The following is a 69,696-nucleotide window of genomic DNA, read 5'->3' as shown; positions in this document are numbered from 1 at the left end:
ACTGATACGCAGATAAATTAATGTGCACAGTAATTGTCAGCATACCATCAAATACAGGCCTAGAGATGCCGTTCACGTCTAGAAATTATGGAAAATTCCCTGCTGTTTCCTTTGACTCGACAGCAAGACTCCCTCATAGTGAAAACTTGAATCTCTTTCTTTGCAGACCTTGCAATGCTGTCCAAGATTATTTTATTTTACTCATTATACTCATTATACTGATCGTTTTCGAGTCACCTAGCATTAAAACGGCAGCCTCCTGGCATATTTGCTACATCAGATGATGATGCCGCGCTGTCTCTTGCTCCCTTCATTCAGCAGCTCACATCAAACCACATCAAAACATACAAACAGATCAAACAGGAGTCGTATAAAGCAATCAAATGGCTCTTGCCAACACACTTGTGTTGTCGTTGTCTGTTGCCACAGGAGGTGCACACAGGCCAGCAGAGAAGAGCCAGGTCGCCTAGCACAGCTCAGCTAAGTAGTGCTTGTTTTGTGTGTTTACTGGTTTATTTATACATAGATATATATTGCACCTGTACTGTAGTAACAGCAGCTAGTGTTTGTTATTTAGGTAACTTAATTTGCGCACTTTGACTATACACTCACCTAAAGGATTATTAGGAACACCATACTAATACTGTGTTTGACCCCCTTTCGCCTTCAGAACTGCCTTAATTCTACGTGGCATTGATTCAACAAGGTGCTGAAAGCATTCTTTAGAAATTTTGGCCCATATTGATAGGATAGCATCTTGCAGTTGATGGAGATTTGTGGGATGCACATCCAGGGCACGAAGCTCCCGTTCCACCACATCCCAAAGATGCTCTAATGCGTTGAGATCTGGTGACTGTGGGGGCCAGTTTAGTACAGTGAACTCATTGTCATGTTCAAGAAACCAATTTGAAATGATTCGACCTTTGTGACATGGTGCATTATCCTGCTGGAAGTAGCCATCAGAGGATGGGTACATGGTGGTCATAAAGGGATGGACATGGTCAGAAACAATGCTCAGGTAGGCCGTGGCATTTAAACGATGCCCAATTGGCACTAAGGGGCCTAAAGTGTGCCAAGAAAACATCCCCCACACCATTACACCACCACCAGCAGCCTGCACAGTGGTAACAAGGCATGATGGATCCATGTTCTCATTCTGTTTACGCCAAATTCTGACTCTACCATCTGAATGTCTCAACAGAAATCGAGACTCATCAGACCAGGCAACATTTTTCCAGTCTTCAACTGTCCAATTTTGGTGAACTTGTGCAAATTGTAGCCTCTTTTTCCTATTTGTAGTGGAGATGAGTGGTACCCGGTGGGGTCTTCTGCTGTTGTAGCCCATCCACCTCAAGGTTGTACGTGTTGTGGCTTCACAAATGCTTTGCTGCATACCTCGGTTGTAACGAGTGGTTATTTCTGTCAAAGTTGCTCTTCTATCAGCTTGAATCAGTCGGCCCATTCTCCTCTGACCTCTAGCATCAACAAGGCATTTTCGCCCACAGGACTGCCGCATACTGGATGTTTTTCCCTTTTCACACCATTCTTTGTAAACCCTAGAAATGGTTGTGCGTGAAAATCCCAGTAACTGAGCAGATTGTGAAATACTCAGACCGGCCCGTCTGGCACCAACAACCATGCCATGCTCAAAATTGCTTAAATCACCTTTCTTTCCCATTCAGACATTCAGTTTGGAGTTCAGGAGATTGTCTTGACCCGGACCACACCCCTAAATGCATTGAAGCAACTGCCATGTGATTGGTTGGTTAGATAATTGCATTAATGAGAAATTGAACAGGTGTTCCTAATAATCCTTTAGGTGAGTGTATATTGATGCAGTTTCTGTAATCAGATCCAGTTGCATTGAAAGCTATTATTAAAGCTATTATTATTAGTAGTAGTGTTGTGAGCTATTGATCTGTGTAACTGTGCGTCTGACACCACCCTTGTCTGCAATCAGAAGTGGCTGTTAATTGTGCTATTAGCATTATTGATTGGGAGGGACTTGTGCAATCCTGACAGAGATGTGTAATTCAACGCAACGCAGGTGTGTACTCTCCTAATTAGTTACAGGTGGACTACTTAACAGCCCCCAGGATCTCTGCGCCAGCAGCCTTCATACCCCTTTCCGAAGGGGCCCATCTCCAGAGGGCAAGGACTCTAGCTGTGGGACTCCAGCGAGGAGAATGCCACACAGCAACACCAGGCAGCCATGACTATCCCTCCAATTCCTGTCCTGCTCTCTCCTGCCTCACGGCGCACACCCTTTCCCTATGCCTCCTTAATCCTTCTATCTTCATCTCTCTGCCTCTCCCCTCCTCCCTCCCCTCTATTCCCCTCACAGCAGGTCTGTGGAACTGCCACTCAGCTTCCAACAAGGCTGACTTCATCTCCGCTTTTGCCTCCCACCAGTCTCTGGATTTCCTCACTCTCACCGAGCATTCATCCTGTCCCACTCCCCTCATCTTACTGGGTGGGGATGAGAGACAGGGCTGCTGCTCTCCCCTTCTGTCCTCTTCTCTGTCCCCCCTTTCTCTCCTCTATCACAACTAACAGCTTTGAATTCCATGCAGTAGAACTCATCTCTCCCTCTTATCTCTTTCTTCTAGTTGTCTACCGTCCTCCTGGTCCACTCGCCTCCTTCCTGAATGAACTCAACTTCTTTCTCTCCTCCCTCCCCTCACTCTCCTCACCTACCATCGTCCTGGGAGACTTCAACATCCACCTCTCCAAATCCTCCAACTCTGCTGGATTTCTTCCCCTCCTCCACTCTTAACTTTTCTCTCCTCTCGTCTCCCCCCACTCACAGGGAAGGCCGCCAGCTAGACCTCATCTTCTCTAGAGGCTGCTCCCCTTCAACACTCTCCGCAACACCCATGGACATCTCGGACCACCACTTCATCTCCTTCTGCCTTTTTCTCCCCTCCCTCCCCACCCCACCCACTCCCTGTCACCTTCTGCCGTAATCTCCGCTCCACCTCCTCCACGACCCCAACCTCCACGGTTCTCACTCTCTTACCTTCCATTGACTGTTTTTCACATCTGTCTGTTAAATACCACTCTCTAATGTCCACATTCTCCTCCTCACTCACCTCAGCCAAGAAGTCTTACTTCCAAACACTCTTTTAATCCTCTGTCAACAACCCCCACCCACTCTACTCCACCTTCTCCTCCCTTTTCGCCCCCTCTCCACTTCCTCCTCCTGCTGATTTTGCCTCTTTCTTCTCCTCCAAGATCACAGACAACCATAAGCTCTTCAACAGTCCCCCCTCCTCTCCCATCCTGTCTAAATCTTCAACTAATCAATCTTCCTTTTCTAGGTCATAAACCCACGACGTGTGCCTTGGACCCTCTCCCTTCTCACCTCCTCCAATTAACTGCTCCTGATCTACTCCCCTTCATCTCCTCCTCCTCAACTCCTCACTCCTCTCTGGCTGCTTCCCCTCTGCTTTTAAACAAGCTGCTGTGATCCCACTCCTCAAGAAACCAACCCTTGAACCCACCTCTCCTCAGAACTACCCGGCATGCATCCAGTTCAATACATTGACCTTCACCTACCACTGTCTGGACGAGAGTGCGTCAAGCTACCTTCAGACCCTTATCTCTCCATACATCCCCTCCAGACCACTGCGGTCTTCCAGCGCCAATCCCTTCTCTCCACTCCCCTTCCTCTAGAGCCGGTCCTTCTCATCCCTGGCCCCTAAGTGGTTGAACGACCTTCCGATTCAAGTCAAGACAGCAGAGTCCCTGACCTCCTTCCAGTGCTTACTCAAGACACATCTTTTCAGACTGTACTTTATTTTAGTTGTTTAGTCTCCTGTACAATTGCACTTATACAATATATGGTCATACTTCTTGCTTTGTATTACTAGTACTTGTATTGTTGATTTGATTTCCCCTTTGCCCTCTTTCCCTTAGCTCTTAACTATGACTTAACATCTTGTCTGCACTTATTAGCTTTTACAATGTAGGATGTTGGACTGTATATTTCCTAAACACTCGTGTAAATTGGAATCTGTATACTATACTATACTATTATTGCACTTTGCATTGCTCTTCTATATATTGTAAGTCACCGTGGATAAGGGGGTCTGCTAAGAAATTAATAATAATAATAATATATCCCGAATACTCTCTCAAAGTGCAATGCTGTCTTGGACTTTATTTTACCCATAGTTTATGTTGATCATTTCTGAGTTACCTATCATTCAAATGGCAGCCTCCCGGCATATTTGCTACATCGGACAATGATGCCGCGCTGTCTCTCGTTCCCTTCATTTAGCGGCTCACACTCTTAGCCACATCAAAACACACCAACAGATCAAGGAGGAGTCGTATGAGCCATGGCATAAAGCAATCAGATGGCTCTCTCCAACCACTGTAGCTATAGCCTGAAGTTAATTAATCAGATTGCCAATTTAAAATTACAGTAATTAGCTAACTTTGCTAAATTACATTAACAACATTCTAGGAATTTCACAACCTTGAAAATACAACCTTAAAATTCAAGCATTTCAAGGATTTCAAGCACCTGTATGAACGCTGTATTTTAGATGTTATTGTAAATAATAAGAAATTCATTCATAAATTAATAAATAATGAGGGCTATTTGAGACACTGCAGGGTCAACAAAACACGCCAAAAACCTGTTATATGAATTATCTGTAATGTACGGGAACAGGGGACCCAGCTGCTGTGCGTGGTAGAGGTGGTCAGACAGGTGTCGGTCAAATCCCGGCAGGACAGGGCAAACAAGGGCTAGGTAAGGACATGGTCATGATAACAGGCAAGGATCAGATGAGCAGGCAAACAGGGGAAGTCCAGGGTCGGGGTCGGGGTCTCAATGATATTTCAAGGCACTAGGAGACTGCTTGAGCTTGTAGTTAACACTGACAAAACTTCACAAAGTATGAGACACAGTGAGGGGTTTAGAACATAAGAACATAAGAAATTGTCCAAACGAGAGGAGGCCATTCACCCCATCGTGCTCGTTTGGTGTCCATTAATAACTAAGTGATCAAGGATCCTATCCAGTCTGTTTTTGAATGTTCCCAAATTGTCTCTTCAGCCACATCGCTGGGGAGTTTGTTCAGGTTGTGATGCCTCTCTGTGTGAAGAAGTGTCTCCTGTTTTCTGTCTTGAATGCCTTGAAGCCCAATTTCCATTTGTGTCGCCGGGTCCATGTGAAAAGGTTCAGTTCCCTCAGTCTCTCTTTCATTATTTTTAATAATAATTATGAATAACTATTAATATCATTAAATATTAGTGATTGAAGATGTTTTTTTTTATGCAACACAGCTCAACCCGACCAGCCGATTTCGTTAGTTTTGTTTTTGATGTTTTTCCGTGTAGTTCTGACGAGTTTCTACATAGGTGCACTCCTTGAAAAATTGATGATATCTTTTGAACAATTGTTTAATTTTATTTTATAAAGAACATTCTGGGGATTCGTATATATATATATGATTTATTAAAGTGTTCATAAGCCGGGTTAATTTTGAAAACAATATTGTTTGGAGAATAAAAATGGTGTCTGTATAACCTCTTTGCAACTGCACATTTCTGTATTCATTCCAAAATAAATGAATTATAGAAAGAATGAAAAACCTCTTGTGATAGGTATAGGTTTCATATGATCATTATACTTATTTATGTAAAATTAAGTAATTTGCTGCGCTGTACCAAACACTGATTTGTGTGGGAGTGCTGTAGTCTGGACACGTAGAGCGGTCACTATGAGCTTAGTACTCTGAGGGTTAATAGGTTATGAGGAGTCTAACTCAGAACGACACTTTATTCTCGCAGCATTTGCTCATGAAACAGCCACGGTGGGATTCAAACCCTGATCTCCAGCTCAACAGTGCAGAGAGACTCTGTGCTGCAGTCCACAGAGCTCATCAACACACCAGGACTGGAGGAAAGGGTTCAAATTGGTCCGATTGAGAGAGTGATCATTTCCATTGGCAATCGCAGAGCTCAGCTGTGTGGACAAGAACCCACACTGCTGAAGTGAGCCATGGGGACACCCTGCTAGTCCTTCGTCATCCTCCTCTTCATGTCATCCTCCTCTGCACATCATCCATTCGCACATCAGTAAGATGGCTGTGCTGCAACCGGTCTGGGGTCCAGGCAGAGATGGGGAGTGCTTTCACACCACACACCACAGGCCACAGAGCGTCAGTCTGTGAGATCAGAAAGCCACTTTGACTAGTTTGGTGACTCTCCAGGAACAGATTCATTCTCATCTGAGGATTCACTCAGGAAAATATGCAATCGTCAATTAATGGCAGAACACAAGCACCCATTGTAACACAAGAGATTGTCAAAAGCTGTTCATCAATGTCATGCAGGACGCTATGATCACACCAGGGTGTGCAGAGGTGTGTGTCTGTCTGCTCTGCCTGTGCCTGAGCCCCTGGGAGAGAGGCTTGCTGTCAGGCTCAAGGGCCTACCTGGACCCCTCTGACAGCTGACTGAAGAACACACTCACAATGCCCACCTGTCACACACTGCTTCAGCGGCCGCTGGGAAATGTGACAATAGCTTTACTTTGCTGCTCACTGCTTATGCTATTTTACAGTGTTCTCTTTGCTACATAAATACCTTTAATAAGTGAAGAAAACAATTCAAGTAGAAATCCACACACCATTGTACTATGAAAGAAGAAATTTAAAAGAATTAGAAATGTATTTATTGTATCTCAGTATTACTTAATGCATTCCGTAGAAACAGCATTTCAGTGTTTTAAGCTCATGATTTTTATGTTGGGTTCTGTTTGGTTTAATTGTTATTGTTGTGTTTGATCAATTAATCCTGATAGCTTTGAAAGTCACACTCACTGTAAGCCCTGTGAGTCTGATCCCTTTGGTGCTCATCTTCTCTGTGTCTCTCTGAGGGTTAATGAAGACTGCAGCACTGCACAGCCTCTGGGGTCAGCGCGAGAGGCCGCCCATAAAAAACGACAGGTGAAGAGTCTGGTCCAGAAGAGCTGTGACTGGAGCTGAAGAGTGAAGTGAACAGACACACAGCCCAGGTACCTGGTACTGAACGTCACTCCACACTGAGACACAGACCACAGACACGAACTGACTTCTGAAGGTTTGAACTGCTTTTAAAATACTTTTAAATCCAGATTGTATCACAGAATTACTCCGATATTGCTTTATCCTATTTAATCTCAGGAGGTTAAATGATGATATTCAATGATACTGTAACGATATCTGTTATACATTATCACCAATACTAGATTTCCTACATATGTTCATAATGTGTGTGTTAAATCAATTAGATCACATTGTTTTTCTTTTTTAAGACACATTGAAAATATGTATATATCTGTAAAGTGATTTGCATGTATTTTAAAGAATAGGCAGTGTTTTCAAACTACAAAATGTAATAAGCTACATTTAAAATAGGCCTGTATCTGTTCGTGACCAAGATTTATTCACAAATATTTGACTGTGTTTACGTGCACAATATCTGGTCATTCAGAATCAATTCATTCTGAACCAACGGCTTACATGATCGCATTCATGAGGTTTATTGTGGAGACCTGTTTTTGTCGGATTTAATTTAAAGAATCCTTGGTGGTGTAACTAAATCTGACCCTCAAAGCAAAGCAATAAGAGTACAGTATTAGACGTTCTACAGCAGAACACATAATGCAATCCGTAAATCTTTCTTTGATATTACTGTTTGTGTTACTATTTTTTCAGGGCTATGAATTAATCTGGGGGACACTGTATATACAGAATGCTGGGACATGGGAACCTTCAATTACATTAAATTCACATTCAATAATATTTTTCAGTTTAAAGCAATATATGAAGCTATGTGATTCATGTGCCTTTTAAAATTAAATGACCACTTGTCATTCACTTATAATATTATACAACTGAATAGAGTTTGAAATCAAATAAATAAAATGTTTTGTTCTTGGCTGACAAATTTTTCACGTCTTTCTTCACAATTTCACAAACGTTTTTAAAAAATGGAACTTAAATCTCTGACAAAAATAAATATGTAGTCAAACAGCAAATTTACATTGTTTGAATGGAGATGCATGGGGAGCCAAATGTATAACAACACACTTTTGTTAGTGGTTTTGTTTCACAGATTTCATTTAAATGTTGTGTGTTTTTACAGATTTAGTAAATAATTTAGCATTTTTTCCAGATTTAAAAATATTTCATATTTTAAAATAAATATTTAAATAAGTTTGAAATTTCCATCTTGAAAAATACATATTTGCCAATTATCTAAATATTCAACTAAATCCTAAATCTGGACATTGCAAATTAAACATTTAGCTTTCATTTTAAATCTCTGACTCTCAGATTAAATATTTAGCTTTCAAATAAATGTTTTGCCTAAATCTAAATGTTACATCTAAATGTTAAGGGTTTGTAAAATAAATATTTAGCTAAATAATAATAATAAATAATAAATAAATAATAATATGGAAATAAGTCCTGCTCATCTAGCGTATGTCAGGCTTCTCATGGTAGTGGGGGTGTGGTATTGGAGTAAAATTGTCAAGTTGTCTGTGTTTTCGTGATGCGGTCAGAGCAAAAGCAGCCCAGTCAAAATTGAATTTAAAAGATCTCACGAGCTCCCAACGGGGCACAGTGTTATATGTAGTGAGTGGCCAGAGGACCAGTGGGCCCAGGGGGTGAAGTAGCAAACTCACGGAGAAAGTTTTTCCCCTTTAGTACACTGGCCCACAATCCCACCAGCTCTTTGGAAATTTAAAAAGATTACATATAGTCCTGTTCATCACTGGTCCACTGAACCAGAGCACTGGGTTTGTGGCTGGGTCATGTTTGTATCAGCTTGTACCGTAGGACGCTTGCAGGAGTGAGTCACTATAAAACACTAAAAATTACAAAGATCATGAGAATCAGATCATGTTGAATTAGAATGCAACAAAACAAGATATGAATATGTGAAGTTTGCCTCGAAGTCAATTTAATCACAGAAAAATTAAAACTACACTACACTTCGGCCACTGCCATGTACAGAGATCTTTCCACACCCCACTGCTGTGAGAAGGCTGACGTGCACCAGATGGGCAGGACTGATTTGCATGTTAGCTAAATATTTATGTTGCAAACCCCAGATGTAACTCTGTAATAAAAGACACGTGAAAAAGTGTGTGTTGTTTTACATTTGGCGCTCTGTATTTTTGCAGTTGGGTGTTTAGCTAAAATAAAGAAAGAAATGCATAACTGAGCCAGTGTCCCCCTGCCCTCCCAGCTGCCCCTCTTCTCTTCACAGACCCTGTGTGGCTCTGAGTCATGAGCGACCCCAACACCTCCCTGCCCTCATCCTCCTATTTCATCATTGTGGGAGTGCCAGGCCTGCAGGAGCACTACACCACACTCTTCCTCATCCTCCTCCTCTTCTTCCTGACCACCATCCTGGGGAACCTGCTGATCCTGGTGCTGCTGTCCCTGGACCCCCGGCTCCACACACCCATGTACTTCTTCCTGTGGAACCTGGCTCTCCTGGATATGCTGCTGACTGTTATTGTCACACCCAAGTTGCTGGCGGTGCTGCTGGGCCACAACAGGATCTCCTTCACTGGCTGTTTCCTGCAGATGTACTTTTTCATTTCAGTCAGTGCCACTGAAGTTTTCCTCGTGGCGGCCATGGCTTACGACCGGTATGTGGCCGTGGTGAAGCCGCTGCATTATAACTCTATCATCAGCACCAGAGTGTGCCTCACGATGACGACCACAGTCTGGGTGCTGGGCTTCCTCCTCCCCGTGTTGTCTGTGGTCCTGGCCAGTTCAGTGCCATTCTGTGCCTCCATCCATATCCTGCACGTTCTCTGTGAATACCCCTCTGTAATGACTCTGGCCTGCTCTGATGTGACGGCCCAGGTGACTTTTGCCATGTTACTTGTCAATATGGGTTCCTGGGGTCCCTTTGTGTTTGTGCTGTTTACCTACGGCAGGATCATAATATCGGTGGTGAAAATGAAAACGGTGGAGAGCCGGAAGAAGGCCTTCTTCATGTGCTCCTCCCACATAGTGGTGGTGATGCTGTACTACATCACCACAGCCATGGTATATATAGCGCTGAGAGTGGACAGCATCTCCCCAGATGGGCGTGTTTTAATTGGTGGGCTTTACTACTTCCTCACCCCCCTGGTCAACCCCATCATCTACAGCTTAAGGAATGAGAAGATCAAGGCAGCAGCTCAGAGGTACTTTGGACTCAAGTCTGCCTTTCCACATGGTGCCAAGAACAGTGTCAGGGGTTCCAATTAAAACTCATTATCTGGATTCTCTATGTCCATTCCAGGGCAGTGACCCAGCCAATACCTCTGTAAATTATTAGTTATATACCAATAAATCAATCCAAATATATTTCTGTACATAGGCAAACGTGATAAACTGCATGATAATGTAACCTAAAGATAGTTTGTTTCAAGTAATTCAATTGTATTTTACTGCAGTAATGTCAAATTTTAAAAATATATAAAACAACATGTATTTGGGGATAAATATAGATATACACACAATGCAATACGTCATGTTTTTTCAGTAATGTTTGTTGATTTAACTTTGCTGCAGCATTTGCCAAGCTCTGCAAAATAAAACTCTATCCAACAATACCTCTCGTTATGTAACCATGAACAGAGTCTCCTACTCGGGTCACTGGTTCAAATAATGTGGCCGCTGGGTCCAGTGACCAAACCGCAAAAACACACAACCGTATGACCTGGTCAGCACTTGAAAACACACCCCAGACCCTACTAAACTACTGTGACTATTTTGTTACAATAATCAAACTATGAAATGAATTTCCAATAAATGTACATTTGACTAATGATTTTGACATTAATACATAACATACATAAATAAGGATTAAGCAAATAATTTAGCTAAGGTTCCGTATACTAGAATTTAAGACATTTCGATTCTCTTCAGAAATGTAAGATTCGATCTGCCTCTCGCACATTGCTTTACATGGGCTTTTATTGATTTTAAACAATTCCCAATATGAATGTGAGTTGCCTTGCTTCCACTGTTTGCTAAATAAACTTCAACTATATTGTGGAATTTATTTTAATAGCTAAATCAATCCATTGATTGAGATCGTGTGGCTTGCATATTCTCTAGGGTATTACATAATCAAAATATTCTTTGGGTCTTTCTGTAAGGCCATGGTTTTGTGATTAGCTAAAGAAAGGGAGTTTTGTTTTCACATAAGGACAGTGCTGTGTTGTTGTTCTCACACAAGACCTCAGCCATTACAATATTAAAATACATGTAGTGGAAAGGAATAAAGCGGATAAAGAGACGGGCTATTTAAGGCGTAGGGTTGAAGGGATTACGTCTGGCAGTTTTAGACTCCATGAACACCTGCATCCCACTCCCCACTGTGACCCATTTCTGCTCAGACGTGCTTTGTGACAACGTCAAATAAATAAAATGATTGGTTGGCCTACGAGAGACCCACGGTGGCACTAGCCTCTTGCTTTGGGCTCCTGTACATTGTAATCCTGCAGTTGATCGCAGTCATCTGGCTTCTAACATTTCTCAGTTCAAATCTGTAAATTAATAAAAAGCAGCTGATTTTGAAAATCGTTCTCAGAGTGTTTTCTACAAGATGATCTTCTCCCTTTGAATTTTAACCCAAATTGCCCTGAAACCTTCTATTCATGTCAGGGTTTCTGTTCCTGTCTATGACCCGATACAGAGAGATGTCACTAAAAAGAGTCACTTAAGCACCCTTGACACACATGCGTAGACAATATCACAACATACAAAGGAACAGAAAGAAAGGACTTCTGAGGCCTGGGCCCTATGCGCTGGATTCACCCCACAGAGGCAGCCTGCCTGTCCTCACCAGGGTCGCAGTCCCAGACGCCATCCATGTTCCCCGTGGCCTAATGTACCCTGAGTGACAGGCAACCCAGCCCTTCCACACACCACTACCCCTGAAGTGACTCCACACTTCCTCCTACCCACAATCCACCACTCCCCTCTTGTTAAGAAGATCAAAGGTTGGGAGCGGGGGAGCTGAAAGGCACTCCTCTTCCTAATATGTCTGGTCCGGGGGTCCTTGGGCCCCCACCTCAGGGCCGCTCCTCAGGAGCAGAGCCCAACCTGACACGCTGGTCTCAGTGGTACAGACGTGATGAAGCTTCCCATGTGCACCGGACTGGCTCTCTGTCTCTCTCTCTCTCTCTGCAGGTCTGTGAGGAGCCGAGGCGCACACACTGTGATGGCGCCGGCGAGGCGACCGCGGCCTGCGGAGGAGGGAGTTAATATACTAGAGACAGGGCCGGACCGGAGTGAAGCACCAGCACTGGGAAGCAATAGAAGAAAATCTAAATCGGGACTGGGAGGGCCTCCTCTGCAGGATTGATTGATTGATTTAAGATTTGTTTTTAAATTTGAAAAATGAGACTGATTATCGTCTTTGTTTTAAATGTTTTAAAATGCACAAGGTTTTGATTTGTTTTTGTTTTAATGTTTATGATGGGTCTGATGTGTTGACCGTTTTAAATATTAGAACAAATTATTAGACTCTTTTTGCTTTGGTTTAGTGATATGGTTTTGTTTGTTATTTTGTCTAATGCATTTACCGTCATAAAACAACACATCAGATTGTTATATTTTGGTTCTATTGTTGTTTTGTCAGTTTTGCCACTTTACACATATTGTTTTGATTTCATGCACTTTGTATTCACTTCTTTGGTTTAAAACTTTTAAGGATTTTAAAGGTTTTTAGAAATTATTTTAGAATCAAATTTTAAGAATTTTAATCATAAGTATTAAAATGTTGAATGTTTTATTTATTTGTAATGTAAAATACACCTCAATAAACAGTATTTTACCCACAATCCACCACAGCACCTAACATATTTTCAGAGCTTCTCCACAGTATGTCACTGTCGTAAACAGCAATTGAAGCCTCATCTTTTGAAGGTTAAATTTATTCTTTGTATTACTGTTGTAGCCAGACTGTGTAAATTGGGTGCATTTCAGCTTTTTGTATTGCTGGGCCAGGCTCAGTTTGTGTCTGTGAAGCTGGTTTTAGAATAAACACAACTCTCTTTTAAGGTCATTTAGAGGTCAAATGACCAAGAACAATGTAATTAGGTTTGGGGCACCTCACTGACATCACGGGCCCTGACAAGTATTCCTTACAAGTCATGCATCTTACTCTGAGAAAAGCTGGTTGGTAATGGTTTGAAACTGTAGCCTGCTGGTGACAGTGAGCTGAGCTCGGGAGGAGACGCCCTGTCGCAAGGCTGTGCGTTGCAGGGCAGGGGCTGGTGAAGGCGGACACAGTGCACACCGCTGTGGGGGGCAGAGAATGGGATCAGCGCAGTGACTGGATATACAGAGCGCCAACCCTGCCAAGCCTGTGTTCAAGACCCTCGGCTGCCGCACAGGGAGATCGCAATTTGTGTTTAAGACGTTTAAGCAGTTTTCCGCACATAGATTCAGGCACGGGCCCAGCTGTGCCTTGTGCAAGACCAAGAGACACTATCCCAGCATGCCACAGACTCTACTGTGGGCCAAGGCCGTTAGGAGAGAATTGGGCCCATACAATGGAGTATTTACACCTGATTTCCTTTGAAAATAAAATCAGTTTTTTTTTTTTTTATGAGTGCAATTCAGCTATAGAATAATAATATTAATCATTATTCTTATATTGTTGACACATAGTGTGTTCATAGGAAGACTGTGGAATGGACACATGCAGCCAAACTTCCCCTAGGAATTCCCATCCTTTCTTCGTCATCGTTAATAGCACAGCAGCTGCATTAGTTACAATATGCTCCGTTCTCACGCGGTTATTGCACATGGCTAGGTTTCTCTACTGTAGATGCCATGGGAGGTGTTACTCGAGTTAAACAGGTTTTGCACACAGCAGCTTAAGACATAACAGTCAAAACACTAGAGAAGGGGAGAGCTGCTATATTTAATCATTTGAGATTCACCCAGGACCATGAGCAGTCAAAGCCAGGGCCTCGGGGTCTGCTCGGAGTGCCTGGGCTCCTTTGCTGACAATCAGGCTGGTGTTCAGTAGGTCATCCTCAGGCTGGATTCACAGCCAGTGGTTCCTCAGGCAGAGATATTGGGATAACAGCAGAGATACCGGCAGCGTCTGAGGTGCTGATACAGAGAGCAGGGAGACGACTCTGTGCTGAACTGCCCTTACATCTGCTGGCCACCAGCAGTGCTACAGGGAAGCTGTGCTACCTCCAAGGAGACGTGGGGGTTGGATTAGGTCACCGATTGCTATCATTGCAGCAGTCCTTCCCCAATCACTGTGCTCTGAGGCACTAACAGGAGTGCTACAGAAGTTTGGAAAAGTCACATAAAACAACAAAACAAACACATAAACACACTAATACACCCTGGGAGAGCCGGTTATAGACAGCACAGTGGCATCTGCCTGGCAGGGAAACGCTCCCCCGGGCCCGGCCCCCGGAGGCCACGGCTGGGCCACAGCACACTGATTTCATTAAGACTGTGCCGCAGCTCCAGGGGAGGTCTGACAGCACACAACAGGGAAGCGAAAACAGATCCTGAGAGAGAAGAAACGCTTACTGCGGAGTCCCATGCCAGCCTGTCACACACACTGACGGCGGGGGGCGAATTAAGTTTCTTTTTAATCTGAGGAATGACAGGACGCAGTGAGATGGTCCTCCTCCTCCTCATCCCTCTCTACATCCCCCAGGAGCTGCAGGGACCGACACCATGACTGAACACTCAATGCTAGAGCAACATCAACAACAACAAAAATTAAACAAATGCTGCGGTATTAAAAGTCACAATACTCTCTTCAGAGTTGAAATGGTCTGCAGTGAAGTGCACACGTGTGACAGTGCTCACTTGAGCAGGCTCTGTATCCAGGACAAGAGTCCGCTCAGCCCCGCGCGGCCCTCCTCCCTCCGTTCCTCCCTCTGTTCCTTCCTCTGGCTCTCCTCCGCTCTCTCCCGCTCCGCCCTCCTCTGCTGGTCGGCGCTCACCGCCCTGCTCAGCTCCTTCTCCACGCTGAAGTGGACCATCTGGCGCGAGAGCAGCGGCACGATCAGGTTGAAGCCATCCACCTTCTTGTTGAGCTGGGCCAGCTCCTCCGCAAAGGCCTGCCTGTGCTGCTGCCAGCAGCGCTGCTCTGCGGGCAAAGGCGGGTCCCCCAGGCGCCCCCTGGCAGCCAGCAGCTCGGCCCGCAGCCGCTCCAGCGTCTCGCGGATCTCCTTCTGTGCTACGATCCACCGGGGCTGGTAGCCGTTGTCGATGAGGATGCGGTTGAGATTGTGCGTCATGGGGTCCACGTAGGGGTTGTGGCTGAACTTCTGGAGGGGCCGGCCCGCACCGCTCAGGTTGCGGAAGTCGCCCCGGGACATGGACTCCTGGATCAGGTCCTCCACCAGCCGCTCCACCGCCTGTGTAATCTTCGCCTGCCTGCTGCGCCGGCGCACTTCCTGGGCCGCCAGCGCCCCTTCGCCCTCCTCTGCCACACACTGCCGCTCCAGCTCCCGCCGCCGGTACTCCAGCACCTGATCCGTAGCCCGGTTCACGCGGATCTGCCGGTACTGCCGCTCTCGCTGGCTGGGCGTCCCATAGCCCACACCCTCGAAACTCAGGTACTGCCTGTGCTGCGGCGCCTGCAGCCTGGACCTGTCCTCCTCCTCCCCCTGCTCCGCCTCCTCCGCCTCCCGGCGCCGGGGCTCTCTTTGCTGGGCGAGGTGTGCCAGCACGGCCCTGTACGCCACCTCCAGCTGGGAGAACTTGCCCGCATCAGCGCCAGCTGTTCCGCTGTCGGGGTGGTACTGCTTGGCCAGGCGCAGATAGGCCTCCTTCACCTGCGCAGGGGTGCTGCCCCCACCCTCAGGCAGCTGAAGCAGCCGGTAGCTCTCCTGCAGACTGCGGTGCGCCCTGTAGCCGGAGAGCCAGCGGGCGGGGGGGCGCAGCAGCAGCAGTGGGGCCCGGCGGAGCCTCAGGGGCGGGAGGCACAGCAGCCGGGAGCAGCTCATCTCTGGCACAGGAGCCGGTCACTGCTGGGGACACAGACCACAGGAGACAATGATTGGCGCTGGAGAGCAGGCTGCACCAGCGCCACGCAGAGGCCACACCCCCGGGCAAGAGTCTTACACAAATGTACACATTGATACAGTACACACACAGTGTCCTCTTGTTTGTAAAATAGCTTTCAAATATTCTTCCACTTCTGTTTTCTGAGCTCTTATTTCTAACTGACAATAATCACTAAAGAAAAGGAGCAACAGTAAGAAATATATAGCACCCTGTGGGGGAATTATAATGAACTGAAAGCTGCACTAACTGGAGATGATCCCGTGGTTAGTGCACAGCTCTGGACTAAACTAGTCCGCAGGTTTAATACCCATTGCAATGAACTCGGTGACTGAAGTTCGTCCCCAGTTGTGCACTAAACAAGGTCTCCATTGCAACGAACAACAAAACCACTGCTGCTGCCTCTAGAGGAGACTGAGTACAGGACTAACTCAGTCCTGCTCCAGCTATGGACTAACTAAGGATAGTACCGTACTAAGGGCAACAAAATGTGAAAAAATCACAATGTACTGACTACTTTTGTAACTGAACTACTTTTAATATAAAATACATTTACATTTTTGTTCTTGACATTGACAATATACTTGTATCCAATGTACATGGATACAATTGACACCACAGCAAAAAAATGAATACAAATACAAATAACCAATGTACAGATTGTCGGCTGCAAGGTTTCATTACATGCCATGAAATGCCTGAAATATAGACAATTGAAAGCTCTATAGGAATTATTGTCCAGTTGGAATTGTAATGCAATATTATATGCATCATATGAAGCTATACACCAATCAGCCATAACATTATGACCACCTGCCTAATATTGTGTAGGTCCCCTTTTGCCGCCAAAACAGCCCTGACCCGTTGAGGCATGGACTCCACTAGACCTCTGAAGGTGTGCTGTGGTATCTGGCACCAAGACGTCAGCAGCAGATCCTTTAAGTCCTGTAAGTTGCGAGGTGGGGCCTCCATGGATCAGACTCGTTTGTCCAGCACATCCCACAGATGCTCGATTGGATTGAGATCTGGGGAATTTGGAGGCCAAGTCAACACCTTGAACTCGTGATTCATCAGACCAGGCCACCTTCTTCCATTGCTCCGTGGTTCAGTTCTGATGCTCACGTGCCCATTATAGGCGCTTTCGGCAGTGGACAGGGGTCAGCATGGGCACCCTCACTGGTCTGCGGCTACGCAGCCCCATATGCAACAAACTGTGATGCACTGTGTGTTCTGACACCTTTCTATCAGAAACAGCATTCACTTTTTCAGCAATTTGAGCTACAGTAGCTCGTCTGTTGGATCAGACCACACCAGCCTTCGCTCCACACGTGCATCAATGAGCCTTGGCCGCCCATGACCCTGTCGCCGGTTCACCGCTTTTCCTTCCTTGCACCACTTTTGATCGGTACTGACCACTGCAGACCGGGAACACCCCACAAGAGCTGCACTTTTGAAGATGCTCTGACCCAGTCGTCTAGCCATCACAATGTGGCCCTTGTCAAAGTCCCTCAGATCCTTACGCTGCCCATTCTTCCTGCTTCTAACAAATCAACTTTGAGGACAAAATGTTCACTTGCTGCCTAATATATCCCACCCACTGACAGGTGCCATGATAACGAGATTATCAGTGTTATTCACTTCACCCGTCAGTGGTCAGAATGATATGGCTGATCAGTGTATATAATGGGCTGCATGCAGCCTATAGCCGACTCAGCAGTACAGTAGTTACTGCAATTTAGCCTAAGATATGTATTTTGTGCTACACAAATATTTTCTTACACAATATTGTATTGAGTTTAAATTTAAATATATTCACAAACAAAAAAATACTTCTGAAGAAAAAAATATTGACTTTGGTGCTAAATGTATCGTGTAAATGGCATTCAACCGGGTCAGCCAGTCTGCAGCTGTGCTCCGGCTCTTCTCGGTGCAGTGGGCACTGCAGCCCGCAGCTGGGCATGAGCCTGAGACAGCACCGCCCGGCGACAGCGCCACTCAGCACCGAGCTGCACCAGTGACCCACAGCGACCACAGTGGTACCGCTACTTGATCCACTAACCGCATGACTCCTGCGTGTCCGTACGACACTGGGGTCACTAATGTACCGCTATTTAACACAGCAGCGCTTTGCTGACTACATTGTCGTTATTAATAGCAGTCTCGGATCGATGTATCCACTGCAGTCAAACCGCGCAGGAGGGCTGGTTCCGGCTGTGCACTTGTCCGCCGGGCCACCGCAGCAGCGACACGCCTCCGGACTAACCTGACAGCGTGGCCTGCCCGGCAGAGGCACCCGCTCTCCCGGCTCGGCCCGTCCGGGGGACCCAGTTCACAAATCACAGCCAGCACCGCAAAGCACTCCGCGGCTCGGTGTTGTGGAAAAGCGAGTGTCGGGATTTGTAGTTTTTGTAACATTTGGGGTGCATGATGGGATGGGGTGATGTTTCCGTGTTGCACGGTGGGATTCTGGGATGTGTAGTTCAGACAAGACAAACATAAAACCAGGCCAATGCACCAGTGAATGTAATCAATCACCGCGTTTACAAAACATGTCTAAACACGCAGAACAGAGACGGTATAGCGTCACACTTCACCATATTTAAGCGTATGTTTAAACTATACCATGTGTTTGCCACAATAAACCTCACTGTATAAAACTATGAAACTGCCGTTTGTCATTTCCTTATCGGGAAATATGCCTTGTCTGGCATATTAATAAATATTATTACATATTATTAAGGGTTTACTATTTTCATGGTAGGTTCAATAATAATAAAAATAATATAAACTTATATACTATCACGGACACAATAATAATGTATATACGCACACAGATACCGCAGCGCGGGGCTAATTTACACTGACTGACGACATACTGCTCGCCCAGCCGCCTGGCATCTCCGGAGATGGACATGAAATCTGTCCAATCAGGAGGCAGAGCCGGAGCCGCTCCTCCAATCAGCGCAGAGCAGCTGTCCGAGTCAGGAAGCAGATATGCGCGTTGAAAACAGCGCTGCGGTAGAGAGCGGTACCGGCCGCAGATCTGACCGGTCGAAACATAGGTGAGTAGGTCAGTCTTTCCGCTGTATATCGGACATTTCTGATCCAGACACTGCTAGTCTTATCGCGGGGAGGTGTAAACCTGCACATACACACGCATCTCCCACAGCAGTGCATTCACGTCATCGTGTGGCTGCGGAATCGCTCAGATAACGTCAATACAAACAAACCACATCGAAACACGTCATCTGTCAGTGACGTAGGGGTTTATAGACCCTGTCAGAGGTGACGTAGCAGTTCTCTTCCCCCGCAGAAACACACGGGCAGCACCAGTGGACAGGCGGTGTGATAGGCAGAGGCCCCGTCATGCATTGCGTTGGCCATGTCTTCCTTGTGTTAGGTCACTGAGCATCCAGAATTAAAACCGTGTTTTAATCTCATCATCGAAACACTACAATTAATAAAACCACAATACACCAGTGACACGTGACAGTAATGTGCACCGATTCTGAATGAATAAGTGAATGAACGGATGAATCTCACAGGAATTACACGTCTCATCCATGTCCTCTGAGTTCTGCTTGTTATACATGTGTTTCCTGTGGTATTCATGGGTGCCCGTTATTGTGAAGCACGACCACTACATGAATCAGAGTAAGATATGGATTTGCTCATTGATTTTCTTACTCAATAATTAAGTGAAGCAGCTGGAAATGACTCTGGGGCCAAACCAGCAGGATGTGCCCAGACCTCTCCTCTCCTTTCAGTGCTGTGGCCCTCAGCCCTGCCACAGTGGGGTGCACTGGTTTCGGATCCAGCCAACTTCTCAGTCACTTCATTGAAACCTTAACTGAACTCATAATTTGCTTCATTTGACATTTTGCAATGGCTAACCTCACAAAAGGGTTGGGAATACATTGTATCATTTTACAGTTTTCCCCCAACTGTTTAAAGTGGGAGAGGCAGTGGGAGCCCAGGGTTGAGGAGTAGTTTCAGACCTGTCCGGCGTTCCCGCCTCATTGCAGCAGCGTGTGGTAAGGCCCACCCTGAGGGGTCCAGACCCACGGGCTCGAGGGCGGCCGGGATGGACGTGAGGGGTGCGGTGGAGAGCGGGAGCGAGGGAAGTGGGGGGGACTACGCCATGCTGTGGACGGTGGAAGAGGCGTTGGAGAGGCAGACCCTGCAGATCGGTGCGTCGGCGTGCGGGGCCACGGCCGTGGTGGACGTGCTGCGGGCGCTGGGCCTCCGGGCGGCCCCTGAGGACGTGGAGCGCTGCGTCCAGACGCGGCTGCGCAGGAACGAGGACCCGCTGCCCGGGTACCTGCTCTCCCGCAGCCGGGCCGGTAAGAGCCGGTGGGGCTGCTGAGAGATGTGTTGCCTGTAGGGGTCTGTGGGCGTGAGCAGCTTTAATGATTATAGACATGATAAAGGAACCCGAAGCTCAGATGTACAAGGCCATTTGTATTGTATTGTGTAAATGGAAAGAGTGCAAATCAGTGTATCGGTGTACACTCTGTACTTCATCGAGCAGGTTTGCTTAACTTGTGAGCTGTAGGTGTTAACCTGTGCCTCTGTGTGTGTGTATCTGTTTCTGTATGTGTGTGTGCCCAATTCTGTGCTTCTTTGTGTGTCTCTGTCTCTGTGCCTCTGTCTGTTTGTGTTGTCACTGTCCCTGTCTCTGCTGTCTGTTTGTGTTGTGTCTGTATGTGTCTCTGTGCTTCTGTGTGTGTGTGTTTCTCTGTGTGTCTCTGTCTGTTTGTGTGCATCTGTGTCTGTGTGTCTCTGTCTGTGTTCCTCCATCTGTGTGTGTCTCTGTCCGGGTGCTTGTGTGTGTGTGTGTGTGTGTGTGTATGTGTGTCTCTGTGGTTCTGTCTGTTTGTATTGTGTCTGTCTGTGTGCATATTTCTGCTCCCAGGGGCCACGCACCAGCAGCTGTTGGCGGGCGCAGAGCAGGTGAGTGGGGGGCGAGTGCTGGGTCGGTTCTTCCCGCTGCACCCTCCCCGACGGGTGTCCCTGGTTCCCTGGCTGGCTGGCTGGATCCGCGGGGGCGCTGTGCCCGTGGCCACTATGAACATGCAACTGGCTGTGCCCATGGGCGAGGAGGTGCCGGACGCCTGGCACCACCAGCTCATCTTCGGTGTCTCGTCCAACGCCGTCTACATGACCAACCCCCTGGACGTGGGTGAGTAGGACGCGGCCGTCAGGGTCTGGCTGTTCTGTGTCTGGCACATGCTCAGTGTGCTCAGTGTCCAGTGTGTGCTCAGTGTGTTCTCAATGCTTTGTGTGTGCTCAGTGTGTTCTCAATGCTTTGTGTGTGCTCAGTGTCCAGTGTGTGCTCAGTGTCCATTGTGTGCTCGGTGTGTTCTCAATGCTCAGTGTGTGCGCAGTGTTCTCAATGCTCAGTATGTGCTCAGTGTCCAGTGTCCAGTGTGTGCTCAGTATCCAGAGTGTTCAGTGTCCAGTGTGTGCTCAGTGCTCAGTGTGTGTCCAGTGTGGGCTCAGTGTCCATTGTGGGCTCAGTGTTTGCTCATTGTCCAGTGCTGGTGTCTCCACAGTGAGTGAGGCCGTGGTGCTGCGGCGGCTGTGCAGTGACTCAGTCCTGATGGTGCGGAGGGAGGACGTCCTGACCCGACTGACCGCCGGCGCTGCGCTGTCCGGTCTGACCCCTGACCTGGAAGACCCCCGCTGGGCTGCGCTGGATGTGGAAGGTGAGAGAAGCCCCCCACGTGCCCGCCAGCCTGCCTCATCTCCCAAGAGCTCTACTACTGTGTGTGTGTGTGTCTGTCCGTGTGCGTCTGTGTGTGTGTGTATGTGTGTCTGTGTCCATGTCTGTGTGCGTGTGTGTATGTGTGTGTGTGTGTCTGCTCTAGATGTCTGCTGCAGAACTGTGAGGCAGAGATTTCACTACATCTGTGCTCTTGATACACGTGTTCAATTTATAACCTCCACAAACTCTGTCCATTTGAAGTAATGATTCAGTTCTCCTGTCATTTTTAGACTTCTCTAAGTACAGATATTCTCATTATTGTTATGGACATCATCTTCATCTTCAGTGTGTGCTGATACAGGGTGCTGTGCTGTGCTGTGTTACAGGCCAGGTGAGGCAGATGCTGCGTGAGGAGGAGTGTGAGGAGGAAGAGCCCAGACTGGCTCATATCGTCATTCCGGCTGCGTATCAGTCTGGGGTCACGCTGTTCGCGCTGAGGGACTCTGAAGTGGGGCAGGAGCTCCTCCTCGCCCCTGACCTGGCCCTGAAGTAGGACAGACACCCTGCCCCCGCAGTGGGACACAGTTTTCACAGGCAGGGCACACTCAGTGGTGCTGTAGTCCAGGGCTGCCTGCTCTGTGATTCACAGAAAAAGCTTAGCGACACTGCGGAGGTTGTTTACAAAAGACAGACAGAAGTGACACTGTGTTGACTGGCTGTTTGGACAGGTTCCACCTCCTGCTTTTCTCACAGTAGTTCATGTGTAATTAATCCTCTGTAATTGTGACCAGCTGTGGTACAACTGTAACCGAGGCCCAGACCTGCAGATGTCTCTCAATTGTCACCCGCTGAATACCTTCACAGTGAATACACTGTCATGTTCACTAATTAAGCCCTATCAAGTAGCTGCTAACAGTCTAGTGAAAACAGTGAACAGAAGACACTGTGGCCCAGGGTTGGACAGGGATTGCTGTATAATAAAACATTAAACATATTTTAATTCTCCTCTGAATCCTGTTGCTTTTATTGATCTGCGTCGCAGAAGGGGATAATTTCAAGCAGAACAGGCAGTACAAGGCATATTGCTTCAGTGCGTTTGCAAACATCCGTCTGCGGAGGGCGACGGTGCGTCACATGCGCGTCACATGTGTGGGGAGGGTTACAATGGAAATGGACCACAGCTCTGTCCAGCCGGTCCGGGAAGGTACAGGAGTTATCAGTTCGGCAAAATAACCGAGGGGTCAGCTGGAAGGCGATTCATTCATAATCAGTACATATCGGATAAACAATAAACCACTGAACACTTTGTAATAATTTACTTTCGGTGCCTTTGAAGATAATCCGCGCAAAAGCCCGAGCGGCGGCGCTGTTTAAAGGCTCCCGTCGTGCACTGCGCCACAGACTACACTACCCACAACCCCCTGCAGCAGCACAGAACACGTGGAGAAACTTTGCAACTGCTGAAGAGAAAGTGAACAAAGCGCCAGCGAGCGAGAGCCGGAGGCAGTGATGTACGGGGTGGTTGGCTCGACTGTGTTGAACCCCTCTCCCTAAACCTCCCCCTCCTCCCGCACCTCTGCGCTGCGGACAGTTGAGACGCGCAGCCCGCACCTGAGACCCGCACCTGGGACCCGCAGCGCAGCTCCTCTCCGCTCTCCGACGCTGCAGACCGCGCCGCCACTCTCCACGGGTAAGCCGGCTCGGGTGGGCTGCTTTCGTCTTGTTTAGGGGAAACTTTCAGGCGCCAAACCCGGAATGGACTCGGGCATGTGTGTGCGAGGGAGGAGGAGGAGGGTGCGGGCTGTGCGGACGCGTCTGCGTGTTTCACTACTTAATAAACGCGGAGAGGCAGAGTGAAGGCTGCGCTCCGCGACACGCAGGACTGGTTTTACAGGTAAAGCTCCGGTGAAGTGCGAGTGAACGCATGCGTGCGGTGCCTCTGCAGACCGGGCCGGGCGAGGAGACACTGGCCATGCACAGCTGGGTTGTGTCTGCGGGCATCTAGTCTGTGCGTGTCTTTGCTGTGTGCTGTTCCCAGCCAGTCACGCCAGTCCAGTGCGGTCTGTTTGTGAGTGAACCCACGGGCTGGTGCGGGACGAGCTGCCGGTTAATTGCCCTCCAGTGACTCCAGTTAGCGCACTAATGAGCGGCCACGGGCGAGCTGTTAATCTCCAGACCACCGTGACCCCGCGGGTGCCGGGGCTGCATTACTCAACCGCCTTTGCTTACATGTAGTCAGCGCAATTTCGGCCATAGGTCAACAGGGCGAAGGTCAGGAGGCGTTTGCACAGGTACAGCTATGCAGGGGGAGAGCCAGGGCAGTTTGCAATCGCACCGGCTGGTACACAGACTGGAGCAGAGAGCAGGGAGGCCGGGCTGCACAGGCCGGCCAAGGGTGCTGCTGGGTCAGGGTGTAACCGAATAGCCACTACTGTATGTAGTGCAGTGCTCAGCCAAGGACTATAGTGATTCAGAACACCCCCTCTCAAATTAAACATCTGGCCCCAAGTGCCCAGAGTGATTTATTGTGGCACGACTGACCGCCTATACCAGAGATGGTTTTAATCAGTGGCTGACACTTCTATGAAAGGTCAGAGGAGCCAGGCTGTAACTAAGCCCTGATGTTTTAATGGTGCTTCAGGCTGCATTTGATGCTTTCTGTAGGTCAGTCCTGAATGCAATTATTAAACTGCTGATGCTGAAGGTACAAAATGCAAATCCACACACGCTTCTTGGCTGCATGGGAAACCAGATTGATTTTAAGTGTGTAGGGAGGAGTCGTTACCCCATCTATGCATAACTGACTGATTCTATTAAAAGGTCAAGCAGTCGCGTCCCATCACCCCCCATCTTTCTCTGTTCTGTTGTGCAATTTGTTATGGATTTGTCGTGTTTTTTGCTTTTAGCGGCTCAGTTAACTAATTATAAATTACTTTAGCAGGGCTCTGTCTTTCTAGATGCTCGATGTTGTGCGAGTCCACTCTTGTCTCTGTATGTATTCTTTGCAGAGACATTATCACTTCATATGTGTGGGAAGTGTAACATTGCATGGGTTTTCCTGGTCTGGATCTCTCTCTCTCTGAGTCTTTGGGTGTGGGGTCTTCGTTCCTCCCTACCTCCCTCCTGCCGGTCTCAAGTAGTCCTGCTGTGCACTATGATGGATGGGGACAGTCCTGCATGGGAATCACTCCTGTCCCCTCATGGCTTCTGTTAGTGGCTCTGAGGTTGGCTGAAGCCCTGTCTCAATGCCCTCTCTCTCTCTCTCTCCCACTCAGTGCCATGGCAGAGCGGGTGCTGGTGATTGGCAGCGGGGGCAGGGAGCACGCCCTGGCCTGGAAGCTGGCCCAGTCCCCCCTGGTCCAGCAGGTTCTGGTTGCACCGGGCAATGCTGGAACCTCCAGCTGCGGCAAGATCTCCAACTCGGGTACGAGCTCAAGAAACACGGGCCCATAGTGTGTGTTGTAAGATAATTTGAATGCTTGGATTCTCAGTCAATCTAAATAAATAGTTGAACTGAAAACTCATAGGTCAATTGGTTTCTCTTAAGATTCTTTTTAGAGGGAAGATGTGGTCAAGTCACAGATGTGCAATAATCATTTATTTTGACAAAAATGGGAAACTAATATTTAATTATATTACTGAAAATAAGTAATATTAAGCTTCTGCTGGATTACAGATAATATTAAGAAAACGGATAATACCCATTTTCTTCTTTCTCCTCACAGTACAGCTTAAAGGCCAGTCTGGTCAGGCAGACTTGGGTGCCTTGGTTGGGTGCCTTATGCTAAAGTAATTTAGAAGTGGGGGTCATTTTGAATTTGGCTAGGAGCCAATCAGAGGACAGGTCCCTTTTGGTCTTCTGGACATACAGATAAAGTTACCAGGAGCGATCAGAGGCTACCAGCGCTACCAGATAAAAGGGAGGAAGTCTGTTTCCTCTACCAAACCAGATGGTATAGAATTTCCCATAGAAAAATACATTCTAACAAATAATATCTTACAGTCCCCACCTTGGGAGGGAAAAACATTCAACAGATGTTTGACCTTTCAGTAAATAATACAATAATATAAAAAGAATGCAAAACAAAACAAACAAATATAGGAATTACAAAATACAAATAAACATTTAGTCAATGAACCTGTTATATGTAGTTGTGAGGTAGATTGGATTTTCCAAGCTTATTACATGAAACTAATGTCTCATGCCGAATGGTGATAACATCACTATAATAAGTACATATTAGAGGACATAGGTAATAAAACATACACATAGTAACAATTAACACAGATAAGAAAGTAGCACCTTTAAAAGCAAAATCCCACCAAGAATGTAAGTGATCTCCATATTTCCATCAGAAATCAAATGTTGTACCCCCTGTTGAACTGTTTTGTGATTGATTTTTATTTTATTTTTAGTTTGAGAAGAATTATATTAGAAAGTGTCAACAGGCTCCATATTCTATAAAACCTTCGCATCAACAGGTTTCAGGATCTCTGCAAACATAGCTGGCAACGTGGGTACAAAATTTAAGTCTTTCGGAATATAAGGCAAGGTCAGAACACCAATCTTAATTGCACTTCTGGTTTGAACACAGGAAGTGGAGTTAGTTATGCGACATTCCAAATTATTGTACAAATAATAGTTTGTTGTAATGCACCACGTGTGATTGCCTACTAGTCATGCTTGCAAATACCCTATTTTATCCACAGGTACAGCAGGTAAGGTTGATAACTTGGTTATGTCATTAACCCTAAACTGTAATGAGTCTCCAGTAACGTAACATGTACACAACATAGCAGAGCGACAGGTAATACAACATTCAGTATGATCAACAACATGCCATGAGGTTCTCATTTGACCTACAAATGGAGGTAATTGTCATAGTTAATACTTTTCCATGTGCAATAATATCTAAATCATACACATTATGCAGGGACTTCATCACATTTTCAGCTGTATACAAAATAAAAACAAAACCTATAGTCTTAGTGTCTATATGTGGTTTCAATTGGTAACAACAGTTTTCAACAGTTATAGAAATTCAAGTGGCAGGGAATTATATGTTTGTGCATCATATACATCACAAATCAAGTGTCTACTAACTACAGATCCAGTAACGCATATTATAGAGTTTAAATGAGGATAACACACATGGATACTATTACAGCAGTTTCTACATCTAAGTCAGATTATCAACATTCAGAACAAATTTTAGGCTTGCAATTCCCATAATTGTTGTGGAGTCTCATGGTTGTTTGTAAACTATTGCAGCATCAATGAACCCCCAGGAAACCAACGAGGAATAGCATCATGGTCTCCATTTTCTCTCAGGAACACCTGAAAGATCAAGGGTAGCAGTGATCACTTAACAGTTTTTATCTGATTGATGTGAAACCATTTAAGAGTATCTTTGCCTTTTTCCTGAATTTTGACTTTGTACACTGCTGGACTTAATTTGTCCACAATGAGGAATGGTCCATACCAATCGGCTTCTAAGGTATGGCGTTTGTGTTTGTAATTTCGAACCAAACATCTGTCACCAATCTGCAGTTCTTCTTCATGAACTTTGGTTTCAAAATATTTCTTAATTTGTCTCTGTTTGTGGCCTAATTGTTTAGCTACAAAGCGTTGCATTTGATCTACAGATGCTAGGCAATTTCGAAACCAAGTCACATTAGCAGCTTGCAAAAGAACAGGTTGTTCTTCCAAAGGAAGCAAACAATGTCCTGGGACATGCATAAGACGTCCAGTCATCGCTTGATGTGGTGTAATTCTGGTAGTGGAGAGTGGTGTTGACCGCATTGCCATTAGGCACAGAGGTAAAGCCTCAGCCCACCTGTTTGGATTGTCTTGACACATTTTTTTCGAAAGTGTTTTCAGAGTGCGGTTTCCACGCTCGACTACTGACGATTGAGGGTGGAATGGAATATGTAATTTCTGAATGATGCCTAATGCTTGACACATAACTTTCACTACACTGCTTGTGAAATGTGTTCCTCGATCACTATCAATCACCTTCGGTAGTCCCCACCTAGTGAACACATTTTGGATGAGAGTTTTCGCTACAGTAGCAGCTGTGGCACGCCTGCAAGGAAAAGCCTCAATCCATTTTGTGAATTAACTTTCAAAACAGCAATTTCGCCTGGTCTCGACTGAATAGAAGACCAAATATGCTGTAGTAAGGTAGCATGTTTCAAGGGATGATCATCTGATGATCGGAAATAGTTTTTGGCATAGAGAGGTAGCAAGGTACATGCAGTAACAACATAAGCACTATCTGTATAAATATCTGCAGAATCATCAGTTATCCTAAGGGCTTCTAGCAAAGCTGCCAATTCAGAATATTGTGATGATTGTCCTGGATAAGAAAATTTAACAGTGTACTCGGGGAACAATACTGCAAAACCTGCTAGCAATCTACCAGAATTCTTACAAATGTATGCTGATCCATCAATATACGCATTCGGAACCTGTGAACACGGCTCAAAAACAAAAGGATTAGGCAAAATATCAGTGTCAGGCAATGGACACTCATGTGGTTTACCCTGCATAAGCAACATTTGTGGAATCAATGTGGTTCATTTACAATCCTGGCTATGCTGACGACACCGTTATGCGAGGTTCGTCTTTCAGGCAAGAGTCGGATATACAGCGCTATTCTGTCAATGCATGCACATTAATACTCTCAGAGCAATCTGTGACTTGTAGCAAATATCCGTCATCCTGTACTGGCCACCACTATGTAAGAGAATTGTGAATGCTTGGTTTCTCAGTCAATCTAAATAAATAGTTGAACTGAAAACTCATAGGTCAATTGGTTTCTCTTTTAAGATTCTTTTTAGAGGGAAGATGCGGTCAAGTCACAGATGTGCAATAATCATTTATTTTGACAAAAATAGGAAACTAATATCATTTAATTATATTACTGAAAATAAGTAATATTAAGCTTCTGCTGGATTACAGTAAGAAACAGAAGAAAATGGGTATTATCTTTCTCCTCACAGTACAGCTTATAGGCCAGTCTGGTCAGGCAGGAAGCAGTGCGTCTCTCTCTGTCTCCCTCCAGCCCTCTCTTGTGTCTCGTTGCAGGATGAAGAAGTTAAGAGAACTCAAATTCTCTTTGTTTTCCCTTTTTATAAGGTTTCCTTCCAACCAGTAGCATTTTGCCACCACCATGACTTGGGTGGGTCATTTCGAATTTGACTAGGAGCCAATCAGAGGACAGGCCCCTTTTGGTCTTCTGGACATACAGATAAGGTTACCAGGGGTTACCAGAGGCTACCAGGGCTACCACATAAAAGGGAGGAGGTCTGTTTCCTCTACTAAACCAGATGGTATAGAATTTCCCATAGAAAAATATATTCTAACAAATATCATCTTACAGTGTGATAGGAGCCTGAGGCAGCCACCTCTTCCTCTCTGGACTCAGGGAGCGGTCAAACCTTCTGTGTCGGGGGACTGGTGTTTTGGTGTAGGTTGGCCTGTCTGTTGTGGTTGGAGGGGAGGGCGGCTGTGGGCAGGCACAACACACTGTGGGCACACAGGGACGCAGAGCAGTGCATACAAGTAACAAATGAATAATGTGTTTAATAATGAATCTCTTCTTTCTCTCTCTCTCTCCCTCCCCCTGTTTCAGAGGTGTCTGTGAGTAATCATGCTATCCTGGCACAGTACTGTAAGGACCACAACGTAGGACTGGTGGTGGTGGGGCCGGAGGTGCCCCTGGCTGCAGGTACGAGGTGTGGCTGTAAGGGGCTGGTGTTCGCACACATGCACACACGGATTCGGAAGAGCTAGAATACATGCAGAGAGATGTAGAGACACAATTACATACAGGCATGCACACATCAATACACACTTGCATATGAGAGAGAGAGAGGGGGACGCAGTTCTTCAGAGGAATCCACTGAGGCCTGTCTGGACTCTTCTCAGCTGATGAAGTGTCCCATGTCCACAGAAAGTGATGATTGCATTTTCCTGTCGGTTGGTTTGAAAAGGTGCTCTCTCCCCCCACAGGCATGGTGGATGACCTCATGGCGGCGGGGGTGCGCAGTTTCGGGCCGTCGGCCAAGGCGGCTCAGCTGGAGGCCAGCAAGAGCTTCTCCAAGAGCTTCATGGATCGCCACGGCATCCCCACGGCGCGCTGGTGCAGCTTCACCGACGCCCAGGAGGCCTGCAACTACATACAGGGGTCAGCTGGGGGGAGGGCCACGCCGGGGGCGGGGGGAGGCCGGTGAGGGTGCGGCTGGGTGCGTGGTGTCCCGCTGCGCTGTTCTTGACCGGCGCTGTGTTGCAGGGCGGATTTCCCGGCGCTGGTGGTGAAGGCGAGCGGGCTGGCGGCGGGGAAGGGTGTGATCGTGGCAGCTGACCGGGAGCAGGCCTGCCAGGCGGTCAGGGATATCCTGCAGGTCAGACTGCACAGCCTGTCCCACGCTCTCTCTCAGTCTGTCCTCCTCTCCTAAACATAGTAGATGGTTTTAATTATATTTTCTTCATGAAGCTGTGTGTGTGCCCTCTGTCTTTTTTTGTTAATAAACTACCAGCATCAAGGAGTTTTACAGTCACTGGGAAGAATCTGTAGATGTTTTCAGTGCTTTGTAGTGTCTGTCCCTCTTTCCCTCAGTCTCACTGCCTCTCTGGCCGCAGGACAAGGCGTTCGGCTTGGCGGGGGAAACCGTGGTGGTGGAGGAGCTGCTGGAGGGAGAGGAGGTGTCGGTGAGTCCATGAACTGCAGGACTCGAGCATCGCGGCCCAGTGATCTGTCCCGTGTGTTCTTCAGTATTATCACCACTAACACGCCTTCCCCGTCCTTCCATTCCCCTCTCTACCCCGCAGTGTCTGTGTTTCAGCGATGGCTCCACGGTGGCCCCAATGCCCCCTGCCCAGGACCATAAGCGGCTGCTGGATGGAGACCAGGGGCCCAACACGGGTGGCATGGGAGCGTACTGCCCCACCCCTCAGGTACACCCTCACTTTGGGAGACGTGCAGCTGGGGACACTACGACTGTGTCCAGTTACCCAAGGGAAGTTTAACTTCAGGTCTGCAATGCAGGCAGTGATTTCACGCCACTTGTAACGTGTGGGAGACTGCGGCTCCTAATGGAGAAGGACACTGAAGACCAACCTCCTCTGCCTGAAGGAGGAGGGGAGCAGCGCTGGAAGCGTGTGTGTCTTCTGCCTGCAGGGCTGACCTCTCCCTCCCTGCCCCCCCCAGGTGTCGGAGGAGCTGCTGCTGCAAGTCCGAGAGACTGTCCTGCAGAAGACCGTGGACGGGATGAGGCAGGAGGGGGCCCCGTATGTGGGTGAGTGAGCCTGCAGGCCAGAGCAGGGTGTCACACCGGGTGAGCCTGGTCTCTGGGGCGGTGGGGTAATGGCCTATCCTCTCCCTCTCCAGGAGTGCTGTATGCCGGGCTGATGTTGACCAAGGACGGGCCCAAGGTGCTGGAGTTTAACTGTCGCTTCGGAGACCCCGAGTGCCAGGTGAGCTGGGGGGAGGGGGTCGGGAGTGTCGGGGCTGTGAGAGTGTCGGGGGTGACGGCCGCCTGTCTTGTCTGGGACCCCAGTGCCTGGCTGATGCCCCAGCTGGGGGCTTTGTGCTGAGTTTGTCTGGGATCTGGTTGTGGTGGGAGGTGCTATATAATGGTCTGTGTCCCTCCAGGTCCTGCTGCCCCTCCTCAAGAGCGACCTGTATGAAGTTCTTCAGGACACACTGCAGGGCAAACTGGCCACTAACCCCCCCGCCTGGCTCGACAAGAGTGCTGCAGTCACTGTGGTCGTGGCCAGTGAGGGCTATCCCGGGGAGTACAAGAAAGGTGTTGAGATCACAGGTAACCCTCTCTCGATAAGTACAGTTTCATGAACAGTGATCGAATGGGGTGACCATGTCGTCATGTCTGAGCGAGACTCCTCCAGCGCTGCGCCTCTTTGTGCAGGGCTGGCCCAGGCCAAGGAGCTGGACCTGCAGGTGTTCCACGCGGGGACGGCGCTGCGCGAGGGCCGGGTGGTGACCTGCGGCGGGCGCGTGCTTACCGTGACGGCTGTGCGGCCGGACCTGGAGAGCGCACTGCAGTGTGTCAACCGTGGCCTGGACGCCGTGAGCTTCCCTGGCGCCGTGTACCGCAGAGACATCGGCCACAGAGCCATCGCCTTCCTGCGCCAGCCCAGGTGTGTGTGAGGAGAGGAGGGGAGATATGGGAGCGGTAAAGACAAGGGTAGAGGGCCTTGTCTGGGCAGTATTGTAGTGTGGTATTGTATTGCAGGACCAGGAGAAAAGTTCACTGTTAGAATATCCTCCCGTAACTCTAAAAACTCATGCATTCAGCCAGGAACGCCTCGCTGATTTATATTAACACAATGTAGATGCCGCACAGGTGGGCGTGGCCATGCGGTGTGCGTTGGGGGGGACTTGTCTTTGTATGCTGCTGTACACGTTCTCACTGGAATTGTCAATAAACACTCTGCAACAGATCTTGCTCATTTCTCCTTTCTTTCTCTTCTGCTGCTGCGTTGCTGCTCTCCGAGGGGCGCATGCCTCTCGTCTCGCTCACGTCTGCAGGAGATTCGGTTTGGCATCGGACCGGTTCAGAACCGCTCGGGCTTGTGTGATTCAACTCTGTTCAGACATGCCTTACTGCTGATGATAATAATGGTTGATAATGGAATCGGTATCTGAATAAGACTCGTGACTCGCGTTTGGAGCTTGATTTGGAAGTATTTGGCCCCCCTACCTTGTTTACATTGCCCTGTGATTCCTGCAGCCCCCCCACCCTCGGCACAGCTGTGGAGGATTAAGTGGGACACACCAGTCCTGAGACCCTCTTGTTTGCAGAAACTTGGGACAGAAAGACCTCTAGTAAAAGGCATCCAGTGGCTTCTTTAGAGTAATGACATTTTAGATGGCTGTGAGCTGCAGACTCCTGTACACATTGTTGACAGGAGGGTCCTAATTGCACACAGTTGCATATTTGCTGAAAAATAAACCGATTACAGTAAGGTCACAGTTCGTTTTTAGTTTCTATAAGCTCTGGGTCCCTGCCTTGCCCAGGCAGTCGGGTCTGTGCTCGGCTCCAGTGCCCTGTGGTCTAATGGACTGCCCGTGTCTCCCCTTCAGGGGTCTGACCTACAAGGACAGTGGAGTGGACATCGCGGCGGGCAATGTGCTGGTCGATCTCATCAAACCGCTGGCCAAAGCCACGGCCCGCAAAGGTGGGACCCTACAGAACACGCTTTCACACTCACTCGCACTGACACCAACACCCACATTCACTCGCTCACACACACACACGTACAGACACACAAGCTGACACCTGTGCTGTGTTCTGTGCCTCTCCTGCAGGGTGCAATGCCGAGCTGGGGGGCTTCGCTGGGCTGTTCGACCTGAAGGCTGCAGGATTCAGCGACCCCATCCTGGTGTCTGGGACTGATGGAGTGGGCACCAAACTCAAGGTGGGGCCACGGAGGGTGTGTGAGTGTGGTCTCCAAGTGTGGCTCAGGAACGAGACTCCTTTACCATCCGAACTTTGCCGTTAAGGAAGTTTTGGACTCCCAACGGTCTTGTACTGAGCTGTAGGAGGTGGGAAGCCCCTGACTGTAGCTCTATTTAATGTGTTCCTAGAATAACACTTTTTCTCTCTCTCTCGCTGTCCCCATCCCTCTCTCCATCCCTCTCTCCACCCCCCCATGTGCAGATCGCTCAGGCATGTGACCGGCACAGCTCACTGGGTCAAGACCTGGTGGCCATGTGTGTGAACGACGTGCTGGCGCAGGGGGCTGAGCCGCTCTTCTTCCTGGACTACTTCTCCTGTGGAAAGCTGGATGTGGGCGTGGCCTCCTCTGTGATTGGCGGGATCGCGGAGGCGTGTCGCATGGCTGGGTGTGCCTTGCTGGGTGAGGAGGGGCGGAGTAGTTGTGTGTCAGTGTCCTGTTTGTCTAAGAACTGGATGAGTAGAAGAGCAATTTATCTTCCTCTAAACGTACATGGGAGAGCACCATTGGCTTGTGCTTTAGACTGGAGAGAAGGTGGTGAAAACCTGAAGATGCTGGTCTGCACAATTCAAAATAAATCGGTCACAGTGAAGGAGATCAGCCAGGATGCCCAGTGAGCATTGCGTGTGGATAACCGACTCCTCCGTCCCTCTCCAGGGGGCGAGACGGCGGAGATGCCAGGGGTGTATGGCCCTGGCGAGTACGACCTGGCGGGGTTCTGCGTGGGCGCGGTGGAGCGAGGCCAGATGCTGCCTCGGCTCCAGGACATCGGAGAGGGTGACCTGCTCGTGGGCCTGGCCTCCTCCGGCGTGCACAGCAATGGCTTCAGCCTGGTGCGCCGGGTGCTGGATCTCTGCGGCCTGCAGTACGACTCCCCCGCCCCCTTCGGGAGCCTCGGGCAGACTGTGGGTAGGTGACCTGAGACGCACTGGGGTCTTCACACCACTGGCTTCACACACAGGGTGGAGTCGGTGAGATTTAAGCAGAGTAGTGGATCATGGCGCTGCACTGCCACCTGACCTGAACCCTGCATGTAAAATGCATCTCAGGCTGCAGAGATAGGCAGTGGCTCTGTTTATTTGCACTTATTGACGCTGAATATCCACTCTGCTCCCTCTCTCCCTCCCCTAGGCGAGGTGCTGCTCACTCCCACCAAGATCTACAGCCAGCTGCTGCAGCCCGTCCTGCGCGGCGGCGCGGTGAAGGCCTATGCACACATCACTGGGGGCGGGCTGCTGGAGAACATCCCACGCGTGCTGCCCAAGGGGCTGGCCGTGGACCTGGGTGAGACTGAGACACACACTCAAACAGTCACTGCTCTTGTGTGGGTGCGGTGATGCTGCTGTGTGTGTTTTACTGAGCAAGGAGCGTGGTGTGTGTGAGAACCATGTCTGTGGCGTGTCCCATGTGGTGACTGTGACTTGTGCGTGTCGCTGCAGACGCCTTGCTCTGGCGCATCCCGGCCGTGTTCTCGTGGCTCCAACGGGAGGGTGCTCTGTCGGAGGAGGAGATGGGCCGCACCTTCAACTGCGGGCTGGGCGCCGTGCTGGTGGTGGGGCGGCAGGAGGCCGAGCGGGTGCTGAAGGAGGTGCAGGGCCAGGAGGAGGCGTGGATCGTGGGCTCCCTCACGCGCAGGCAGCCAGGTAAGGCCGGACCCCACGGCCTACTCGGCCTCAGGATAGGGGAGGTTTGAGATAGGGTTCGGTTTGAGCTGAATGTCAACGAGAATCATAGGCACGTTTTCTGGAGGTATTTTGCAATTTATTTGATTTAATTTAAGACATCGTACATTGAGGCTGGGGGAGATGAGCTCGGTTTATCCAGTTTGATCAAACGATTCGATCAGTTATGCAATCGAATGCCTCGGTTCCACTGGCTTAAGCGTCCGTGCCGTGCCATGCCATGCCGGACGCGTCCGTCCTCAGACGTGTCCCAGAGTTTTTTTTGCAAAACCAAGCCGCTGTGAATCCGTCCCTCTGATGGAGGAGCAGTGACTATGGGTTTGGTTTGCGTTTCGTTTTAAAAACAGAGATGGAGATCGACACTACGAGCGACACAGCCTGACGTGGAGAGGACTTCTGTTTTATTCTTTCTGTTTTACATGATTGTAAACCGCGTTATAAATTAATGTTTCTGTTCAGAGATATTAGGAAGAGCTAAACGTGTAGACATTATATTCAGACAAACATGTTCTCATAAGAATAAGTTTCCATGTGCAACAATAAAATAAATAGCAAATATGTATTATTATCGTCATCATTTGTGCTAGTATATATGTATTATAAATGGCATAGCGTGACTCCCTTAATTTATTGCTTACTACAGATTTGTAACTGCAAACAATACTTTTTGCCGTATTATTTATAATGTACTTATCAGATTTCCTTAACCAGGGCAAGTTACAGTTGAAACAAAATACACACGTTTCACGATTAATCATCCAGCTACAATATAGCAGGTTATAATTGAACTAAAGTGCGCGTCTCAGTCATGGCGTTTATGGACGCATTTATTAAACCAGTCCTTATGTTTTAGAGGAAACCCACATCTGCTGTATTTATTTATTCATTAATTTAACTTGTAAATGGACACGTTAACTGAATCGTGTTCGCCTTCACACTGACTGTCTCTCTGCGGATTGTCCTGCACACATTCACACAACACAGCCTGAAATCCTGTGAAATCCAAGTGCACTCGGATATTAACTGTAAGCAGTCATTGTTTCTGTACGTGGATTTCACTCCATGCTGCTAATAAAACTGTAATTTCTTCGTGATCGCACAGGCACTTGAGATTATATCTTCCGATGCAATGTATCTGATCTCCTCCCAAACACACACCTCCAATTCTGAAAGTGAATCATGTCCTCAGTGGGCGGGACCGACGCTTACGGACACGTCTAGCACCAACAAGTTAACCGTCCACAAAACACGGACGCGTCCAGACGCTTAGCCAGTGGAAACACCCGTTTAAGCATCCGGACGTGTCTGCCAGTGGAAACGGGGCAGAAGTGTTCAGTCTGTGTGCAAACCGTGTCTCCACTCTTGTCACAGAGGGCGTATACCATATGTACCATGTATACCATCATTTTGACAATCCTGGTGCAGTACATGCGTCTGTGTACATTCCAGAGGGGGGTCTCTGCACTGTTGTCGGGTGCATGTCAGCGCTGTGTGTATGTGTCCAGCACTGTGTGTCAGCACTGTGTGTGTTTGCTGTGTTTGCAGGGGTGGAGCAGGTGGTGGTCAGGAATCTCCAGCGCTCCCTGCAGACGGGGCTGACCACCCCCCCGGACAGCAGCCTCGGTCAGGACAGCACCCCCCGCAGGAGGACCAGGGTAGCCGTGCTCATCTCAGGGACAGGTCTGTCCGTTCGCAGGGCATCACTTGCCTTTCTCCCGCCGTGATACTGTTGCTCCTAGTAGTGTCCAGTTCTCTTCCACTTTCTGTGGCCTTCATTGTAACGGCATGTCTGGTGGTGCCGGCGGTCTGTGAGCCACACTGCATGTGGCACTGACAGGACTGCTGCCCTGCGCTACCCTTTGGTGGATTCTTGCCTTGTTTGTGCTTCCCTTCTTAATGCACTCTATATAGGACTGACATAGTGTATTGTATTGTATTTTTGTGCTCTGAGTTTGTTTGCTGAAATGTGGGTGCTTTGTGGCAGCGTTAAGTTACCGTAGATAAGGGCATCTACTTATGAAATTATTAGGGCCCGACGGATATATCGATATTATCGTCCGATATTGGTAACGGCACGTATTCCATATTCCTGTGCATTAATACACGGGTACATTTAATAAAACCATTGGCTAAATATTTTGTCCAAATTACCATAAAATCCTTTGTCAGACTTCAGACAATATATAAATACATGCTTATTTGGTTTTACAGTCGTTATTATAATTATTTACCATTATTTTTTAACACGGTTATGGTGTTTTAGTTTTCTGGTTGCTTCCACAGTCAGTGATTCTCGGCGCAGCGGCGCAGCGCGCACTACTGAGCAGCGTGGAAACACACCCATTGAGAGACACAGGGCTCATAAACCAATACAAACGTGTTATACTAAACTCTCATAACCAATAGACAGTGTTTTTGGAAGCTGTGCTGCATTTGAGTGTCCATGGTTTTAGTTTCTCGTTATGACTGAAGATTACCGCATACTATGACATAGAGGCACATTTTTACTGAAAAGTTAAGTCAATCGCTTTTTTTAAATCACAATAGCAATTCAAATAAAGAAAAAACGTAAATGTTCGCTGAAGATGTTGACTGGATATCAGGAAGCAAAAACTCCAAATGACAGGCAAGCTCAGATCAGAGAACAATCTAAAGACAATGAGAGAAAAACACCTCAGACAATGTTGGATCAAACTGAAACTGTACATTGTATTTATAAAACTATTTCAAATCCTACATCGTGTTTTGGATATGATTTGAATTGCAATACGTTTAACATACGTATTAAATAAGATTCACTTTCGAGGGCATTTTTAAATACGCAGATAAAAATAAAACAATGCAGCCCGTGTGAGCGGCAGAGTGGAGCGCTGAGCAGGACTGAGAACCTGGGAGAACCTGACGCCTGTGAAATGCTAATATAAGCCAGACCAGCACTTAACACTATCATAGTATTTGCTCTAATGTATAGAACATGCACATTTTTATATTTTTCCTTTATTCTCCCTTATTCTAATTTATTTTTACAATCTTTCTGTGGTTGTAAAGAAAATGAATGTTAACTTTATTATGTAAAATGTAAAAGTCCTGCCTTCAGTACATATTTGATAGTTTCTATCTGATGGAGAGGTTTGAGGGGTCCATGCTAGAAAATGTCTGTTTTGCATGTAAATAAAAAGTAAATATCGGCAGATATATCGGTAATGGGGAATTTTGCTTCCCAATTACCGGTATCGGACCCAAAAAACCTGCATCAGTCGGGCTCTATAAATGATGAATAATACTAATAGGAGTTCCTGCACTCTTGCTGGTGAGAAGTGCTGGTCAGTGAGCGAGCAGCAGAAACGGCACAGGGGTTTCTCTCGAACCATTCAGTTCAGAGTGTCGGAGTCACGAACAAGAGTAGTTCTGCCAGCGGAGCCGCACAGTGAATTCAGCGACATGCTTTAACTCCCTCCCTCAGGGACGAACCTGCAGGCTCTGATCGAGCAGGCCAAGTCTCCCTCCAGCGCGGCCGAGATCGTCCTGGTCGTGTCCAACAGGCCCGGTGTGCTGGGGCTGAAGAGAGCAGCGCTGGCTGGCATCCAGACCAGGGTCAGTGTCCCCAAGTCCCTCAGTCCTTTCTGTCTGAACCTCCTGTCACCATCTTTGTCTCTGTCCATGTCCCCCTCCACCCTGTGTCACCCTGCGTCTCTGTCCACTCTGCCCGGTGTGTGAAGAGCAGTGTTTGCCGTGTGCTGATGGGCCTGTGTGCGGTGGAGCACAATGTAAAAGGACTCTGTGCCGTGTGGACAGGTTGTGGACCACAAGCTGTACGGGAGCCGGGCCGAGTTCGACGGCACCGTCGACCGTGTGCTGGAGGAGTTCGGTGTGGAGGTCGTCTGCCTCGCCGGCTTCATGAGAATCCTCAGCGGTGCCCTGGTCAGGAAGTGGAACGGTAATGAGCCACGATGGGGCCGATTTAATTACAGAGGACAGCAGTTACTCCTCAGAGCAATGCCACTTGTTGTGTTCATTAATTGAATTCATTCATTCGGCCAGCTGTTTCTGAGGTATTTATCAGGCTGCTTCTGGGGGTTTACAGACCTGAGCTCACAGTGGTGTAGTCTGTGCGTCTCTGAGGCCTGGCTATGTGTCTCTGTCTCTCTCTGAGATCTGGCCGTGTGTCTGTGCGTTTCAGGGAAGATGCTGAACGTACACCCCTCCCTTCTGCCCTCCTTTAAGGGGGTCCACGCCCACAGGCAGGCGCTGCAGGCTGGAGTGCGTATCACCGGCTGCACCGTGCACTTCGTGGCGGTAAGTCTGCCCACCCACTGCACACGCCACAGAACCCCCCCGCTCTGCATCGCTCACATTAACAAAGACAATCTGCACTTCTGAACTCCGTGCTGGCACTGAACCTTGGCGTGTGTCGGCCTGTCCGTCCCTGTCCCGCAGGAGGAGGTGGATGCCGGAGCCATCATCATGCAGGAGGTGGTGCCCGTGCTGGAGAGTGACACGGAGGAGAGCCTATCGGAGCGCGTGAAGGAGGCAGAGCACCGGGCCTTCCCTGCCGCCATGGAGCTGGTGGCCAGCGGGGCCGTGTGCCTCGGGGACGACAACCGCATCGTGTGGAGCCACACCCAGCTGCACTAACCCCTCCCCCGCCACCCGACCCCACAGCCCTGTCCCCGAACAACCGCCGCAGCACCCGGCTGTGCCAGCTCCCCCTTCCTGATTAAAATCCTTCTCTCTTAGCATGGCATCCTTCCCCCTGGAGCAGAGGCACAGAGGTGGCCAGGACCGGTAGGAGCTCCAGGGAATAGACTTCCCATATTAGTCTCAACCCTTTAATGTTTTGGAAAGTAGAGCCAGTCTAGCAGTGTCTTACATCACACAGGTGGGAATCCAGGAAGAGAGATGGGAGAGAGAGGTGGGTTTCTGTAGCTGCAGCTGTGCTTCAGGGACAGGACTGTTCATGTGCTGTCCAATGAATTACACGTACAGAATTCACACGTGTGGGCAGGGCAGGAGAAGCCTTGTAATGATGATTGTCACATGCATGGTTGTGGTATTGTGGGAATGTGTCCACGAGAGAGAGAGCGCCTGTAAAGCCTGCTACTAAAGGAGACTGTTGTTCTTTACTGCTCAATGGTGAAATATCTCTTGCTGCCCTGTGTCTTGATTTGTGTCGTTTACATTAAACTCACTGGGTTAAAAGTGTGTACGGGTGTGGTCTTGTGTGTGCTCTATAACACTCTTATAAGTCAGAGCGGCCCCAGGACATGAGTTGCAATACAAGGACTCTGAATGCCTTGTGTATCTTGAATGCTCTTACACGTGCCCTCTAGCGTTCAGAGAAAGGATACACTGATGTGGGAAAATAAAACACCTGAGAAAATGTTGGTACTTTTTCATATATATTTATAGCACACAACACAGCAGTGAATTGGAGGTGGGGCTGCAGAGCTGGTTACAGAGGCTCAAAGAGTTAGAAATCCATTGCACCTTACAACACCTTCTCCACACACTGACTCTGTCCTGCAGCTGCAGAGCTGGGGGGCGCACTGTCGTCTGATACAGTACTGGACCGAGTGTGGAGCTGCATCCTCTAGGCTTCAGTCCCTAAGCCTTGGTGGGGAATAGATTTTCTTTTCTTTTAAATCCTTAACGCTCGTTCTGGTAGACAACTGCAGACATCTGGCTCAGAGAACGGCTGCCAGCCTGTCCGAGTGTTAACGTGATTTTCCCAGGATGGCAGAGACTCTCGCGCTGCATATAAGGCCATCTCTGGCTGCAAACAGACCGGACAGGCCATGTGGTCTCCTGGCCCCTCCCCCAGGGAAGCATCTACAGATGGGCAGCTGGAGTTTGTGTCCCCCAGGTCTGAGGTCAGAGGTTAGGGTTTACAGAAGCGCAGGATGGACAGGGTCTCCCTCCCGGCCTGGCGCTTCAGACACAGCTCCCCCCGCAGCCCTGCTTCCCCCAGGACACTCAGGATCTCTGCTGCAAGGCACAGGCGGCAGTGAGACACAGGGACGCACCCCCAACAACACCGCGGAGAGACGGGTGCATCCCAGTATACATATAACACACACACGTCATTTCAATATTTCAATAACTCAGATTCAACTACACTTCTAATCGTTCACAAATGAAATGATTCTGCTGGTGTGAGAGGACCGCAACGTGCAGGGAAAGGGAGGCACACGGACACACAGTGACCTCTCACCTGGATCATTCTCCTGCACGGCCACCAGGTAGAAAACCCCCAGGCCGGACAGCAGCTGTGGGACCAGAGGGAGCAGCCTGTCTGTCACCTCCCGGCCCCGCCTGCCCCCTGCCCAGGACGCCTCAATGCCACAGCTGCCCACCTGGAATGGCAGAGGCAGCGGCGTGACTGTTTTTAATTTTATTTTACCAAGCAAGTTAATTAAGAACAAATTCTTATTTACAATAACAGCCTGGCAGGAGGCAAAAAGTGTCTCCTGCAGGGAATGAGTATTGGGATTAAATAAAGAAATGCCAAAGTACATTATAACCAGTTACATAAAGATACCATGAAACCACCTAAAAACAGACCTAGCAGCAGACCGTATAAAAACAATACAGCAGGACACGAACATGTACAACAGGCAGAGACAACCAGAGCACAGCCGATCAACAGTAAACCAGCACGTCACCTGAGGCAGTTACAGGTATCAGTATACACGTTCGTGATTGTCTTTAAACGTGGCAATGGTAAGTAAAGGATTTGCGTTGGTTATGTCGTGATTGCCAGTCTATGGAGGTGTAAAGAGTGCAGTGAAAGCTTGCTGGATACTCAAAAACTTTGTTGTAGAGCATTTAACACATTCAGGGGAGGGACCAGCTGAGTATGACTGAGTGACTTGTGTGCATCCCTGCGTGTGTGTGGCGCACCTCTCACCTCTTCTGACGGCGTGACCACGTAAGGGGGGTTGAACAGCAGGACGTCCACTCTCCCCTGTAGCCGCGGCAGCAGCGCCTCCACCTGACACACACACAGGTCAGCACAGCTGGGCATCACTCTCACACAACAGCAAAGGCTACTGAGATGGGCAGTGTGGGCCAATGTAGTGTAGTGTAGTGAAGTGAAGTGAAGTGTGGGCTAAGGGCGTCGGACTGATCGCTGGGGGAGGGAGGGAAGAAGTGTGGGATCGTGGTTAGAGCTGAAACACAGACAGGGAAGCACTGTGGACCAATGACAAACTCATGAGGGAACCAGGTGTGACTGCTCTGATAGCAGAGCTGCAGGGGACATCTGGTCCCAGGTTGGGAAGTGAAACACAAGCAGGAGGTCAGCGGTCAGCGGTCAGAGGTCAGGGTAGGAGCCCCAGGCTGCTGGTGAGAGAGGAGCTGGATGCAGCGTGGAGGCGCCCGGGCCGCCGGTGAGACTCACCAGGTCACTGAGGACCGGCTGCAGGCCGACCTGGTTGCAGCGCCCTGTCTCGGCTGTGCAAAGCAATGCAGCGGGGTTCACATCGGTGCAGCTGAGGGCAGTGGACACAATGATACAGTCAACGCACGACAGCGTTCACACACTGACACACCGACGCAGTCAACACAGGACCCAGTCAACGCACGACACACTGACACACCAACCCAGTCAATGCACAACACGCTGACACACCAACCCAGTCAACACACGACACACTGACACACCAACCCACCAACCCAATCAACGCACAACACGCTGACACACTGACATACCAACCCAATCAATGCACAACGCGCTGACACACCGACACACCGACCCACCGACCAAGTCAATGCACAACACACTGACACACCAACCCAGTCAACGCACAACACGCTGACACACCGACCCAGTCAACGCACAACAAGCTGACACACCAACCCAGTCAACGCACAACACGCTGACACACCGACCCAGTCAACGCACAACAAGCTGACACACCGACCCAGTCAACGCACAACAAGCTGACACACCGACCCAGTCAACACACAACACTGATGTAGTTGGCACACTCCCAGTTAACATGCATTCTATACAGACCCACAAGTTCACACATAGAGGATTGCCATTTCACCTAAGGTTGGGGGTGTATATGAAGTGGAGTTTTGGGGTCCCACCTTCATCACAGTCTCACTCAGAACAGGCCGGGGTTTAATAAGGCCGTTTAAAAAAAAATACACAAATCACATGAGCTGTACTCACAAGTAAGCTGCCTGAGGTCCAACGACTGAGGCCAGGAACGCCGAGACCACCCCGGAACCACAGCCCACCTCCAGACACACAGACGGGCTGCACAGACAGACAGTCACATATTTGAGCTCTTCACTGGTGCCACAGCACAGGGATGCACACCTGACTCGGTTCGACCCGCTTCAGGTTTGATGAGCCACCTGCTCTTAGATAAGCCAATGAATTAAGACATTCTTCTCCTAGATGAAGACAGTGTGTGATGTGACCCACCCCATCTGCCGCAGTCGCTCACAGTCCTTCTCCAGCGCATCCATCAGCAGGAACGAATCCTCGGCCGGCTCGTACACGTCTGCGAAGGGGCCCCGGCCCGCGTGGGAGCACAGGGGAGTGGGGAACATCCCGAGCCTGCGGCACAGACACAACACACTGGCACCGTCAATCCTGCCGCACACAACACGGCACACTGCCATTTCTCCAGCTGTACACAATATGCTGTCACTGTTCTTCAAATATGGGATCCAGCATGCCTCCCCACTATCAGATTACTCCCTTAGCACAGTGGTTCTGGTCCACGATGGTCCTCCAGGTGGTCTGCAGGCTGAAGCTAATGCAGGCTGATCCCAAAATAATGACAATGTTTATACCTTTTGTTCCTTTCTGTTTTTGTTTCAGACATGGATTCATATTGATAATACGATGAATTTAGGTAAACTACCCAGAATAAATAAAAGCAACATTCATGTCTTCCTGACTGGAGACGTCCCCACGCTGTCAGACGTAGGCCTCTTCCAAATGTCCAATGGGAGACAACTGGTGCAGCTGCACTTGTAAGTCTATATGTAATGCTGGGATAAGGTCTAAAGGGAGGATGGGTTGTCTGCAGAAATGTTTGCTTCGGCAGAGAATTAATACTTTTATTATTGTTATTTGTGGTCTGACAAAATGAGTCAGCGGCACAGGAGAGCTGATTTAAGCCAAAGATAAATGCACACACATACACAGTGGCCACGGGCCCTGCTGTTTGTACTGGTGGCCGCAGCCCCCACACACAGGGCCCAGTTTACTGCTGTGCTGCAGACGTTATCACACGACTGGGACTGGCGCGGTTATGGCTGTGTTTCTGTGCGTGCCTAGGAATTGGCAATAATAACGATGGGGATCCAAAGGCCAAGAAATTAATGCAGTGAGGTAGGCGTATGAACCAGAGAGAAAGAAAACTCGTAGTGCAAAAACGAAAACAAGCCGTGGTTCACACAAAGGCCTGGCGACAGATCTGTCGGTCTCCATGCACTCACGACGCCCTCATGAAACAGCATATTAAACTTTGCACGACACTGCAGGCGGTGCGCCGGTCTGTGAGCCCGTTTACACAGGCGGCTCATAACCCGCGCCGGGACACACACACCCTGCAGCCCGTGAGCCTGTGCTTCCCACGTTATCTACACATGCATGTCACCCAGATGCCCTCAAGCCCGGTTTCTGCGGTAGAGACCCTCCAGCACCGCACACACGCCGAGCTGCGTGAAGAGAAAACATCCACTGTAAGCTTACCTTACCCGGCTGCGCTTTGCCGAACTGCACTGTGGGAGTTGTAGTTTTTCAACCGGCCACCACCTCTGTGAATAAACTAGAATGCAGCCAGTGAGAACTACGTTTCCCAGAGGTAGCCATTTAATGACGTAGAAAATGTGAGACGCTGAAAACTTGTTATATTAGAAGTAGTAATAGTAATTAGTTCTAATAATAGAAGAAGAATAACTAGACTTTAAAGTGTCTGAAGATACTGCATGTGACAGCACTTTTTTACATGATGTGTAATTATGTATCAATATACAGATTAATATCAGTTATAAATAAACAGTTCTAAACTGTTACAATACAAAGATTGTCGTATTTGACATATTGTTATTAAACAAACATATTAGTGTAATGAGTCATCGTCCACAAGGTGCAACAGGGTTTCATGTGATTTTGTCTTTTATAGAGGAGAGATTTCACAAACACACTCCCCCCTCCAAGCATTGGCACACTGCTTTATAAGACTGCTGGTATACTACAGCCATGTCTGAAACTCACTAATTAGGGCTGTGAGGAGAGACCTGGGGAAAGTTCAAACTCATCAGATGATGGCACGCAGCTTGCAGGCCCGTCTTTATTGCAGACAGGTGGTGCGATCACACAGGTTCGCTTTCATTGCAACATGCTGGCTGCATTTACAGCTGGGAACTAAACATCAAAGCGATCACTTGTTTGCCAGAGATTTGTTTATTTATTTATCCATTTATTTATTTACTGCTTTGCATCAACTCCTGCATGTTAGTATAGAGTATATTCAGCGTTTTTTTCTCCTTGACGTGTAGTTGGGTGCCACAGTAAGGCACGGGAGTCAGGGAGCCTCAGAGGAGATGTCAGTCAGGTGAATAACACTGGGTGTGCAGCTGCCGTGTCCTCTTGGCGACCCTGGGTTCAGTGCAGTGAACTGAGTAACGTGCCAGACACGGGTCAACAGAGAGCGGCGGTGAAACAGAGGTCAAGGGAAACACCCGTGAGCGCAGAGTTCATTATCATATTCATAACTGCTTCCTCAGCTGACCCAGACTCGCCCAGGCAGACTTACAGTAGTCGCCACAAATACTTTCACGGAAGATTGCTCATTACTGTGAGTGTGATAAGAGTGAAGGTCCCAGTAACGGTCACTACAATCCAAAATGTGTCTTTATGTGTTGCTATAGTGTACAGGTAAGATACAGTACACTCTTCCAGATCGAGTCCATCATATAAACAACTTTTAAAAATGCACCCTGCAACCCCATCCTCAGCAAGAACTACAACCTGGTGGCAGCTTCGGCGGTTCGAAAGGCATATATACCCCCATTTCACAAGCCTCTGAATCAGGTTGTTGTGGAGTTGGACAGATGTCTTCACACCCTCTCATGCACTTCAGATGGTGCAGGTGTCTAGAAAAAATAAAGGATGTAGATATACTGCAGTGGTGCATTACACATAGTACCTGTGTTTCTCTGTCTTTCACAAGGTGTCAGCCAGCCATGAGAGGAAGGGCGAGCAGATATCGGCTCTAAGACACTCAGAAGATTTGCTCTGGTGAGAGCAGGTAGCACCCTGTTCTCTCCAGGGCAGCACTCTGATTGTCCATTGGCCAGGCCTGCTAGTGCTGACAAAATTAGGATTTAGTCCAAGGCTGCATGTCAATGTATCTGATTTAAACTGCAGCACTCAGAGCGAATTCACCTGCTGCAGTGAGAAATGAGAAGTTACACAAAGCCGGAGCCGCAGAGGACGCAGAGAACAGACACTGAAATGTGTTTATGAAAGCGTGAGGGAGGGCTCCAGCGCCACATGGATCCAATAACTGCAAGTGTACATTTGTGCACATTAACAATCCTGTTTTCTCAAAATTATAGAGACCAGGGACTCATTATAACTGGAGTTATAAAACTTTTAATGCTTCAGGCTACAGGCGATAAGGCAATAGCGTGTTTTTAATTTGCACATTCTGCCGCACATTCAAGAAGGGCTGCGCTTTATTGGGCCACACGTACAGAACTGGATTCTGGCTCTGAGTGCCGCGGCTTGGGTGTTACTGAGCGTACAGATCTCCACAGATCTCGGGACCTGTGTGCTCTGTCTTCAGGTCCCCCTGTGGTGACGGGCTTCTGATCCACGGCCCAGTCTGACAGAGGAAACACACTGCAGCTTCCTGGAACATCTGTCCAGGTAAACTGTCCCCTTTGGCCACTGCGTACAGCTGTGCTCACCAAGTCTGTCAGGCAGATACACAAACAGTGTGTAGTCAAGGGTTATGCTTTGAAACAGCTGATCTCAGTATCGGTATCGCAGTAAATGGTGAGTGACTGTGATCTGAGGGAGCCCTTATTAAAGTGGGACAGCTCGTACTGCTGCAAATAAACACTCTGTAACTCCACAAGGGGTCGAGCCATGAGCAACATTGCAGGTGTGCTTGAACAGGGTGTCTGTGGTTTATAGACCAGTCAGAGGAAGCTTATCCAGCTCTTATAAATGGAGGTGTAATTTACATTCCAGGCATATATGCATGACTTGAATCTATATCTGTTGTTTAAAATCTCACACAAAGACCACTCAGGGATACAGAGAGGGGATGGTAGGGATGCACATTTAGCAAACAACCCAGTGAGCTTGATGGGGCCGCAGGCATCTTCTTATTTGTACCTTTCTCAGGTTCTCATGGATGGGGCGCTGTGTGCAGTCCTCCAGGTTCTGCAGGGCCACGTCCTGGCATCCCCATCAGCTCTGAGGGGTCCAAGCTGAAACCCCTGGGCAGATCCCATTATATATAGCAGCTGTGTGGTCCTGGCAGACTTTAGACAGGCCCCGCACCTGTCCGAACTTTCCAGAGCCCTGAACTTCCTTTATGTGAGAGAGCAGAGGGCCAAATCAGAGGACCTCCGGCAGCTTTTCAAGGAATACTGATAATAATAATAATAATAATAATTATTATTATTATTATGATGATAATAATAATAATGTATATAATAATAATGATAATATAATAATGATAAAATGTACAGTTCACCTGCTGGCCACTAGAGGGAAGCCTGAGTCCACTCTAAGACATTGCCGAAAATCACCCTTCCCCTCCTCCCTGTCGCACACTTGTGTGAGGCCGGCTCCTTCTGCATGGCTCCGCTGCGGCTGCAGTGCCAGCTGGTCGCGGCCGGTTGTGTGACCTGCCCAGTGCGGGCCGGGCCGTGCGGATGGGGCCCTGGAGCTGCAGGACTCGCTGACCCTCAACTCCACGTCCCACAGGAAATTAAAGAGCTGCTCAGAAGAGGCACGGGGCCTGTGCAAATGTAACACACAGTCGTGTAGGTGAATTAGTGCAGGGATATATTGAAGCAGGATGCAGAGTTCCCCTTTAAGGCTGAATTCAAGATGTCGTGTGCAGAATCTCAGCAACGTGACGGGAGCTGCAGAGTTATTCTCCAGGGACTCAGGCCAGAGTGTCTGGAACCAAGATGACACTTTCATTATTGTAATTCTTATGGTTATAATCCAATTTATTCCACCATCTCTTTACTGTAACATCCCACGTTGATGAATTCAGGAGTTTCCCTCAATGTCTGTCAGTCTTCTGTCAGGACGGTTCGTTTCTCTAACAAGACCGAAACTCTGCTACGGTGTCCCACTGCCAGTCTACCAGTACCCCCAGTTCTGCGACTGGACTCGGCCTCGGCCAGGTCTGGTGTGAAGAGGAGTTTGTCCTAGTAGAGAAATAACAACAACTCCGAGAGCAGAGCCGAGCAGATTTATTCTTTAAACACCGGGGCCATAAAACGACAATAGAGTCTGTGCGTAAGAGCTGCGCGTGTGAAAACTCCCTCTGACCTAATTTAAAACATTGAGGAGAGAGTGCGGCTGAAACGTTTCACTCTTCATACGCGAAGCAGGGATGTCAAGTGCTGGGAACAGGGTTTAGATTGTGAAAGCGTTCATTTTTTACAACCCGCACTGACTTCACTCGGTGTCGCCGCACTGCGTCAATATGGAGGGGTGAAGAGGGAGATTGAGCTACCGGGGCTTAATTGCCAAGTGCTCTTCATAGCAGAGCTGAGCTGGCTGCTGTTAATTAAACACAGTCCCATGTCATTGGTGAGATTTGTAACTAGTCGATAAGCCGCTAGTTTGATTATTTATTTATTAATTTACTGTCCTTTTCTGGGGAAGGCACAAACAACACGTTTCTGCACGGGGAGTCACGTGCGCTCGAGGGATGATTGGTGCTGTCAGCGCAGGGGCCTACAAACAGCTGCAACTTGTTAAAGTCAATGTTGCATTATACCGAAGAAGTCAAAGCAATTGTAAAGAAGAAAAAGGGGAAGGAGGGAGGGGAGTGGGATGATGAGGGGGCGGCTAACTGATACACAGGGAATTTGGCCGGGCTGCCGCAGAAGACTTATAAAACTGTAATAAGTTGTTTTTGTGCTGCAGCTGCGGAGCGGGTCTGACGCTCTCCCTGCAGGGACCGACGTTTAGTAACGTTCTGTCAGCGGGCATTAGCCGGCGGTGCGCGCTGGGCCCCAGCTCCGCTTCCCACACGGGGACTGCGCCGTTTAATGTCTACACGTGTATTTGGGATGGAAACTGTGCTGGTACTTAGCACTTTATTTATTCAGATAATTTAGAACTTCAATAAAGTAACATATCTAGAGGCTCAGCCAACTAATAAACGCATAAATATAATGAAATAAGTGGAAACAGACAGTGGAAGACATGGCATTCGCACAACTGGAGCGCCTGCTGAGGCTGAGGGGTCTCTCCAGGACAGGCTGTGTCAGGCCGTCCCAACCACCAACCCCAGCACTCCTCCTGAACGTGCAATCCCTCAGCCCCTGAACACGCTGTCCTGGCCCAGGGCCTTCCTGTTCCACCTGGCCATGATTCAGCAGCTGTTTTCAACGTTGGGACCATGATGCGAGACGGAGACGTAACTGAACACAGCCTCTGTTGACAGACAAGGGGCCTGTGCCAGTGTGACAAGGGCACAGCAAACTGAATGTGAAGGGAGCATGTCACACTCCAGTGCGTGTGCGTGTTTGTGTGTGTGCAGCAGGAGGTGTGTCGGGTGATGTCATGCCCTAGTAATAGTTGGCATGGCTGCCACCGGGCTGAGAGAGAAGCAGTCATGCACAGCCCTGTGACTGCGAGACAGAGCAAGCCCACCAAACTGACACCGACGCGCTGCGGTGAAGTTCTGGCCTCTGAGGGATGCGCATGGCTGTACTGCTGCAGACGGGAATGCTAACAGCGATGCTTTTCCATCTCTCTCTGTGCTTCAGGACCAGTCGGGCCAGCCTTCCCGCTCTGAAGGACAGCTGGGTCTAGGGTGGGCTGCGATGGGCTGCTCTGTGCCGATACAAAGACTAGCTGAAATGGTTTCATTCACACAGCTGGGTAGAAAAAAGAGAAATATACTCTTTAAAAAAGTGGATTTTACAGGGTATGGGATGTCAGCACGGAGTTGTTTGCGGTTTGTGGTTCTTCTGGTTTCGGGTCTGTCAGTCTCACCCCAGTGGGGCCTGAGGGGAAACACATGTGAAGCAAATGTGCCCCAAATGAACGGTAATCAGGGCGCGAAACCAGGTCGTCATAGGAACTTCTCATAAAGGAAAAAGAAAACAGAAAATAGAAAATCTGCTCGAGACTTTATTAGCTTGCAAATGGGCTTCTCCTCTCCAATAAACACAAATTAATATTTTGCGCCCCACTTTACACATTTCCATTACATTTATGGATGTTCGGCAAGAAAACCATCTAGGCCCCTTCGCAGCCTGTTGATCGTGCATCAGTGCAGGAATATTTATTGATTTATTTGTGTATATGTGTATATATATAGAGAGAAATCGATTATAGATCTTATTACACATATTTCTTCAGTATTAACCATGCAAACTACTGCATCACAGCCCAGTATCTCAGTCACCATTGCCTGACCAACAGGAAACACAGGGAACTGCCGGGAATAGACAGGTATAATAATGTGTGATAGATGGAGAAATACAGATGGACAGACACATAGGTAGGAAGGTAGATAGATACACTGATAGATAGGTAGGTAGGTAGATAGACAGGCCCTTAGAGTTATTCATACACACATACATGGATATGCGTCCATATGTGTGTGCGTCTGTATAGAAACACCGTCGCTGCCCCCCCAAATGTGCACAGTCAGCACTTCCCAGCACCTCAGCCTCTTGCGGCAAGTGTCAAGGCAAACAAAGGGTCTATTTTCACTGAAACCGAAGAACAGAAATCAGCTGCCTGTGAACTATATGATTTTCCTCTTTCGTTTTCCTTTTTTCGTCCAGCGTGCACAGTGGGGAATAAAGAGCTCTTTCAGACGCAGCGTGTGTCAGTTTGCATGTGGTTTGACTTTGGAACGGGGAGTGCGGAGGTGGGGGTGGGGGTGTCTGTCACAAGGAAGGGGCGCAGTCGCTCTGTCGTTAACCGTGCACGCCCACCCCGAGCCGGCCCCGTGCATAAAATAATGCATATATATTCCTTGAAAGACCTGATTAATATATATACGATTAAAGAGCAGTTTCGATTGATAGTGGCAGTCCCTGCTCAAGACTCGTATTGTTCATTTCTGTGTGGTTGTGTGGTGCCAGGCTGCAGGTGCAGGGCTTCAGGCTGAGCCCAGAGCTTCAGGCCCTGCCCGGCACGTGCACTCAGGGAAGGAGGCGCTGGCCCAGACTCAGCCCGGCACGTGCAGTCAGAGACAGGAGCGCTGGCCAGGCGGGCGGTTCTCCCACAGTGGGCCTCCTGTCCCTCTGATCTTCATCTCAGCACTCTGTGCAGACTGTTGTGTTTGCAAAGAGTGATGTATGATTTGATGTTTAAATGTTTGGAAGCAGTAAAGGACCTTGACTTATTATTCGTTTCTTTTATATATTTTTTGGGGGGTGGGGGTGGTACCTATACGAGCTCCCTCACTGCCAATTAGCAACAGTGAGTCCATTGTCTGACTCTCGGTGTTCTTGTTGAACTCGAGGAATATTCCACTGCGAGCCGACAGCGCCATCCGGGTCGGTTCTGCAGAGGAGGTTGAAACTTCAGCTCTCGAGCACACAACTCGGTGGGGGAGGGACTAGTCCCACTCCAAACCTTGAAACCCAAGCCCTGCAGCCGTGAGGTGCTACTCTGCCCTGTGAGTGTGTCTGGCAGCCCTGCCTGCCACAGAGCGCCGCCTTCCCGATGGCGCGCAGTCACGGCCCTCTTGGCTTCTCCCGAGTCCCTCTGAGCCAAAGTCAACGCAGATCGGCATCTCTGGGCTCCATGGTGCTGGAAGCCAGGCTTTAGCAGACAACTCTGCCGGAGGACCACTAGGTAAATCCTGCAGGCTTGGCGTGTGCCAGTCCCCGAGCACTGTGAGGAGAAAAGCAGCACACACAGCCACTCACATGCGGCTATTCACGCTGAGAATAAAAACGAATTGGATTTGTTCCAAACATGGAAAGGAAAATCAGACATTCGCCAGGCCCTGGAAGTCACATGCCCCTGGCCGTGTTCTCCCTGCGCTTCTCACACACTTCTCTCTCTCCACCACTTCTGCAACTCCCTTCTTGACTGGTCTTCAAAACCATACATTTATCTAAAGTCTTTTGTGTGGGAAAAAAATATTGGCCACACCCATAATAATTTGAATTTGCGTTCCCTTCTTATTTGGCCCAGCAGGGGGCATTCCCTCTGCACCCACTATTCCACGCAGGTGCTCCGATGTGACGAGGGCTCTGTGCTGGGTGATGCCCTGTGGTTGGAATGAAAGGTTGAGCCAAGGTCCTCTCCAGGCTGGACTCAGAGCAATAACACAGCAGCTCTTGTCACGTGGTCATGGGAGAGAGGGACGATGACAGGGAGTGTCATGCTCATGTGCAGCGCAGACGCACAACCGGCTGTGGCAGTGGATTGTGGGTCTCTCACAGACACACAGGTGGCACAGAGTTCACAACGCCGACAGGTCTGCGGGCCACGCTCTCCCGCATCTCATCCTGCAGGGGAAGCTGGACCCCAGCCAGGTGGTGGGGCAGGGCTCAGATAACACATTTATCCTCCTGCTTACCACACTGCTGAGCCAGAGCCAACTGGGTCAGGACTGACACAGCTCACGTGGAGCCACACTCAGCTGGGAAGGGGGGGTTCAGCTCTGTTTATATTCCTTACCCCGGGGGGCAGCCTGAACATTTTGGGAAAGCTATTCATCAAAAATTGAAGCAGTATGAAAACAGACTTGTAAAAACTGCTGATGCAGACATTCGCAGGAAATTGAGAGACTGTGTGTGTGTGTCTATGCGTCTGTGTGTCAATGTGTCTGTGTGTCTGTGTGCGTCTGTGTCTGTTGTGTCTGAGAAACATAAAGGGAAGGGCATATGCGCGGGAAGGGTTGTGTTGAGGTTGCTGCAGCACCCCCCCGCCAGTGCTAACGCAGTGATGAGGATCGCAATACGATTTTTATCAATACATTGCTAACCCTGAGACGGGTGTGATTGTTAAACGGCAGGGGGCAGGCCGGGCAGAATAATAGATGATCGTGATTGCTTGAGGGAAGACGTAGCCTATACAGTTTGACGACAGCCAATCAGCACCGCAGTTACTGGCGTGCGAGAGCGAGAGCAAAGCCCGCTCACTTGGTGTCGGCTGCAAAATGGAAAATAAGCAGAAGCGAATATCGGACTTTTTTCTAACAGTTCTACTAAAACTACACAAAGTTAAACTAATTGTGAGGAGAGCATCGATAACAACAAGAATAACAGCAAGTGCTGAGCCTTTTACGCAGAGCAGTGCACGCAGCTGTAGGTAAGTGTGTAACGCGCTGCTGATTGTTACACTGTGCTGTGTGAAGCTGGACGACAGGGCCAAGTGTCGCCAGGTCAGTATGTTAATAGACATCTTTATTGTTCTGTACCATTCAGGTAAACGTTTGTGTCAGTAGATGGCTGTTATGGGCTATAATTGAGTGTGTAAATGGGAGTTACTACCCCTTTACTCCCGTGGTTGCAGCTCCCTTGGCCTGCAGTGTTGTGTGTATGGAGTGAAATCCCCTGTATTCGCTCTGTCCGGGGTGTGATTTATTCGCTGTGTGCCTGTGGGTGTTTATTCCGTGTCGGCTGACTATAACCCTCTTCTCACAGACAAGTTTGTGTAGAGGCTATCCATCTGTTTTTTCTCATCGTTATGTGACCGTGAGTCGTGTGCGTGGTTGATTTATGTGTATTATACAACTATTTATTCTCATGCAAAATACATAAACAAACTGATAAAGCAACTAATAATTAGAAATGGCAATGACGTTGTGTTTTTACTTTCGGTCAAACATCTTCCCGCGCCTACAGGGAAGAGTGAGCAATTAGGCGATGATTAATATTAGGAATAAACACACATTTGACATTAACAACACAAATAACTGGTACAATTCACATATGTAGATGTGCATATGAAAGCTATTTGCAGCCTGTTACACACAAAGCAAACAGAGACCTTTTTAATTTTTAATTTCATATAAGGTAAATAGATTTGAGCTGCTACCATCCAAGTGAAAATAACTGAGGTTTTGGAGTACCTGTCATCCACCCTACCACCCAAGCCCTGCACTCTGTATGCAACATTTTAAACGATAGCTACATCTGGATCTCCCACCTGCGTGTCAACATGGGACAGGGCTTGCCCTTGATAGGGGGAATGAGTCAGGAGTAGTGTCCTGACAGGGGTTAGGGTATGGGCCTCGTCAGGGCACCGGGATCTTTCCCCGAGGTCATCCTGAACCCCGGGTCTCTCAGTTCTGGGTGGTCCTTGTCTTTGAGTGCAGACTGAACCTCCAGTGAGCGCAAGGACAGCGAGTGAAGGGGAGCTGCTTGGGGCTCCTTGAAGATCAAGGAAATGGGTGATTTAAACTCCCCAGTATAATTTTCTCACTAATACCGAGCAGCTAAGGAGGCTATTTTGAGAGTGAGTAATTATCTTTTGCTTTTTTAAGCTGATCCATTATGTCAGTGTAGACTACTCATTACTTTTTTCCTAGAAAACCCCCAGCTTTGGGATAATGGTTCTTTCTCATTAGTATAATAGGATACAGTGTGCCATTACCGGGGAAGTAAAAGATCTGTTTGCTGTAGAATGACTAAGAAAAACACAATTTATTGGAGCATATTAGAGGAATTTCACTGGAGACTCATTAAACTTAGAGTTGTTTTTAATAAACACAGAAAAACATCTGTTTCATTCACTCTACATTTTTTATTTTAATTTAATTTACAGTATCGCTGTGCGAGTGTTACACTGCTGATTCAAAGCTTAGTTTGTGTGCTTCGTCTGTGTTTGAGTTACAATCTCACTGTGCAGTGTGGGGTTGGCTGTAGTGCATCTGTGTTTTTGGTATTGGAACCCAATTACTGTTGGTGCCCATTAGGAAAGATCCCCCCCACACACACACACACACAACAATCACGTCACAGTACTCCCTCACACATTTCCGATTAGGTGTGTCAGCACTTGGACACGTCAGAGCACCAGACGCACCGTGTCCAGTTTCAGAACCGCGTTGCCAGATCTTGCATTGGAAGTCTGTTTTGAAATGAAAAATAATCCAATAAATCTTCAGGACTTCCTATTGGGGTTTTAATGGCTCAGTGTGCGAAGCTGTAAATCAGTTGCAGCCACTGCAGTCCTGAACTGAGCTCCCTGGGGAATTGGGAAATGGACCAGTGTGATTCAGAGGGCGCTCAGAGACTGGGGAGAGAGGGCCGGACACTGCTCTGTGGTCACCACGTGCAGTTGAGGTGAGGAGTTGGGTTCGTTCCTCTGGACCTAATGCATGTGTTTATGGCCCATTTACTGTGAGCTCTGACCACAGACACACTGCCATACACCGCTCCTCGCAGTCTGCGGCCGGCAGCAGCATTTCCCCTGTGACGCAGGCAAACATAATACTGTACTCTAATGGAGCTCGGGAAATGTCCCTTGGAAAAATACCAGGGTTGTCATTATCTGTGGTATTCCTGTTCTTTCTGTTCATTTATTTTCTTGTTAAACTGCAAATTATTTATATTTAGTTTCATAGTCAATTTGTGTCACTGTATTGTGAAACAAAATGGCCAGAAGAACTTGAAATCAGAGACATGCATCAGAAAATGCAAGCAGAGAGAGGTGTGAAGGGGGAAAGGGTGCTGATATCATCAGAAACTGCAAATTCCAGCAGCTGCATGTCATATCTGTCACTTGACTTTTACGTTTAATAAAGGAGTTTTGAAATGGGCCGAGGCAGCGCTCCCTGTCAGTCCACAGACTCCATGGGAGCTGGACGGTTTCCCGGCTCCTTGTCTTCACCAGAGTGTTCCCTTTGCCAAACTACAAACTAATTAAGAGTTGCAAACTGAACTCCTGGTCCATAATACAATCATTGGGGGAAATCAAACCTATAACTACTAAATAAATAAATACGCCAATGAACAAATCATCTTTACATCAGAAATGAAGGAAACATTAAAACAAACTGTTTTGCTACTGTTGCAGTAAAGGTGAATGACTGAGCCATAACAGCCGAGGGAAAGTGGGTCAATGTGACGCAGTGAACCCAGCCCCTCCGTGCACCCCCCTCCTGTAGCTGCACAGGGACCTCACACTGCTAATATAAAGCACATGGAGCCCGAAACCCAGCACCTTCCAGCTCCACAAAACATCATAAAACATCATAAAACTCTGACCTAGTTTTTAAAATTCACTGACAGGGGCTACCAGGCTTTCCTCTCTGCCACTCGGAGACACGGCAGCCCTCAGGGTTAGTGGAGTCGATTCTTGTTCTCTGGACAATGCCTTGTATCAGACCTGCAGCACTGTCCACGCCACACCCAGTCTCTGCTTCAGTCCGACCGAAGACCGAACGAGAATGAATGTCCTAGAGGGGCCCAGTCAAAGCCCAGCCTTGAACCTCATTGATAAACTGTGGCACGACTTGAAGGTCTCCATCCAACTTGACAGCTTGAACAATGTTGCCAAGAAGAATTGGCAAATATTGCATAATCCAGATGTGCAAATTTGGTAGAGACTTACCTCTAAAGACCACGTTCATATGTTGATTCAGCGGGGTGAATACCGAAACATGTATTTTTTCCCATTAACTGTTGTTTTACAATAAAAATTATCTTGCCTCTCCAAGTGTATAGTAGTTTGAGTAAATCAAAGAAGGAAAAAAATCCCATTTAAATGCATTACAATTTCATTTTTGTTGCCTTGGGTAGACAACCCAAGAGGGTGAATACTTCATATACACTATACATTCATATATATATATATATATATATATATATATATATATATATATATATATATACACTCACCTAAAGGATTATTAGGAACACCTGTTCAATTTCTCATTAATGCAATTATCTAACCAACCAATCACATGGCAGTTGCTTCAATGCATTTAGGGGTGTGGTCCTGGTCAAGACAATCTCCTGAACTCCAAACTGAATGTCTGAATGGGAAAGAAAGGTGATTTAAGCAATTTTGAGCGTGGCATGGTTGTTGGTGCCAGACGGGCCGGTCTGAGTATTTCACAATCTGCTCAGTTACTGGGATTCTCACGCACAACCATTTCTAGGGTTTACAAAGAATGGTGTGAAAAGGGAAAAACATCCAGTATGCGGCAGTCCTGTGGGCGAAAATGCCTTGTTGATGCTAGAGGTCAGAGGAGAATGGACCGACTGATTTAAGCTGATAGAAGAGCAACTTTGACTGAAATAACCACTCGTTACAACCGAGGTATGCAGCAAAGCATTTGTGAAGCCACAACACGTACAACCTTGAGGCGGATGGGCTACAACAGCAGAAGACCCCACCGGGTACCACTCATCTCCACTACAAATAGGAAAAAGAGGCTACAATTTGCACAAGCTCACCAAAATTGGACAGTTGAAGACTGGAAAAATGTTGCCTGGTCTGATGAGTCTCGATTTCTGTTGAGACATTCAGATGGTAGAGTCAGAATTTGGCGTAAACAGAATGAGAACATGGATCCATCATGCCTTGTTACCACTGTGCAGGAAGGTGGTGGTGGTGTAATGGTGTGGGGGATGTTTTCTTGGCACACTTTAGGCCCCTTAGTGCCAACTGGGCATCATTTAAATGCCACGGCCTACCTGAGCATTGTTTCTTATCAAGGCAGTTCTGAAGGCGAAAGGGGGTCAAACACAGTATTAGTATGGTGTTCCTAATAATCCTTTAGGTGAGTGTATATAATGGTGGTACAGCTGTTTTGATAAACCCAGCATTTTTCTACCCAATTTGGTATTGGTTAAAATCCGATCATCACCAGCTGACTGTGGTGCAGCTTTGGCAATAACCCTGCTGGAAAATTTGACACGGTGTCGTACACTTCTCAACACACGCTGCCATTAAAGGTCATTTCTTACATCACATTGGAAAATTAGCGTCCTGGTTGTCTGAGACATTTTTCCTGGAAAGTATAACTGATCAAAACAAAACTTTACCAGCTTGGAATAATGGGGGATTTTATCAAGCAGCGATTATTCCAGGCCAGTGACTTCCAAATGCTGGTGAGCAGCCTGCTGGGAAGACACAGGAAACTGTGGGTTCATAAGTGACTCCTCTGTCCCTGTTTGGCTCCGTGCCACACACCTCCCCTCCGCGCCTGGGAATTTCCCATGGGACGCTCGAACTCCCATTTCTCAGTTTCTCAGTGAAATTAGACCATTTTTGCTGTACGTATTTTTGCTGTAACAGGATACACTTGTCCAGGAGAGCATTCCAGCTGTGCTGAGGAGATACGAACCCAGCGTGACCTCAGGGGTCACGGGTACTGGAGACCAGGGCTGACAACACAGGGCACTGAGGGCAGACTGGAAGGATTCCCTGAGCGAACGCATCCACTAAACAGGCTCATGCTTCTCTCATCTCATGTGATGAGAATAATGGCTTATAACAGGATTTAAATACCAGTAGCTGAGGAAGAGAAGAGACAGTACTCCATCTGCAGACTGTAATCCATTTATTTATTTCATATGTTGAAAATGTATGATGTAACATAATCTCACTATGTTTTGAATACTACATACAAATGTGATTATAGACTAACATGTATAAAAATATATATCCTATATTGTAAATGCAGCTTAGCTACATTAAAAATATAATCTTCATACATTTGTATAATACCACCTATTAAACATGTTTCAAATGAGGTCAGCCATGCTTTATAGATTTTATTTGCAGCAGATTTGTCTTTAGAGAGTAAGAAACCTTTAACATTTTGCAACATGTTTTGCTTCGGTTACGTTTCCGCACTTCCCACAGCAGTAGTAATAAAAGATGAATGAGCAGTCATTTCCATTCCTCTTCCCCATTGATTGTGACTTAGCTCAGCCAGCTGATTCACTAAGACTGAAAATGCAACAACAACAAAAAATCCCAAACAGTAACTGACAATTTGGAAGCTGAGGGTTTACGAGAAGAAATTGGACAGTTGTCAGTTGTTGGTGGTAAAGTATATTTAATCCTGGGGCATGTGACTTCCCTATCCAATTCGTGTGAAACCAGCATGTCCAGAGTGGTGACGGAGATTCTGACTGGGTGGCTGTGTCACATTAAAATCCTTTATTCCTCTAGACAAGGCAGGCAGGCATGCCAACAGGTCTTGGCACAGTGCAGTGCAGCCCCTCTGTTGTACAGCAATGCACTGCGGAGAACCATGCCTGAGTCACCATATGGCATCTGTGGTTTTAATGGAAGAAGCTCAACAAAGGAAGGCCCAGCAATAGACTTTGAATCGACATTGATCGATGGGATTTTGTCTGCTGATGTGGGCAGAGTAGGCCATCATTGAGCTTTGTGGGTCAGTGGCACGCAAATCTGTGCCCTTACTATGACCAATGCCTAATGAAGTCCCTCTATTACTGTACTGTACTTTCCCTTTGTGCATTTGATCTCTGAAGAGTGTGCTCAGTGTAGCTTGCCAGTGAAGCAGATTTCAAGACTTTTATCTCTACCTTCTTCTGGAAAGCTTGGGCATGTGTAGGTTTGGAATACGTTGTCTGCAAACTGGTGTTACAGCTACATGCAACATCTTATCGCAGGTCTGGGCTAGGACATTCAGGAGCCGACAGATTGGAACCACATGGCGGGTCTGTACTCAGGGTGGTAGTGTTGTTGTTCCCAGGAAACCTGTTTACCATCTACAGTCACTGTGCGCAGATTGTGTGCAGATCGTGTGGCCGTGTGTGGAGTGCAATCTTGCCTTGCTGCGTCACTGCATACATCAGCTAGCTGGCAGCTGCTTTAAAAAGAACAATGTATTTGTCAACTGAGCTATCGGCTCAAGAGCTCTCCCTGCAGAAACTCATTATTTTTCTATGATGATTTCTTCACCTATGCACTTTTCACTTCAAATAGCAATATTATAAATGTCTCTTAGCTCTGTCTCTAATCACTGGTGTGGGGGTTTCTCGAGTGAAGCCAAGCCCTAAGGATTCTGGGATCGGTTAAACAAAATATTTCTTCATCTAAAGTCTCTGATTCCTATTAAGTCCAGTAAATGTGATCCAGCTGAAGACCTTTTGATTAGACAATCTGGCTAACCAATAACAAACGTCTGCAAACTAGACATCCATGCTTTAAAAGCCAAATTGGACTGAAGCCAGAAACACAATGTTGAGGAGAAGGAACATTTTTGATCTGTCGCCCATTTTGATGAGTTGATAAACAGTGCTGGCATCTTGATCTTAAGTAGTTAAGTGTAAATGATGTGGTAAAATCAACAGTTTATCAGGAAAAAAAAATATGATCCCCAGGATGTACGTATGCATGCAAGAAAAATGCAGCAAAAGCAAAAAATGCAAATGCAAATCAACAGACACTGCAGAAGCCCTCAATTCCTGACCAGGCTTGTCCAGGACTGATGTAGAATTAAGATGTTCAACAACACCATCAGGAAAGATGTACTCTCTCCAAACCAATGTCCAGCTCTTGGGACAAGACGAAAACCTTCCCTCTGCACATACTGCCGCTTCACCGTAGACATCTGAACCGAGGCGCTCTGCCTGGAGCCAGAAGCAGAAGCCGCTTTAATGACAATGTGGAGGCAGAGTGTCCCTGTGTCAACAGTGACGGTGCTGGAGTTGCACTGGAATAGCAGCTGCGGGATGGAGTACCTGTCAGACTACAGCAAAGCTGAGTTAATCAGAAAGTAAAGACTGGGAAGTGTGTCAGGATGCTTCAAGGATTTCACTGATCTAAGATGGATACTCTCCTCTGGCCAAGGCAGGGTCAGGACTGTAACCTCATCTCAAACTGCTGAGACTCGAGGCATGTCTTACCGCCATGAGGTGTACATGTGCTGTATGCTGTGGCAAAAGTTTATTGCAGGCAAACGGCATTCCCACAGGTTATGGAGGTGGTTTTGTTTTGTGCATCACACGCTCATTGCTGTTCTTATTTTACCTCAAGTCTTGTCGAGGGAAGTTTCCAAATCCACTGGGAAGGCAGGTGACAGTGAGTACCGTAATGCACTTGACGCACACATTCAGGCATCTGTACGCTATTCTGCTGCTTAAAATGCATTTGGTTTCAGCTTTGAATCCATTCCACGATATCAGAGTGTTTTGCCTACGAGATTTCATATGGGTTGTGGGTTCGCAGGTGAACCTGTTGCTCTAGTTGCTTTTTCTGACAAACAAATCTCCATCAGACAGAGATCTTTTACATGAGATTCGAATGTTTATCCAGAACCGTTAAAATATTTAGTGTAACCAAGGATTGCACATTTCTGACCACCAGAGAGGAAGCCAGTCACTCATAATCAAGCTACTATGCTTTATTTAATCTGCAATGTAAAGAGTGAGTGAGGTACCAAGATATTATTTTTGCTGTTGTATGAATGCAGAAGGTTCTAGAAAACATCCACACTGCTAACAGTTTAATGTTTAGGAACAAATTACTAATTAGAATTTCAGTAATTTCTGGTGTCATTTTACTTCCTTTGTCCTTCTGACAAACGCAGACCATCCGCAGAATCCATGATGAGAATATTCTTGATGTTTCAGTACAGTCTCAAAAGCAGAAGCACACTGAGCTGGAGAGGCCAGCCAGTATGATATTAAAATGCAACACATTTTATGAAATTTCTAAACCATTTCATGTAAAACTCAAAAATGATTGTTTTCAATATAATGTATACAGAATATTGGTGATTCAGAAGCAGGTCTGTGGTCCAGGAGCAGTAAGGTGAAGCCAGGAGAGAAACCTTCACATAATCTGCATCTCTGCAGTCATGTGTCCAGCTGGGACCTGGCCTTGTTCTCAGTATATGCTTTCTCAATGCCCTTGTCTCCAGCAGAGTTCAGTGCTTTTATTTCCTTTTCTTTTTGGAATAGCTTTGCCATCTTGTGGCATGGTCTTGCCTTGTGGCATGGAGTGCAGTGTGAGATGGTGCGTTCAAGAGAGCACAAGCCTTTCAAAGGTGTGGAGTGATTGTGGTCTAAGATTGGCACCGTATCCCACACACAACAGTATTGTATAACCTTTTCCCCTGTAATCAAACACCTTTAAAATTAGAACTTTACATAGCAACTCACGCGATCTCCCATAGCCCCCTCAATCATCTGGACTGGAACCGGTATCAGTGTCTAACTGAACACAATGCAATGACTCTAGCAAACCACCCTGCATGGAGTATAATCGTATGTAATCACCTGGCTAACCACTATGAATGTTGAAATGATTATTGCGTATTTGGATGCTCCTTGTGCTTGAGTGGAATCTGAGCTTCTCAACATCCTATACCCTTTACCATGTATGGGAACGCAGTGACGATTGGAGTCTCTCTCTGGATGTGGGTTCACTCGTACAGAGTATCTTAACCTGCCCAACCGCTGCGCCTCTGACAGCTGTATCTTTTTAATATACAGGTGCTTGACAGTCAATTTACCTCTGTGCCAAATAAAACTGTTCCAGCTGGCCGCTACATCTGAAGAGCCAGCTGGTTATGGAGGTGGATGCCAATTTAGGTTTGTTTGTTAAGGTTTAATCTTATTCCTACAAGAGATCTGGTCCAGTAACATTGCCACTACATGTGGAACTTCGATAAGAATTTGAAAAGGTCTTTGTAGTGTCCAAATTGAAGGGCAGGCATCCCCTGGATCGCTGATTTGAAAGCTGGTTGTACAGTTACGTGGACAGACACACTAATACCACTGGGGGCTGGAGTAGAGGAGTGCAGACGTGAAGGGGTTAAAGGCGGGGACACTGCATTATATTCAGAAGCTGCTCTACACAAGCAAGTCAGGTCAGAAAAATAATTAACAAGTTAAAATTGACTGGGCCTTTTCAGTTTCAATGGGAAATTACATTCAGGAATGGGAAGGATGGACAATTCCGAGCATTTCATACAGCAATCATGGTTTGCAGGCCAAGTTTCCCATGTGTGTGCCATGTATTTGGGTGCGTGAGGCTCAGGCCCATTTTAAACATGCGTAGTTTTTCCATAACGATGACCTGTGTTTTTCATCTCTATTACAGAAGACTTTGCAGAGAAGAAGCCAAAAGACTGAAGATCAGCTGGCGAGCTTTACAGAGCTCTGTCATTGACGTGTTCCCACTGCTGCCACTGTGCTGCTCCTAGCCTAATCCGTGTTTACATTAGACAGAGCATTGCGCAATGACTCGGTGTGCCTGAAGAGCTCACGTCACAATAAGGGATAAATTAATACATTCATGTATGAATACATTGAGGATGACATGAGAGTACAGACAGTAGAGGGATATCACATTGCACTATTGCATTTCCATTGCCACTGAGAGGCCCAGTGGAAGCCAGAATTGTATTAGAGAGGATCCTGCTACAAGCAGCATGTCAGGGAAACTACAATTTAAAAACAGAAACTGTGTCTGGGATGGCTGCTCTTAAGCTGAGTGAGGAAAACAACTGACTTGTAAAATTCAAGGACTTGTTAAAGAATCAACCAATAAAAAATCAACAACAAAAAAACCCTGCAGAATATACCCACTCATTGATGTTCTTGGAGAGGGACAGCACCATCCCTGCTAAAACTATAGACAAGACAGAACTGTCAGTATCTCCAGGTTGCCCAGGAGCTGGAATTGACTCCAGTGGGAACTGTGTCAAAGGCAACGCAGCGATGTAGGCGGGCCGAGGCTCGTGTCAGAGATGTGAGTGAATTACAGAAGGCAGTCACTGCCAGTACCACCTCCGGACGGAAGACCTGTTCCCCTGCCTAGTAACCCACTTTCCCTTCCCCTCTCCTTGAACAGCTTGGAAAGGAAACTATTTAAAAGGTTCACTCTGTTTCTGTGTCAAGTATTGTTCTAATGCCATTGATTGCATGGCTTCCGTTGAGGTAGCAGAGTGGTGCCGTGGTGAAAGCCATGTCATCGGTGACAGGTTTGAAGCTGACACAGGATTACACCACTTCCGTCTGCTGCTCAGAAGGAAGCCCACAGCTAAAGGGACATTTTCATCCTAATCGCGGGCTCTTGAACAAAGCCAGATAGGATGTTTCTCACATCTGTTACTTTAATTAGAAAGACATTTGAAGGAAATAACCCCTCTCCCGCCTCCTTCCCTCTCTGGCAGTGTCATCAGGCCCGTCCCCGGCCCAGACTTCCTTGCTCACAGCGGAAGCTGCCAAGGTGAAGCCAAGTCCACCGCCCACAGCTGACCCACTCCCAGCTCCTGCTGACAGGCGGGGCAATTCCTCCGGCAAGAAAACCACGACCACTGCACCGGGAGACTGGGGCTCCAAGTGAGCCACCACATGAGCATGCAAACCTAGATTTTCATAGTCATCAAAGAAAGAAAGAAGATGAGGAAAAGATTATCTGAAAACATCTTTACTTGGGTCTTTTTAACATGAATTGCTGAGAAAATATCCCACTTCACCACAGGACACAACCAATTTATATTAGTTATAAAAATGTCACAAGCAGTTGGATAAATGTAATGCGGTGAGACATCAGCAAATATGGACAATCAGAAACACACAAATATGCAAATGAAATTGTCCATGACCCTGGCCCTGTAGTGCTGAAGGCACTTTGTGTTTTGTTTACCCCAAGCCCCTTCAAAAGGGAATTGATTCAGTGATTGGCTTAATTGGCCACAATTGTCTGTGTGCCGTGTGTTTAGGCATGGCTGATTGCACAATGCCCAATATCTGTAGGAGAGTGGCTTCTGGCTTCCACTGTATAGGATGGCCAACACACAGTGCGGAGCAGCTCCATCCTATAGTTCCTCCTGCCTAGATAGTCACTGTTGTGTGCAGGCACCTACAAACCCCTGACTCGGCTGGGGCCTCAGAGAAGAAAGGGTCAGAAGTCCTTCAAGTTAATGTGCTGCTACAGTGGTTAAGAAGTGGAATACTGTAAAAAGAAAAAAACAGACCAAAACAAAACACTCCTCGGCAAAGCATGTCTTCCTGACCCAGGGCATATTTCAGAATGTTTATCATCACACTGGGGTTCCAAGTTCCAAGAGTTTAAATAATAAGGACTAATTTATGGCTAGATGTGCCGGAGCTCCGTAATACATTCTCCCACTGGGACCTCGGCAGTCTTCATCACTCTGGGCTCTGACAGAGACATGGACTTTGGTTCCCATCACAGCTCTCCACCACAGCTGCCTTCCTTTGGTCCTGACATCATACACTGATCAGAGCTGCTTTGCTAGTTGTGGTTCATGGCTGCACGTCAGAGATGAAGTTAGTTCCTCCCGCGGGCCTGCCAACTTCCAGACCGTTTAATGCAGCTGTCAGCTATCCCATACAGATCTGCTTTCCCAGAATGCAAAAATAATGAGCATCAAAAGCAGCAAGTGTCACAATGTGCTAAACAGAAGCTGCCGCAGCCAAGCACTGAAGCACGGGACTGACGTACGAGTGGTTCGGAGGACTCTGATTCACAGGATCTTGGGGCATGTTTACAGGCCTGGAGCAGTCTCTTGTATTGTTTTTTGTTTTGTAAAATTATAATTTTATTATATATTTATGTTTTTTTACAGCACATTTAATTAGCCAAGGCATCGTAGCGGAATGGCAGTTGAGCAATGCCTGTGGAGATTAAAGGATGTTGTTAGTGCTTGTGACAGCAGCTCTGCATCAACTCAGTGTGCTGTAAACTGAGTCTGCTTGCTCTGCAGTTCCCCTGTAAAGATCGGGGGGTGGGCAGCTAAACGTTTGGCAGGGAGACCCGAGCAAACAACCCAGTGATCGAGACAACAGCAAGGCTAGTCCAGTTAGAAGCAATGTGTGGAGGGAGTTCTGTGAGCGGGGGACTGGCTCCACACAGCAGCAGAAAGGATCTTCTTACATGTTACATGATTTGTGACATCCATAGTGTATGACAGTGCCGACCCATTCATGTCATGAATGTTTAGCTTGTATTGTAAGTGAATAACTGTTTCTGTTGACGGAAGGCACTGGAGAAAATGAAGTAATACGATATGAAGCAACATTGATATGAGACATGCAAAAAAAAAAAAAAAAAAAAGCATTTATTTCTAAGCACCCCCCATTGAAATGACATACAATAACAGAAACACATTCAAATATATTTGTATGTTTAAAAAATTAAAATAAAGATATATAATACTCTGAGGGGATTAGCCGTTCCCTCTGCTTCCAAATCCTTCAGTTTGTTTGTACTCATTGCTAAACTCAGATGTGATTTCATACAGGCTGGTTCATTTTATTTTTTAACAGGCATGCATTAATACATCAGCTCCTCATGTCTACTTGCAGATCTTTTACAATGCAATCAGGACAAAGCTACATTTATCTCCTGATTATTGTCTCTGCACAATATGTCTTTGGCAATAAGATCTGCTACATTATCTAAGACTACAGAGTTCACTTTCCTAGACTGCAGAGTGCTTTCTCTTAGCCTGCGGTGTACACAAACTGCCTTATGTTGGGTTCATATAAATAAAAGGATTTGCAGGACGTTCCAAAAATCAAGATCGATATTATGATGGCCAGCCAAGATAAAGCCCATTCTGAAACAGCTATTATGGTTTGTACAGAACATTTCTTTTTAAAAGGAGGTTGGGAGAGGGGGAAATATAGTTGCTGGATGTTTAGCTGGAAATATTTGTGAAGACAATGGGAGAGTGATGTGTGCATTGGGGGATAATCCCATGCTACCTGACATCTGCACAGGAGCACCAGCAAAGCGAGGGATAAATACATTCTCTCTCCCGCACTCCCTGACAAATCACGTGTAAGCTGCTGCACCCCTGGGAATGTGACCTATAGAAAACCACGCAGCCAGCCGAGGTATCCCTGCCTTTTCCTTTGCACTCGATATCCAGCTCCCAAGACTTTGGGGAAGGTTACTTGCAACCGCTCAACACAAAAGTGCATTTACACGCTCTTCCAGAAAATAGATCTCCCTTCAGCCCCCATGGGAAGAGTATAATTACCCGCTCAAGCTGTGATGTACAGTAAGGGCTCCTCGCTGTATAAATTCTTGAAAACATAATGATTATCTTTTTTTGTTTGTTTCGATTTTAATGATATTGTTTAACTGTGCTGCATCTCCAGGTGTTTGAAACTGATCCTCTATGATTCTGTCTGCCTTGTACCTCATTTTTGGAGAGCTGCCATTCTCTGAATCTGTAATTCCAGGAACAGTAAGGAAGCTTGCTTATATGTATGGACTCGTTTACACTTTACACTTTTTGGAGGCCAAATCTCTGGATTCTACATATGAAGCATCTTGCACAGCTGCTCACCACGGCTGTAGGCGGCTTGTGCAATCTCTGTGCAACAGTGGTGGTTACACAATGCAGTCTCACTCACTCACCTGGGCGATGTCTGGAACATTACAGTAGGATAAGTGTATGAAACAAGTCTGATGCATCTAAATGGACGTTCCTTTGGTTTTAAGCCATTTGGTTATCCCCCTCATTGTGTGATAACTATAGGCTTTTTGAATTTGGATCTCTTATGTTATACGTGTTGAGATTCTGATTAATTGACACAAAGTTTGGCTTTGGCCCCTAGAAACACTCACCCCCTACCTTCCGTTATCACTGAGATGTCACAGGCTGCCTTCAAATCCACCCACTGCCTCCAGAAAGTCAGAGAGTTGTACCACATGATGGTGGGGTGTGCGTATGCGTGTGGGCTATTTCCCACATGTAGTACAGTGTTGCTGTATGCAAAAAGAAAATATAATTGTCTGCCATTCCCTGACAGAAGTGTAACAGTCTACCATTACAGCAAAGGAAGAATTAAATCAGCTAATTAAACAGTGGTAGTAATTTCATGGCTGTTTTAAGAGATATGGTGTTCTGTACCACAAATGCCAAAACCGCAGTATTTATGATCTTAAATTGCTGTACAGACTTTAAGCCCTTGGTATGTGTTATATAACACTCTGAATGCAAATGCTGCAGCTTAAAGGGGTACCATGGCAAGTTAGGTCAGAGCCTCAAATGAAGTCAAACTCAGGCTGTGCCAGCAGTAAGAAACCTAACAGATTTAAAACAAAAGTAGGACATTTTAAATGGGGTTTGAGAAGAAAGTGTTTTTCTGCCTTCCTATGTTGCCTATTCTACCTCGGTACTTCCTGTATGTGAATCGTCCCTCGATAAACAATGCAAATCCCCGGAGAGCTGTTCTGTCTGTGAAGGTGCTCTGCCTCTCCCACCATTGTCTCTCTGCTCTAATCTTTTTTCTTTTCTTCACAGGAAGAAAACTGATGGAAGTGCTGCCCAGTGTTTTTACTGACCATGAAATGTGTTTCAGATGTTGCGCTTGTGCTGTGGGAACCTCCCCTGTCCAGTCCAGTCCAGTCTTGTCCTGGCTGAGTTGGGCTGGGTTTAGCTTGGCAGCATGTATGGCATGGGCAAGCTACCCACGAATTTACCGGAATACTGCTGACCAACCCTAACAGGAAGTAGTGCTAGGAGAGAGGAAGTGAAGCCTGGCAAGCGCTCTCAACAGCAGAGATATCCAGCGATGGGAATTTGCGTATGTACTTATTTACTGTGCCCCTGGGAGAAACTCCAGTGGTGGATCAGTGTGGAGCAATAATTAGTGGGAAACACTGAGTGTGACTCTGACAGCTGGGTTGTGCAACAGTCTGCTTTTTTCAATCTGCAATCACCAAGGAAAACCATTCAGGGATGAGAAGACCATGAAACTGGGAATATCACAGAGTATGATGGGGGTAATTAATCAAGCCAGATGCACTGGTGAGGACTCGTACTGAAGCTCTTTAATATTTCTATACAAGGGTTTAAAAACATGGCGTTAAAGGAGTATTTATGCACACTTTGACAACTTTTAAGTGGGGATTGTTCTGCTCCTCTCTCCCTCACACCAGTCCCTGAACACAACAACTGTATTAGAAATAGCAGATATAAAGCTGATAATTTTGACCTTTTTTTTTTTTTCTTAAAGAGCTGCTAAGGAGGTCAGAGATTTCAAATGAGTCTTTACTTTCAGTAGGGTATCATAGAGCAGTGTTGATTGTGTTGATGGAGGGAATGTGGTCCTCACCGTAGAGCAGAGGTGTTCAACAGGGGCTCCCCCAAATCCCAAGTCCCAGAAATCCGGCACAACATAAGAACATAAGACAATGTCCAGTCGAGAGGAGGCCATTCACCCCATCGTGCTCATTTGATTTCCATTAATAACTAAGTGATCAAGGATCCTATCCAGTCTGTTTTTGAATGTTCCCAAATTGTCTCTTCAGCCACATCGCTGGGGAGTTTGTTCAGATTGTGACGCCTCTCTGTGTGAAGAAGTGTCTCCTGTTTTCTGTCTTGAATGCCTTGAAGCCCAATTTCCATTTGTGTCCCCGGGTGCGTGTGTCCCTGCTGATCTGGAAAAGCTCCTCTGGTTGGATGTGGTCGATGCCTTTCATGATTTTGAAGACTTGAATCAAGTCCCCAAGTAGTCTCCTCTGTTCCCCTTTGCTTATTCAATTGATTGCCAAACTGGGAGTGTGAGGATGACTAATTCCCTAGAAAGGCAGGCCCTGGGAGGATTTGGTCAGCCCCT

At 47.4% G+C, this 69,696-nt stretch overlaps 5 protein-coding genes and 1 long non-coding RNA gene across 12 annotated transcripts; 4 read left to right on the top strand and 2 right to left on the bottom strand.

The window, feature by feature from the left end:
* The first annotated feature begins 9,296 nt into the window (after positions 1-9,296).
* On the top strand, positions 9,297-10,274 carry LOC136751683 (olfactory receptor 6N2-like). Its single transcript, XM_066707474.1, has one exon. The coding sequence runs from the start codon at positions 9,297-9,299 to the stop codon at positions 10,272-10,274; it is 978 nt and encodes a 325-aa protein (XP_066563571.1).
* A 266-nt stretch (positions 10,275-10,540) lies between these two features.
* Positions 10,541-18,459, bottom strand: dnajc28 (DnaJ (Hsp40) homolog, subfamily C, member 28). Of its 2 annotated transcripts, none has more exons than XM_066705809.1 (2): positions 18,331-18,459; positions 10,541-16,033 (listed from the first exon to the last, which is right to left on the bottom strand). In XM_066705809.1, exon 2 carries the CDS (start codon positions 16,007-16,009, stop codon positions 14,861-14,863), a length of 1,149 nt encoding a protein of 382 aa, XP_066561906.1. In that variant the 5' UTR covers positions 16,010-16,033; positions 18,331-18,459; the 3' UTR covers positions 10,541-14,860. The 2 variants fall into 2 exon arrangements, with proteins under 2 accessions (XP_066561906.1, XP_066561907.1); XM_066705810.1 differs by having other exon boundaries at positions 10,541-16,030.
* A 571-nt stretch (positions 18,460-19,030) lies between these two features.
* Positions 19,031-22,779, top strand: LOC136750760 (uncharacterized). Of its 3 annotated transcripts, none has more exons than XM_066705806.1 (5): positions 19,031-19,129; positions 20,093-20,410; positions 20,983-21,249; positions 21,623-21,775; positions 22,161-22,779. In XM_066705806.1, the coding sequence occupies exons 2-5, from the start codon at positions 20,152-20,154 to the stop codon at positions 22,325-22,327; spliced, it is 846 nt and encodes a 281-aa protein (XP_066561903.1). In that variant the 5' UTR covers positions 19,031-19,129; positions 20,093-20,151; the 3' UTR covers positions 22,328-22,779. The 3 variants fall into 3 exon arrangements, with proteins under 3 accessions (XP_066561903.1, XP_066561905.1, XP_066561904.1); XM_066705808.1 differs by having other exon boundaries at positions 19,035-19,129; positions 20,096-20,410; XM_066705807.1 differs by having other exon boundaries at positions 19,037-20,410.
* Positions 22,780-22,977: 198 nt separating this feature from the next.
* Positions 22,978-40,143, top strand: gart (phosphoribosylglycinamide formyltransferase). Its single transcript, XM_066705801.1, has 22 exons — positions 22,978-23,464; positions 25,050-25,198; positions 29,412-29,507; positions 29,792-29,966; positions 30,072-30,183; positions 30,422-30,490; positions 30,611-30,736; positions 30,990-31,077; positions 31,170-31,255; positions 31,434-31,602; positions 31,708-31,939; positions 32,886-32,980; positions 33,111-33,220; positions 33,463-33,661; positions 33,917-34,168; positions 34,391-34,543; positions 34,699-34,902; positions 36,487-36,621; positions 38,405-38,535; positions 38,737-38,878; positions 39,122-39,237; positions 39,379-40,143. The coding sequence occupies exons 2-22, from the start codon at positions 25,054-25,056 to the stop codon at positions 39,574-39,576; spliced, it is 3,033 nt and encodes a 1,010-aa protein (XP_066561898.1). The 5' UTR covers positions 22,978-23,464; positions 25,050-25,053; the 3' UTR covers positions 39,577-40,143.
* A 184-nt stretch (positions 40,144-40,327) lies between these two features.
* Positions 40,328-44,697, bottom strand: hemk2 (HemK methyltransferase 2, ETF1 glutamine and histone H4 lysine). 4 transcript variants are annotated; one of them, XM_066705805.1, is made up of 7 exons: positions 44,660-44,697; positions 43,379-43,513; positions 43,121-43,207; positions 42,341-42,431; positions 41,849-41,932; positions 41,153-41,294; positions 40,328-40,926 (listed from the first exon to the last, which is right to left on the bottom strand). In XM_066705805.1, exons 2-7 carry the CDS (start codon positions 43,504-43,506, stop codon positions 40,820-40,822), a joined length of 639 nt encoding a protein of 212 aa, XP_066561902.1. In that variant the 5' UTR covers positions 43,507-43,513; positions 44,660-44,697; the 3' UTR covers positions 40,328-40,819. The 4 variants fall into 4 exon arrangements, with proteins under 4 accessions (XP_066561902.1, XP_066561901.1, XP_066561899.1 ...); XM_066705804.1 differs by lacking the exon at positions 44,660-44,697 and adding an exon at positions 43,824-44,645; XM_066705802.1 differs by lacking the exon at positions 44,660-44,697 and having other exon boundaries at positions 43,379-43,817.
* Positions 44,698-53,239: 8,542 nt separating this feature from the next.
* Positions 53,240-63,342, top strand: LOC136751759 (uncharacterized). Its single transcript, XR_010817058.1, has 3 exons — positions 53,240-53,461; positions 62,581-62,679; positions 63,191-63,342. It is a non-coding gene; the product is annotated as an uncharacterized LOC136751759 (long non-coding RNA).
* The last annotated feature ends 6,354 nt before the right edge of the window (positions 63,343-69,696 follow it).

This window comes from Amia ocellicauda, chromosome 6 (assembly GCF_036373705.1).
Source record: "Amia ocellicauda isolate fAmiCal2 chromosome 6, fAmiCal2.hap1, whole genome shotgun sequence".
NCBI classification, from domain to species: Eukaryota; Metazoa; Chordata; class Actinopteri; order Amiiformes; family Amiidae; genus Amia; species Amia ocellicauda.
Note: the sequence above shows the minus strand (reverse complement) of the source record. Positions and strands in the feature narration are given on the sequence as shown.

Coding starts and splice junctions, on each gene's coding strand:
- LOC136751683 (XM_066707474.1), top strand. CDS start 9,297: ATGAGCGACCCCAACACCTCCCTGCCCTCATCCTCCTATTTCATCATT.
- dnajc28 (XM_066705809.1), bottom strand. CDS start 16,009: ATGAGCTGCTCCCGGCTGCTGTGCCTCCCGCCCCTGAGGCTCCGCCGG.
- LOC136750760 (XM_066705806.1), top strand. CDS start 20,152: ATGGACGTGAGGGGTGCGGTGGAGAGCGGGAGCGAGGGAAGTGGGGGG. Junction 21,250..21,622: donor GACCAACCCCCTGGACGTGG/GTGAGTAGGACG, acceptor GTGTCTCCACAG/TGAGTGAGGCCGTGGTGCTG. Junction 21,776..22,160: donor GGCTGCGCTGGATGTGGAAG/GTGAGAGAAGCC, acceptor GCTGTGTTACAG/GCCAGGTGAGGCAGATGCTG.
- gart (XM_066705801.1), top strand. CDS start 25,054: ATGGCAGAGCGGGTGCTGGTGATTGGCAGCGGGGGCAGGGAGCACGCC. Junction 31,256..31,433: donor TCGGAGACCCCGAGTGCCAG/GTGAGCTGGGGG, acceptor GTGTCCCTCCAG/GTCCTGCTGCCCCTCCTCAA. Junction 34,544..34,698: donor GGGGCTGGCCGTGGACCTGG/GTGAGACTGAGA, acceptor GTGTCGCTGCAG/ACGCCTTGCTCTGGCGCATC.
- hemk2 (XM_066705802.1), bottom strand. CDS start 43,578: ATGGCAGTGTGCCGTGTTGTGTGCGGCAGGATTGACGGTGCCAGTGTG. Junction 41,933..42,340: donor AGCCGGTCCTCAGTGACCTG/GTGAGTCTCACC, acceptor TGTGTGTGTCAG/GTGGAGGCGCTGCTGCCGCG. Junction 41,295..41,848: donor TGGTCACGCCGTCAGAAGAG/GTGAGAGGTGCG, acceptor CTGCCATTCCAG/GTGGGCAGCTGTGGCATTGA.